Raw genomic sequence first — 67079 nt, forward strand, 5'->3', positions numbered from 1 at the left:
ATCAGCTCCTCCGTCAGTCTGTTCCCATGGCACCCTAGTGATAAGGCAGCTGCTCACGGGTCTGACGTAAAGTCTCCCAGGCTGGTCTAACCAAGCATCGTGGGCGGTTCCCTGTCAGCAGGTTAGTTCTGACAGCACCTGATCTTGTGATCTGTTATGAGCTAGGGCCACTCCTGATGAGCTGCTTATGCCAAGACTATTGAGACGTGTGGCTTGTTTAGCTAAGGCCTTGAAGGCTCGTTACTCGCATGCTTTCCCTAGGACGCACCTCGACCTGTAGGCTACACCCTTATGGCACTTTACAAGCATTCATTCTCCCAAGAGCCCGGGGAGGTAGACGGCTGCCATGGGTATGACATAGATACGCATGGTATTGGTGAAGAAACTCAGGTTAAGGTGGGTTAAAGTGTCATTAGCATGGCTGGGAAAATAGCTCAGGTGTCCTGATGTTCGCTGGCTGACTAACTACTAGACTTCACTTCCTCCTGGTTACAGCCAATGAGGAACACTTTGCTCCCGGCTACAGTCAGTGAGGAACACTCTGCTCCCGGCTACAGCCAGTGAGGAACACTCTGCTCCCGGCTACAGCCAGTGAGAAACACTATGCTCCCAGACAGCCAATGAGGAACACTCTGCTCCCAGACAGCCAGTGAGGAACACTCTGCTCCCGGCTACAGCCAGTGAGGAACACTCTGCTCCCGGCTACAGCCAGTGAGGAACACTCTGCTCCCGGCTACAGCCAGTGAGGAACACTCTGCTCCCAGACAGCCAATGAGGAACACTCTGCTCCCGGCTACAGCCAGTGAGGAACACTCTGCTCCCGGCTACAGCCAGTGAGGAACACTCTGCTCCCGGCTACAGCCAGTGAGGAACACTCTGCTCCCCGACTTCCGGAAGAGCTGGCAGACCGCACTGGGGGTAACTCACCAAATTTCTTTCCAGTCAGGAAGGAAGCCCCCCGGCCGGCGACAATCAGAGTAGCTCCCTCTGGCCCAGTGGGGCGTCTGGGCATCCAAACGAACCAAAGAACGGGCCTTCTGAGCTGATTAGTGGGTTAAATGCAGCCCTGGGCCTGCATCTCGTCTCACCTCCGCGGGGCCAGTCTGGATCACTCCATGGAGGTCAATGACATCCCCTCGGTCCAGGGCAGGAGCAGGTGCAGGGAACTCAATGGCAGGCTCTGCTCTGAATGGTCATTTCCCAGAACACTTGGGAGCTGATTCTTTCTCCCCCTCGCTGAGCCCAGAGCTGTGTGATCAGCACCAGGCTCCGAAAAGGGACACTGAATTGCCGGCACCGTGGTTGGCTGAGAATGGCGGATAAGGCCATAGGGGTGAGGGGTGGGGCCGGCAATGGGGTAGGGGAAGAGGATTTCCCAGCATTCCCTCTTCCTGATCCACATCCCTTGGGGACTCCTCTGCTTCTCCTAGGACCAGATCTCTGCTCTGAATACTCAGGAGGCCACACCGGGTATTTCCCCTCTTCCTCCCCACAATGAACAGCTCAGAAGATTCGGTGGCTTGCCTGCTCATCCTCTTCTAGGAATACATCCCTGCTAGGACTCGTCAGTGGCAGGGCATGGGGAGAAGTTCCAGGGCTTCCCCTTGACAAGCAAACCACTGTTAACCCGTGTGTGTGTGTGTGTGTGTGTGTGTGTGTGTCTGTGTGTCTGTGTGTCTCTGTGTGTGTGTGTCTCTCTGTGTGTGTGTGTGTGTGTCTCTCTCTCTGTGTGTGTGTGTGTGTGTGTGTGTGTCTCTCTCTCTCTGTGTGTGTGTGTGTCTCTGTGTGTGTGTCTCTCTCTCTCTCTGTGTGTCTCTCTGTGTGTGTGTGTCTCTGTGTGTCTCTCTCTCTGTGTGTGTGTGTGTGTGTGTGTGTGTGTGTGTGTTAGCCAAATGCATCTCTTAAGGGGTGCTGGTGAGGAGTGAATCACTTTGCGTTGGGGGGGCTCGCTCTCCTTCCAGGCTCCTGCTGGAGGGGGCAGCTGCACGCCCCCCAACCGGGCTGGGGTGAGACAGGAGCGGAGACTGGAAGATGCGGATGCTGCGCTGGCACCCGTCGGCGGGCAGAGCCCCTGCTCGCCTTAGCCAATCGGCGCGCGACCCCAGGACCAGTCCATGCCCCGCCCCTCTTTCGGGGCTCGGTTAGGAAGGGGTTAAGTAGAAGCCCCGCCCCCTGAGGGGCTGGGGGGCGAATGAGAGCCGGGGAGGGCGGGGCCGGGATGGAATGTTGTGAAAGCGGCTTTAGAACGCCGTGTAACAGCTGCTGCTTGGCAGCCGCGGGGGAGGGAGGGAGGGAGCGGAGCGGACCGAGACGGGCAGCCAGAAATAATCGCAGCGGGGCCGGACCGCAATGGAAATCAAAACGGATCAATAGAGATCGACCCCAAGAGAGAGACAAATAGGCGGAACTAGAGCGAGGCGAAAGGCGACCCCGCCAGGCACCCGGGACAAGGGAGCGCTCTCGGGGTGAGTCGCCAGCCAGAGGGGCTGGGAGAACGAGCTGCACAGGTAGTTTCCTCGAGCGCTAGGAGAGGCGGCGAGTGGGAGCAGACCCCGTGTGCACAGGAACTAGGACATTCTGCCCCGTGCAGGCAGGCAGCCGTAGAAGGGGCTAATGGCATCAGGGGGATGAGCGAGCCTCGTTCTCCATAGCCCCAGGGAAGTGGGAGCTAAAACGTTCAGGAATCACCCTCCCCGCAGAGAGGAAGGGCCTGGCCAAAGGAGCTACCAAGAGAACGGGCGGAAAGAGCGGGGCGCTCCGAACTAAAACACCCGCAAAGGCTCTCGGATGAGCCTGGGGCCGGGCGCGTCACTCGGCTCAGTTGGACCAGGAGCTGGGATCACCTGTGGGACGGGCCTGGGGACCTGCCGCCCCGCAGACCCAGCGAGAGGCCGGAGCGGCGGGGAGAGCCTGGCCGAAGGGGGAAGGAGAGGGTGGCCAAGTGCCCAGGTAGCACCCCCCTCCCCCAAGGGGCGCGCTACCTGGGCACTGAGCCAGCCACGCGGGGGAACCGACACAAGCCCCCGACTCTAACGCGAGGAGCGGGGTCCCCTCCAGGGCTCTGGGGGCCAGGCGAGGCGGCGGCGGAACAGCGGTCGCGGGCATGGACGTGGCATCGCAGACGGCGGAGAGCTTGGAAGTCTAGCGCGGCGCTGTGCGGGCCGAGCTCCGCTAGGGAATCCCCCGGGGAGGCCACGACACCGCCCGCACCGAAAGCCAGAGGAGCCCGACCCCGCGCGGGCGGATCCTGCCCGGGGGAGCGCTGCCCCGACTCCCCGCTGCTCCCGCTCCAGTCGGGACCTGGCACCGGCGGGGCCCCGGTTCGGAGCGCCCCGGATGAGCCCGCTCTCGCAAGGCGCCTGCTGCCCCAGTCACCGCCCCGCGGCTCCAATGCGGAGCCCCGGCTCCGCAGGACCCTATGCAGCCCGGGAAGAAATCCCTGTTCCTCGCTCTCCTGGCCTCGGGGCTTCTGCTGGCCTTCCTGGGGGGCGAGCCGGGGCGGCGCCTGGCCTTCCTCGCCCGGCAGCGCGCCGCGGCGCCGCAGGACTGGCCTCGCTGGGCGGACAGCTCCCTGCTCCGCAGCTTCGCCGAGCCCGCCGAGCTGCGGGGCGAGCCCGGCCGGTCCCCCCGAGCCAGGAGGGAGGCGAGGCTCCGCATCTACCGGCACAGCCGGTGCCGCATGGAAACCTGCTTCGACCTGGCCAGGTGTGAGGCGCGCGGCTTCAAGGTGTTCGTGTACCCCGCGGGGCCGCAGGCGCCGCCGTCGGAGAGTTACCGCAAGGTGCTGGCGGCGCTGCGGGAGTCCCGCTACCTCACCGCGCGGCCGGAGGAAGCCTGCCTCTTCGTCCTGAGCATCGACACGCTGGACCGGGACCGGCTCTCCAGCCGCTACGTGCGCAGCCTCGACGCCCAGATCCGCCGGGTCCCGCTGTGGAACGGGGGCCGCAACCACCTGGTCTTCAGCCTGTTCGCGGGCACCTGGCCGGCCTACGCCGAGGACCTGGGCTTCGACCCGGGCCAGGCCATCCTGGCCAAAGCCAGCTTCGACGCGGAGACCTTCCGGCCCGGCTTTGACGTCTCCATCCCGCTGTTCCCGAGCGAGCACCCGCAGAAGGGCGGGGAGCGGGGCTGGCTGGCCCAGGCCGCCCGGCCGCCCCCGAAGAAGTACCTGCTGGCTTTCAAGGGCAAGCGGTACCTGACCGGCATCGGCTCCGACACGCGCAACGCCTTGCGCCACCTCCACAACGGCCGCGACATCATCGCGCTGACCACCTGCAAGCACGGCCGGGACTGGGAGAAGCACAAGGACCCGCGCTGCGACCGCGACAACTCCGACTACGACAGGTAAGTCGCTCCCGAGCGGGGCCTGGCGGGTGACGGGCCTGGGGCGGCTCCGGGCCCAGGCCCAGAGCTCTGCAGAGCGAGCCAGTGAAAATGCGGAGGCAGAGAGGAGGGAAAACGGATCCTCCCGCCCCTGGGGGGTTGACACCGGCTGAGGGTCTGGTCCCGAACCGGGGAGACGCAGACCAGGCAGGGGAGGAGGGCAGCCTTCCCCGAATCTTTCCCATCCATGTGCGGAATAAATGTGATGTGCACGGAGGCGTGCGGGAATGTGCACCACCACCAGAGACAAACAAGCTAGCTGGGGGCTCTGCTGGTCAGCCAGGGGGCCGCCCAGGCAGGAAACACTGGGGGGGGGGGGAGGGTAATTTCTCTGGTCCTCTCCCCGCTTCCCACCCTGCTGTGGAAATCGCTGCTGAATTTCCGGGGTGGGCCGTGGGCTCCGAAAAGGCAGGGCTGCCCCAGAGTCCACGGGACCAGTGAGAGCTGCGCTCACCTGCCAGCAGCCTGGCCAGGCCATTTGCGTTTTGCCCAGAATGAGCGACCCGTGTTCCCCCCGGCGCCCTACGCATAAATCTGTGTATTGGGGAGGAGCCCAAACGAGCCCCCCCCCCCCCCAAGCTGAGCACCTCCTGGCCCGGGGAGCCTGAGAGCCGCTTCGGGCTTTCGGAGCCTGGCCCAGGTCAGTGCCTGGGGAGGGGCGAGGCCGCTTGATCAGAACGGAGCTTAGTGTGGGCCTGGCCGGGACTGGGCCGAGCTGTTGCAATGCGGGGGGAGGGGCAGGGCCTTTACCCCCCAGGACAAGCTGCCCTGGCAGAGGGGTGTGGCCAGCGCAGGCAGCCCGGGGGCAGGAGCTGTCACTGGCCTAGCTGCTGAAAGCGGGAGTGTGGCCCGGCGGGGCTGGCGGCAGGGCGGCCACTAGCTGCCCCAGGAAGTCTTGCCTGGGATCCTGCCTGCCCTGCCGCCTACACCGCCAAGGCCGCTCTCCTTAGGCCCCTGGCTGGGTCCAAGCTCCTGCCCATCTTTCTACCCCCGCTGGAAAGCCCACCCCCTGCTGGCGCGGAGCTGAACCCACACCTCGCCCCCCAGCTGTGGGGGGTCTCAGCGCCCGGCTCGGTAGACGTGGGCCCATGCGAACCGCAGCGTCGCTGCTCCCCTTCGAGCTGCAGGCCTGGCTGTGAAACCCAGCGTGGGGAGCGGGGCTCCGAGCCGCCTCTGGCCCCAGTGGAAACAGCTGCCCCCTGGATGCTGAAGGGGGGGGGCTTCCCAAGCTTGTTCCCTCACCCCCTTCTGGGCCCCCCCGCCCAACACGCTGCCCAACAAGGCGCTTTCTGTGCATACAGCCAGGGCTGGCACTGGGGGAACTGGGCAGGGAAAGTGCCCGGGCCCCCAGGAGCCGACGTTGCTCGGGGTTCGGCTTCAGTCCCGAGCGGAAGGGCCCAGGGCCTGGACTTCAGCCCCTCCGCCTGGGCCCCAGTGAGTCCAATGCTGGCCCGGCTTGTGGATCTGGGGGCCTTGGCAGAAGGCCACAGCCACAGGGCAAGCCCCAGTTGGCAGCCCAGGGCTCGGACCCGCTGCCACGTGGGGGCGGGGGGGGGTTCTGCTGTGTTGACGTACCACAGAGGCTGATCCTGACAGAGGGCTCAACAGCTCCCCACTGGGGTCCAGGGCCCAGCCACATCCAGGTTGCCAGGGTCTATTCCTGCAAGCTGCGGGGGTGGGTGCTGGACAGCGCCGCGTCCCCTTGACCTTGCTCTGAGCTGAGAGCGCTTAGCCCCTCCGGAGCCGCTCTGCCGCCGGGAGGGCTAGCTGAGGACACGCCGGCTGAAGCAGGATTTTCCAGCAGGGCTGCGTGTGGCGTCGGGCTCGGCTCCGGGGGCGTCCTCGTTCCTGCAGATTATCACGGAGCGAAAGGTTCCAGCAGCCGGAGCGTTCAGGGGAGCAGGACTGGCCCAAGCCAGGATGCTGGGTCCAGACTTTGCCCAAAGCGCGTCTAGGGCCGGACCCCGGTGCCCTGCCGACAGCCCAAGCCCTCTGCCCCAGATCAGGGCTTGTTCCCATGGTGCTTGGGGCTGGACGTTCTGAGCACCCCTTGGGTCCCAGGAGGAGGAGAGATGCTGTTCTGGAGGGATTTGGCTGCTCCGGTTCCAGGGCACAAGCCACCGGCTCAGCGCTGGGCTTAGGCAGACTCCCGCGGCGGGCAGGTTGGGCGATGATTGTTCGCTCCGGAGTCTCTCGGCCCCCTGCAGTGGCAGGTGGTGCTGGCACCGGCTAGAGACAGGACCCCCGGCCTGCTCCCGGCTGCGATTCCTGCGTTTTCCCAGGAGCCATCACTGCAGCCGGTTGTCACCAATGCACCGCTTGCCTGGTGGGCAGTGTCATGGCCCATGTGGGGGCTCCCAGCCCGGTGTCACTTCTCCTTGGCCTCTGATGGCAGGACAAGAAGCAAGGGGCTTAAAGTGCACAGCCAGGCCTCCCGAGTCCCTTAATCACTGCCACGCTCTCCCCAGTGGCCAAGTCCCTCTCCCCAGTGGCCAAGTGCCCCCTTTGCGGGCAGTCTCAGAAGATGCCAGAGCTGGGACACGGAACTTCCCCCAGTCCTGCCCAGATGGAGGGGAAGCCGGCAGGCCCGGCTCGTGCGCTAGCTGTTGGGTGGCTTGGCACAAGGCAGTGCTCCCTGAGCTCACGGGCAGCTCCGCATTCGTAATCTCTCCGCCTCGCAGGGACATCGGCTCAGCAAAGGCCTCTCAGGGCAGCAGCTTGGCAGCCGCCGGCACTAGGCGATAGCAGGAGGGTAATATGCAGGCGGCGTGTATCAGAAGGGGGAGGGGATTATCAGGGGCTGCAAGGAGACTGGGAGGAGCCAGGGAAATGCAGGTGCTCCCGGCTGGCTGCCCGTGGAGGCTGGTGCGTTAACTCTGTGAAAGCGACTCCGTAGCCCTTCCCGGGGCTATGCGGCTCCAGCCATTCCCCGCGTGGCTCGGAGAGCTGAGGCGACCGATCGGGTAACTGGAAAGTGTCTGGGGGTCGTGTGGCCTGGGGACCCAGCACGATGAGATCCTGGGGGGGTCAGACTGGCAGAGACATGTGCCCGCTCAGGGCAGCGTCAGATCCTGCCAGCGGCTAACGCTGCTCCGTCCGGCACCCGGAGTGGGACAGCCCGGTCAGGCTACCAGGCCCTGCTGCTTGGCTGCCCAGGCCTGATGGCCGAGGGAAAGAGAGGACCCAGGAAAGCAGCTGTTGTGGAGGCGCAGGGCCTGGGCGATAGCACAGGGCGGCTCCCGTCGGGGTTCTAGGAGGGGAAGGGTCCCAGAAAAAGCCCCTACAATGGAATAAAACCTGCCCAAGTCCGTGATCATGAGGGGGAGATGGGGAGGCACCGTGAAGGGGTGCCCAGGGGTCGGGGGTGCTGGGACTGAACACATGGCTGGGCTTCCCCATTGCCGCCCCTGCCACAGTCTCACGGCCAGGAGCCCAACGGGGCCAGCATCCATGGGGCCAGCATCTGGCAGCTCTGTTGGGGCTGGAAGCAAAGCTGGGCTGGGGGGCCGGTGGCAGGGGACAGGAACGGACTCCCCTGAACTGGTAAACTCCCTCATTCCCAGGGAAGTCCCGTCTGTACTTCGGTACCTGACTCCCACTGATTTCAATGGGCTTTAGGCACCTACCTACAGCTGAGGACGAGGGCTGGGTGCCTCAGGATTCTCCTAGATAAGGCCTCTTATTCCCCATGCGGGGACCCAGCTGGTTTCAGGGCGCTGGGGGGTGCTCAGCCTTTCCGCCGCGCCACTGCACGTGCATGTAGGGACCTGGCTTTAGGCATCTTCTCTTCAAAATCTTGGCCCCGGCATCCTGGGTTCTGTTCCCGCCAACCGCCCCCTTAGGCAGTTCTCTCAGGCCACGCGCGTCCAATCAGCCCCACTCATCGGCGGCCTGTCTGACGCGCCCCAGCCCAGCTGTGCGGCCCGAGGCAGCGGGCGGGTAATCGCCAGCCACGGGAAGGCAGCGCTGATTAAACCCAAGAGCGGGTGCCGCTTCTGGTCACTGTTCTCCTTGAACCAGCACCAACAGTTCTGCAAACAAATCTTTGCTCACTAAGATGCTGCTGGGTCCTTCCCCTCTTCTGCACGTTGGGCAGTGGCCTCCCCGCAATGTAATAGCCTCCATACCCCCATGCTTGGCAGTGGGTGGCCCACCAGTCTGTGACTTCATGGCCTTCAATGAGAAGGAAACGCAACGTGTGGTCAGAAAACGGGGGGAGATGTGGAAGGAAAAACCCACTTTCCCGTCACTGAGCCTGTCAGACTTTACTGTCCACGGCCTGCCATCGGGGAAGCTTCCTTTGGAATTTGGCACATGACAGTAGAGTTGAGTCGGGTAAGAAGGGCCTCTGGGAATGGCCGGGGGCCCAGCGAGCTCCGTGTCTGCCCTGCAGACGACCAGCCAGGGACGGGCAGCAGCTTTTGCTGCCATGGGGCAGTTTGCCTTGGTGGCGGCTGCAGCTGCGGCGAGAACTTGAGCTGGAGCAGCGAGACCTGCACTGACCTGCAGTGTCACGCCCACCAGCCTGGGCAGCGGGTGGGTCTGTGCCCCCTGGCACTGCCCTGCCATCGGGGACCCTCCGCCCCTCGAACGGGGCATGTCACCAGGTGCTGACCCCGGGGCCTCCTGCAGCCAGTCTGGGAGGCGGCCCCCAGGGAGTGCGAAGAGCTGTCCCTGGCCTCTTCCCCACACTAGCAGCCTCCTTCCCTCTGCTTCGCCTGGGCTGCAGGCCAAGCTCTCGTGGTCCTGATGTGGCCTGTGCAGCTACACCCCACCTAGGGCACTTTCACTGGTGCCCATGTGGCTTAGGAGTCGAAGTCCATTTCCACGAGGGGCCTGGGCCCTCAGGCCTGGGTTTTTATAGCTACAGACTAGCAAGATGGTTTATTAGGTGATGAGCTTTTGTGGGCCAGACCCACTTCCTCAGATCAAATAGTGATATTTGATCTGAGGAAGTGGGTCTGGCCCACGAAAGCTCATCACCTAATAAACCATCTTGTTAGTCTTTAAAGTGCTACATTGTCCTGCATTTGGCTTCAGCTACCCCAGACTAACACGGCTCCATTTCTATCACTATAGCTACAGAGACACTTAAAGGTGGGGTAACCCCCTTTTTCCTCCCGGGTTACTCGGGAGCAGCTCACACTCACAGGTGGGCCTGGGCCCCTGATGGTTTAACATAAAAGGAGATCCTGAGTACCCCAATGGGGATGTTGTCTAGTTGGGGTTTCCCTATCCACCCCCTTGCTGCAGTCCCTAGCTCCTAAAGAACATACCATGGCAGCGTCTCCACCTGGCTGGCCCTGTACACACCTCATGGTTTGCCTTGGCAGCCTCCAGCAATACAATTATTCCAGCAATAGTCTGGCTCTAACCCCAGGGCAACAATTCTACATTATAAATAATCTAAATCTCACTGGTTCCATTAGAACAAACACACCTTTACTGAACAACTTGAAGAAACATGGTTGAGCAGATTAACAGTGAACAACATGAAGAAAGCACACAGACGTAATAGGCACGTATCTATCTTGCATTTGCACTGCCCCCATCTATCCCCCCCAGAGTGTGCCCTCCTCTGGGCTCAGAGTCCCAGACGCTTGCTGGTGTGGGTGCGCTTGAGGGTCTGCAGCTAGAGTGGAGGTTCTCTGTCGGGTGTGTGTGTGCGTGTGTGCATGTGCGTGTGCGTATTAGTCCCAGCTGTGCAGCCAGCTGCAAACTCCCTCTGCCACTGGAACAGGCTCCACCACATGCCAGCAGCTCTGGTTTCCTGGGCTGGACACTGCCTCTCTTTGGACCCAGAGTCAGTCTGTATCTTGGAGGTGTGTCCCAGGCAGCACTTTCCCAAAGAGCCCAGTTACTTACAGCCTCCACCTGTGCGCTGGTGGTTGTGTGTCCTCCTCAGCCACAGGTGCTGCCAGAGTCTCTCCCCTCTAAGGCAATCAGCAGCCTGCTGGATCCAAGCCCCGCACACTTTCAGTCCCAGGCTGTAGCTGCAACACAACAGCTCCTGGAGGGGATAGAAGGCTCTTCCACAGCAGCCTGGCTCCCCTCTCCCAAAAGGGAGAGCCCCAGACTGCTGAGCCACTTTCTCAACATGCCCGGACAAGCCCTACTTCCCCTGCTTTCCTCAAGGGCTCATGGGAGTTGTAGTCCCGAGGGCTAGATTGCAGCACACAGGATCCTCCCAGGAAAAGTCCGAGGCACCTGGAGTAAGGGGCCCACAGTGGGCTTTGCATGGAATTTTCAGATGCCCCTCGTGGAAATCAGGGATTTTCAAAAGCCCCTGGGCACCGGCCATTCAGCACAAGAGCCCGTCTGCCCCGGGGCTCTGCACCAGCTATGGCCTGTGGGTGCAGAATTGTCCCCAGCCACCAGCGCTGTGAGGAGATGGCATCCGAATGGTAGACGAGGCCTTTGGCCTCTCGCCCCTTGTCTGACCCTTCCGGCGGGACGGTAATGTTTGGGCCGGGAGCCAGGGGTGCCTGCCAAGCGGATGGTTCTTAGGTTGCAGGCCGGTGCTTTCCTGAGAACTGGTCCAGGTTTTAAGTCTTAGACCAGGGCTACTCAGCTCTGGGAGCCATGGGGGCCACACTGATACTCACGGCACGTGCCGAGGGCCGCAACTTCAGTGTGGTGGCAAATACACGCAAATACATATGCAAATATATGCAAATAGCATCTTTCAACCTGACGGGCTTGAGGACAAAGATTCAGCCTTAAACTGCAGCGCCGGACCCAAACGTGGCCAGTGGGAGCCAGTTGGCACCTCTCAGGCGCTGCCCACAAGGCTAAGCAGCCAGCACCTCCCACCATGTCCCGGTGCTCCCGGAACCTCCTCCCTGGGGGCTAAAAACGCCGACACCCTGTACCCGTCTGTGCCAGCCAGCCTGTCTGCTTGTGTCCTGGGAGAGGCCTCGCCGTTGTGCAGCGTGTTCCCAGGGGAGGCCACGTCCAAAGGATCCCACCCGCGGGCGGCGTGTTGAGCCCCGTGTAAACCCAAACCGGCCCGCGGGCCTCAAAGCAACGGGCCGGGGCCGTGTGTCGAGTAGCCCTGGCTAGGAATACAGACAGTTACCCAGCCGGGGCTCACCCACCAGCTCCTGGGCACGCCTTTACCCCGTTCTTCCTTCGTCTGCCTGAGCACGTTTCCATCCCGCCGGGCAGCCGGCTCGTGGCTGCAGCAGTCAGCTGGCGAACGTCCTGCAGGCTCGCAGCGAAGGAACCCAGGGGGCGCTGCGATGGGACGTGCTCCAGCAGTTGGGCCTGGTGCCCACAGGCGTGCACCTCGCGTTCCACGTGGAGCGTTTGCCCACGTCCCCCAGTGAGCCGCCCTGCTGCGACTCACCGGCACCGGCCTTTCCGACGGAAACCAAAACCCAGCAGCCTCTTGGCAGTGAGGGGTCGACATGGCCCCCGTGGCTGCTCGCCGCGCCTCGGCCTGGGAGCTGGGCACTCGGGTCTCGACACGGATCCATCGGGGGGAAGCACTCGCGTCTCTGGTGGATTCAGCAGGTCATTGGGCCTCTGCAGGCATGCGGCTGAGAAACTGAGTCGTGGGGCAGCTCTTCTGCTCTGGAGGTGGACGTGCTGTAGGGCCGGGAGCCAGTCAGCTGGCATCGATCGGAGCCTCCTGTCACTGCGCACAGCACGACTGAGCCGAGTGTCAGGGGTTTAGAGTGACAGCCACCCTGGCGCACAACAGTCAGCCGCAGAACACACCCGGGCGACTGTAGCGCTCCGTGGGCCCTGGTTCCAGGGTGTTCCGGCCAACTTTCTGACAAGCGCGACGTGAGATGCGACCTGATCGGGGCGTTCGAGGTGTTGTCGAAAAGTCAAACTCCAGTCCAGTGTAATGCGGGACACTTTGGGTTGGCCTGGTGGCTGATGCTCTCCCCACAAAACCGTACGAGCCGTTTTAGTGCTCCGATGGGAAGCAGGGACCGTGTTTGTTTGGTGACAGGCCCGAGTTCCCAGCCCTGGAAAGAATCAGCCGTTGCTCTAAGGTCCCAGGCTAGGGTGCAGCAGCTGGCGGGAGGCATCCGGTCAGGGCATCCCCTTGACTCAGCAAAATGCAGCGTGGACATTCGTGTCCATGACACAACGGTAACCCACTCCAGTTCCCCCCGTCAATTTTCCATCCCCATCCCACATGTTAAGTTTCAGGAGCCTGTTTCTGGGACCGTCCACTTGCTGAGAAAGGGGCCAGACTCGTGGCCTGAGGGACACGCGAAAGCTTATGCCTGGGGCCTTATTGTCACTGGCACGTTTTGTCGCCTTTTGTTGACAAACAGTGGGAGCGTTTCCACTGCAACGCAACTTTTATCAGGAAAACACCCAGTTTGGCCACAAAACACTCCAGTCTTACAGAGACGTCTGTCTTTTCCCCTCCCTTTACTGTCAGCAAAGAGCCAGTGTGGACTTTGCTGTTTGTTTCCTTGAGAGAGCTGGCGTCCGCCCGTATCCCGCAATGCCCGCCCTGCTGGCTCTGCTCAGCGTCGTGTGACTTCTCGTGTCTTGCTCACCACACTCCTGTTCGTGCAGCCCAGAATCACGTTGGCTTGTCTTGCAAGTGTCGCACTGTTGACTCATATTTAGCTTGTCGTCCACTCTGACCCCTAGAGCCCTTCCTGCACGACTCCTTCCTAGACAGTCACTTCCCTTGTGTATGTGTGGAACTGATTGTACCTTTCTCCAGGTGGAGCACTTTGCATTTGTCCTTGTTGAACTTCCTCCCGCTTCCCTCAGACATTTCTCCAGTTTGTCCAGATCAGTTTGGATTTTGACCCGATCCCCCAAGGCAATTACAACCCCTCCGGCTTGGGATCATCTGCAAACTGAATAAGTGTCCTCTGTCTGCCAATACCTAAATCAACGATGAAGATACTGAACAGAGCCGGTCCCAGAACAGACCCCTGTGGAACCCTGCTTGTTCTGCCTTCCAGCACGACTGAACCGTCAATAACGACTCTCTGAGCACGGTTCTCCAGCCAGCGATGCACCCACCGTACAGCAGCCCCGTCTAGCTTGGATTTGCCTAGTTTATTGATAAGAAGGTTTGCCAGACCCTGTCAAATGCCGTACTGAAGTTAGGAAGGCGGCTGTCTGGACCCCTGGCCAGCAGGCAAGTGGGGGCACTTTTAGGCTGCATCTATCCACCCCCCTGGCACTCCTCCTGCCTCCCCTGCCGCCTGCTGGCTCTGGCAGCTGCGCCTCTTGCTGCCTGTTAAGGCCCCTTAACGCAGGCCGGGCAGCCGAGAGGCAGCACCAGGCACCGCATGGGGTGGGAGCAAGGAGCCAGATTTGACCGGTGCTGGGCCCGCCTGTACCGGGGAGATGGGGCCGCAGGCAGGGGGCAGGGGTGAGTCAGTGTAGCAGGGCTGCCTGGAGGGGCAGCATGGCATTGCAGGCTCGCTCCCCAGGCCACAGCTCCGTGGCAGCTCTCCTGTGGTGCCACGCAGCCACTGCCCGGCCGGATGGGGGGGCGGGGGAGGGGGTTGCCGGGGGTTCACCCTCCTGCCCGAGCAGCAGGGATTTCAGCTGCGGAGGAGTCTGTCAACACAGACACGCCTGCTCTGGAACGGCCACGCTCGGAGGGGAGGGAGTCTCATAGCCCTGAGCCACAGCTCGGGCGATGGAAACGGCCGTGTGCCCCAGGCCTGAGACCAGGGCTCCCTGTAGGCTGAGCACTGAGAGAGCCCGGGGCCACCTGGCGGAGCAGCACGGTTCTGTTTCTGCTGGTGGTGCACATTCCCACAGGCCTCGGCGCACAGACATTTATTCCGCACATGGCTGGGAACGATTGCCTGAGACCCAGGATGCCAGCGGGGAGGTCGGCAGCCTAGACTCTCCAGGATCGTCTCTTTCCCGGCATCTTGCTCCAAGGTGCTTGTTAAGCCCATTGGCTGCCCAAGTGGCTCGTGGGCAGCTGATTGCTGCGAGGCGGCTCGCTGGCTTTGAAGAGGCTGGTGACGGGCAGACTGGGCCCTGACTCCCCTTAGAAGGGGCCCAGCCCCCCAGACATGCCCCGAGAAGAGCAGGATTCCGTCATGCCGTTTGCTCCGGGCCCCAGACTGCCTGGCTCCGGGACTGTCTGCCGCTCATGCATGTTGCTGCACGTGTCCTGGAAGCTACGCGCCAAGCAGAGGACGGGCGGCCGGCAGCGCAGGGACTCGCCTGCACAAACAGGTTCTGCGCCCGGCTCACGAGCGTCTCGTCGCATCTGTGCTCGGCCGCGGGAGAAACGCTGGGGAAAATCCACACTGCTTGGAAAAGCTCTTCTCGGGCCATTAGTGAAACCCGCCGTCGCCCCCGCCCCCGCCCCACCCCTCCTCCCAGAGCTGCTGTTTTGCGTCGGGGTGCCGGGAGCGGCTGGCCAGGCCCGGGGGTTGTGCGAGAACAGGGAAGCCCTGATCCGTTGTTGCTCGGAAACCACAGGACGTCAGGAGCAAAGTCTTGAATCTTTGGCCTTCGCAGCCCTGCCAGCGTCGGCTGCCCCTTCCTCATTTCCCTGGGGGCGAGGCCGATCTCTGCCAGCCCTGGAGAGTCCTCGCCTGCCTGCTCTCCCCGGGCCAGCAGCCCCTCTTCTCTGGCCCTGGCAGCGGATCTCCCCTCCTCCTCCCATGGGAGCAGGGCACTTTCCGTCCAAGTGACACTTCCAGCCGTTGTCCCGGCTGCGCTGTGGAGCTGGGCCCTGCAGCCAGGCGCTGGCATCGGGGAGGGAAACGTTTGCACTTCGTCAGCTGGCGACGCCCCCGGCCGCGTCTCCTGGGTCCCTGCAAGCGCAGAGAAAGAATCCAGCCTCCTTCCAGGCCGTGTTCCGTTACAATTCAGCAAGCCCCAGGATCGCCAGCGAGGCCCCAGGCGGCGGCAGGGCAGAGGCAGAATGTCCCGAGAGAAGCAAGGAGGCCTGGCATGTTTACAGCCCGGCTACCTCGTGCCCAGGCCCCTTCCCTTGGAGCTGGAAATCTCCTTTGCTGGAGGCATCTCTCCGCCGCAGACCCCTTCGAGCACGTCGCTGGGTGCGCCTCCTTGGGGGGGTTCACTAGCGCCAGGGAAGGGCAGGCAGCGTGCTCCAAGGCAGCCGCTTTCCACTGGGCACCACCCACCCCAGAGATCCACAGACTGAGACTCAAAATCAACATCCAGTCAACAGTTGTGAGGGGTCTGCAAATGGGAGAGGGCGTAACCCGCCGGCCGGAGGGTAGCCAGTGGCCTGGGGGACAGGACAGCCGTTCTCTGCCCTGCGTGCCGGTGTCCATTGGACTCATCGGGGGGACTGTCTCTCCCGGGGTCTGCGCAGCGCCTGCCCTGAGGAGGCCCCGGCGCGACTGCGGCGCTGCTGTCAGGCGGAGAACAGGGCTGGGCGTTATGCCCTAGGAAATACGGCGCCCGACACACACATTTTCACTTCATTCCAACTGCTCCTTCCACAGAGTTTTTCGGCCGGGCGAGGCAGGAACGGAGCCAGCATGCCGGGGGAGCCGAGAGACGGGCAGGATGCCGGGGCAGGTTCTGTTTGCCAGCTCATGAGGGTTTCTCCCGGAGGCGCCGGCAGCGCGCTGAGGGCGGGAAGCAGCCATTTTCGCGATCGGGGCTTTTTTGCAGAAAACACTACTGTGCTGTTTACACTGGCCCTTTGGGGCAAAAGTCTTTCGGAAAAAGACTTTTGCCCAAACAGGAACAGCAAAGTATTTCCGGAAAAGCACTGACGATCTCCTGTAAAATCATCGGTGCTTTTCCGGAAATACTATGCTGCTCCCATTCGGGCAAAAGTCTTTTTCCAAAAGACTTGCACAAAAGGGCCAGTGTAGACAGCATAGTTCTGTTTTCCGAAAAAAAGCGAAAATGGCGATCGGGGCTTTTTTGCAGAAAACCGCGTCTAGATTGGCCATGGACACTTTTCCACAAAAAGTGCTTTTGCGGAAAAGCATCCTGCCAATCTAGACGCGCTTTTCCGAAAATGCTTTTAACGGAAAACTTTTCCGTTAAAAGCATTTTCGGAAATTCATGCCAGTGTAGACGTAGCGCTGGTGTTTCCAGGGACATTTCTGCCCTGTTCCCTGGAAACGGCCACATTTACCCTGGCGCTGCCTTGTCTGGCTTGTTCCCCTGCCAGCCCCGTGAGGAACATGTCGCCCGCGCCGGGGCCTGGGCTGGTGGAATTTTGTGGGAATGGGGGTTTTGTCGAGAGCCACTTCTCAGTGAGCCCCACCTCCGCAGGCAGCTGGGCGGGAGCAGGGATGTTAGGGAGAGGAAATGAGCGAATGGGGCGTCCAGCAGCCAGCACTGTTACCCGCACAAATGTCTCTAGCCCTCCCACACCGTAGGGACACAGCCACCCTCGCCCAGTTCCTAGGGCTCAGGGCACATCTTCCTGCGGGTTGGCAGGATCTTTAGCCACTGAAGGAGCCTCCCACAGTAATGTCCTTATCCTCTGTTGATTGACAATTCCCGAACAAGCAGAATGCACGTGCTAAGCACACGGTGTCATGCTCACCATCCCTGATACAGGCAGACTTCCCCTGTCGGCCAGGCTAGGTCAGTCTCTCAGTCGTCACTGCTGCACGTCAGGGTTGTGCGGGAGAGCCTTAGGCTGGGGCTTGGAGGTGAGTTCTTCTTCTTGGGTTCCTTGTCTCCCTTCGGTTTCTTCCAGCCTTTTGCTTCCTTCCTTCTGCTTCTGTTACTTCCCATCTTCTTCCACCTGGTCTCCTTCTTGGACCCCAGTTTATATAATGAAACCCGAGTCTTGCTTAGCTTGACCTTCACCAATTAGTTTAGTATAATTTTACTAACCAATCATAACAAAATTACCTGACCAATCATTCCCCACCTCCTTAATTGATTTACACCCAGCAACGTTAATTATCCAGCAGACGGGAACAGTCACAAACCAGACAGAGTGAAACGAAAACCAGGACTATGCAGCACTTTAAAGACTAACAAGATGGTTTATTAGGTGACGAGCTTTCGTGGGCCAGACCCACTTCCTCAGATCAAACAATAGGAAAGTGGTGACAATGGTCCTAGGCTGAGGATGCCACAACACCCTCTCTGGAGAAGCAGTTCCTTGCCAGACAGAACGGTGGGACTTGAGTTTTCTCTACCCATCCTGAGAGCTGTTTCTTTACCTGGTGACGGGTGGGGGGCTGTCAGGGCAAAGTCCCCTCCTTACGGCCGGGTGTGACACTTTAATACAATGCAGATGGCCTGTGAGGCTGTGACTCCAGGCCGTACAGGACTGGCTGCTGCCGTCAGTCTGGCTGCAGAAGGCGGCTTTGGTTCAGCCTAGCCCAGGCCTTCCCGCAGGGCTACAGAAAAGCCGTATAGTTACAGCGCGGGCGAGCGCCCGAACCCCTCCAGGGGGCTTTGGTTCAAACGTCGTGCGGCAACGCGTCGGCTTCCCACTGGGGCTCGTCTCCTGCACCCGCCCGCTGCCTGCAGAACGCGCTTGGGTCCCGCCAGGAGCTGTCGGTTAGGCCAATGCAGCCCCTCCGCTGTGACCAGACGGGGCGTGTGCGTGTGCGTGTGCGTGTGCGTGGGGAGGGGGGGGGGGCGGTTCTGGGCCTGGGAAAGCCGCCCTGGCTCTCCGGTTCCAAACTGAATGGGGGGTGCAAAGAATGCCCCCAGTCCAATGGGACCCCCAACTGCCAGGCCTCCACATTCCCCTGGGGCTTGGAGCCCCGAGTTGTGGGGTGCGGGGAGGGGAGCTCCGGCCTGTCCTATGGGGGGAGGAGTCAGCTGCCCCATTGTGAGCAGGTTCGGGGCACATGTGCAGTGACTCCCGGCGCAGTAGCAGCCCTGCCAGCACCCCCTGCCTCTCCGTCCTTCCCCACGGTGGGTTCTCTTGGCTCCCCGCACCCTGCTTGGAGCCGGAGCCGCGACCGAGCCTTCCAGCTGGGTCCCAAACTTTCCCAACCGGCTCCGGGGAGCAAAGAGCCCACACAAACCCGCCCCAGTGAACACAAGGTCCTTCTGGGTCGCCCGCCCCCCGGGGCCAGCTCTGAGCCTTGCCCTGTGCCGACAGAGAGCCCTCCGCCCCCACGGGTGCCCTGGTGTTCTCAGCCCACGGCCGGCTCGTCTGCTGGGGCTCGGCTCTGCCCCACGAGCATCCAGCTGCCGTCGGCTCTTCCCCTTAACTCCCAGGCCTTGCCCTTCGGTCACTCGATAAGGCCCTTACACTAACAGCTGCGAAGCCCCCAAAGAATTAGGGCACAGGTGTGGCTGGCCCCATCTCCCGCCCGGGGCCAGTCTCCGTGACCCCACCCAGAGGGCGAGCCGCACAGGGCCCGTGTAATGACGCTCCAGCCGACAGCCCCGAGCTCGCGCTACGGAGCCGCTTGGAATCTCAGCATGGTGCGGCCGCGGCAGATTGCGCCGCAATGCGGGGGCACAACCCCGCCCCAGCACCCTGGGCACTGCCCAGCCCTGCAGAGGCTCGCTCGATCGCAGCCAGCTCCACTACGTCGGCCCCGCCGCAGCTGCGCCCAGCGACCACACCACACACGGACCCACGCTCGGGAGGCAGCTCTACATTCCTACGGAGACCGGGGGGTTTGGCGCCAGGGCGAGCCGGGAGCCGTGACCCGCCTGGTCAATTTCCCTTTGCTGTGAGCCAAGCTGCAGCCCAGGCCATGTGGCTTTAAATAAAGCAAACCGTTTATCAGGGCTGGAAAAGCTCCAGGAGCCAGGCTCCAGCCAGACCCGCAAGCTAGGCCAAGAGGCAGACTGCTGGGTCTGCCAGCCTGGGGTGTGCCCCGTGTGAGCAGCAGGGGAGCCCGGGGGTGGGGCAAAGTGCTGGCGGCCGAGGAAGGAGCCGGAGGCCCTCCAGCCCTTTGCCATGCATTCAGCTGGGGCAAAGGCAGCGGGCCCCGCACCGGGAGTCCTCCGCGGCTGCAAAGGCTGGGCAGCGTCTTCGTGCCCAGAGCGCCAGGAGGTGCAGGGGTCTCAGCACTGCTGGTGTGAGTGGGAAACGGGTTTCTGGGCAGCGTGGCTGAACGGGGCTGCCCTGGCAGACAGCTGGGCATTTGCTGGGGGGTGGAGCCTCGACCCCTTCTGACCCACTGCTTGGGGGGCGCCGAAGGCTCAGCCCCACCCATACTGGAACCTGACAGCCACCTCCGGCCTCCCTGGGAAGATGGGTCCCAGGAGGGGGAGGACTGAGGGGACGTGGGAGACGGAAGGCGATGGGGGTCGCTGGTGCCAGGGTAACAGGCGGTGTGCGACGTGCGACGTGCGACGACCCTGCTGCGGGACCGGGGGCAACACAGCGGCATAACAGGAAACGAGGGGGTGTCTGTGTGTGAGCGTGTGTGTGCGTGAACACGCACGAGTGCATTGACTTGCAAATCCTTGCTCGGGTGCAAGAGCAAGACGTGATTTGGAGGGCAGCGTGATGTCATCACCCCTGCACAGGCCACTGACATCACCCCTAGCATTCGGGCAGGTGTGATGTCACCATGAAACGCATCAGTTAGTAGCGTGACATCGCCCTCCATTCGCAGGGGGAGCGATATCAGCACATGGTGCTCGAGTGGAGGCAACCTCCTTGCTGGGGTGCTAGGGTGGGCATGATGTCACTGTAGAATTCTTGATGGGTGTGACATCACAGCTGTTCCATGCCAGGGTTGGTGTGATCTCATCCCAATGGAATCCCCAGATAGGTGTGACGTCATTTCTGCGTGTGATGTCATCACCATGGAATGCCCAGATAGGTGTGATGTCGTTGCTGTGTGTGATGTCACCCCTATGGGATGCTCAGAGGGGTATGACATCATTCTGAACAGTGCTGGCGTAGATGTGATGTCATCACCGTGGGACGCTCAGCCGGGGTGGTGTCTTTGCTGAGTCCCTAAGCAGAGCCCGGTGGTTTGCTGGCCAGGCGAGAGCAGATCCCGGAGTCGTCCCTTTCAGCCCAACGCCCCCCGGTGTTACACGCAAGAGGGGAGTTCCCTCTTTCCAAGAGCTGAGCTTGGCGCAGCCTGGAAAACAGCAGCTCCTTCTTTCGCCCCTTCTCTCCTTGCTGGCGGCGCGCAGGGGAGAAACAGCAGGCGGCCTGTCCAGAAGGAACGTAAATATTGGATTTTCCTGTGTGGTTGCAGGGACCCAGCCATGAATGTGCCTCTCACAGGCCCCGGCACAGAAACCTCTTTCATAGCGCGGGGCCGGGCTCTGGAGAGCGAGACGCCAAAGGGGGAAGAGCCACTCCCCACCCGGGCACCCAGAGAAGGGGGAGTCGTGGGGAGGCACCCAAGGAATTAGCCGGGGCACAGATAGAGCTGGGGAAGCGCTTTACCTGTGCCCAGGCCGGCAGAGAGGGGGCATGAGGCCGGCTGGCGTCTGTCTGGGACTCACAGGCAGAGCCAAGAGAAACAGCAGCCGGGGAGGACGGCTTGGGAGGTGGAAGCAGCCGAGTGGAAATACCCAGGTGCCCTGGAACACCCACGGGTCAGCTCCCCAAAGGGCTTGGCCCTCCACCTTCAGGGGCGCATGGAAACGCCTTGCTGGGGGGGGGGGGTCTTACCCGAGGCCAGCGCGGTCCAAGGGGAGGCCAGTGTTCGGCAAGAGCCTCAAGGGCTTTGCCTTAGGCTTGGGGGGAGCAGGAATCCCCCAACCTGCCCCCACCCACGCGTGGCCTGGGACACGGCTGGGAAGGGATTTTTGCCCCCAGGGGCCTCAGCCAGAATCGCTCGTCCCCACCCAGGCAGCTCTCACAAGGGGCCGTGCCCGCCGGGGACACGTGACCCAGAAGGTAGCTCGGCTGGAGCCAGGGCCCCCGATTCACCCCGGCTAAGCAGGCACAATCTGGCTGGTCTGATCGATGGGGCCGGGGTGGCTGTAAGGAAGGGGGCAGGGGAGAGACATTCGGGGGCGGCGGAGGGAGCCCTCGGGGCATGTTGGTTCCAGGCGGGTCGTGCCGTGAAAGCAAATGTCCGGCTCGGCGGAGCCCGGACCAGCTGGAATTCTGCCTCCTGAGCTCTCCCGCCACGCTGCCCCGCCCAGCACCCGTTCTGCACCCGGGGCCCCGCTGCGGCGCCGCCTGCTGGACGCTCCCGGGAATTGGCCCGTTAGTCCACAGGGCACCTCCTGGTGGCAGGTGTCTCCCCCGCCCACGCTCCAGTTCCGGGCCCGCCTGGCTCCCCCAACCACGGCACCCTCTTCGGGACACTTCCCTCCAGCAGGGCCCACCCCAAACGTCCCTCGGCCCCTGCCGGGGGCAGCCCTGAGACTCTGCTGCCCCTGTGGGCTCCCAGCCCAGCCCCTCTGTCTCAGGGGCCACGCCTTGGTAGCAAGACACGGTGCAAGAGGGGCACCAGGCCCACCCCTTGCTCTGGGTCCCAACCCAGCAACTCTCCCGCTGCAGCCTTGTCCTGTCCCCCTCTACCGCCCTTCGCTGCCTCTTGCTCCCAGGGCCACTTCCTGTGGCCCTGTGTACCCGCCAGGCTCTTGTGGCAGGGCCACGGCCACGCCTTGCCTTGCCTTGCCTTGCCTTGCCTTGCCTTGCCTTGCCTTGCCTTGCCTTGCCTTGCCTTGCCTTGCCTTGCCTTGCCTTGCCTTGCCTTGCCACCCCTCCATCCTGCTGGTCTGGGACTGACTGAGCTGCTCCGCTGGCAGCTCCTTATATACAGGGCTGCCCCAGCAAGCCACACCCTGATTGGCTACTCAAAAGCCTCTCCCTCATTGGCTGGGGCTGTGCACCAGCTCCCTCCTGCTGCTCTGACTGGGCATAGGAGCTGAGCTCCCCTCTGGCCTGGGGGGTGTCAATCATAAGGTCAAAAATCAGAACAATGTGGGGGGCGAGTGCCCCCCGGCAGGAAAGGCCCAAAGCCCAGGGCTCCCAGGGTCGAGTCGGGAGGGGTTAGGAGATTCCGACGGGGGCGCGTGTGCTCCCAGGGACACCAGCGGTGATGGAAATGGACCCAATTTGTGCTAATTGGATTTGCTGGGCCCAGGCCAGTCCCCCAGCGTTTCCCTCAGCCCCCGCTGGGAGCAGCCGGTCGGTCCCGCTCCTTCGCCGCCCGTCGCGCTCTCCGCGGGCCGTTGCCGGCAGCGCAGGGAAGGTCAGCGCCGACCAAACGCTGTTTTCATTGGCATCGAAACATCAGCCGGCCCGGAGCCCTTTGCTTGAGCCCGGGCGTCACAGACGCCAGCGCTGGGCTCCGAAAGGCCCGGCCCCGTCTGCGTAATGGGGACAACGGGACAACCAAGGCCAGGCTGGTTTCAATCAGCGGCATCTAAGTGATGGATAAACGGGCGCGGGCTGCGGGCTCGGCGAGTGCTGGAGATGGTCGGAGCTGAGTCAAATGCTCCGGTGTAAAGACTCGCCGCCGCCCCCCCCCCTCCCCCGAAACCACCCTGGCATTGGGCATGCACGGCCCACGGGTGGGCAGGTCGCCGGGAGGCTGCAGGCTGCTCTGACCAGGCAAAGGAACTGAGCTCCCCTTTTCGGCCTGTTTCCCCTCTGGGCGGAGGCAGGTCGGTACGAGTGGGGGAGCAAGGGGGGAAACTCGCCGGATGCGCCTCAGCGCGGGCTTGTCCTGTGGAAACCTAAGATCCGTCTCTGACCTTCGGCTGGCGCCCAGCTCCCCGAACAACGTCAGAGAAACGGCGACGGGTTCTTCAGCCGCGGCCGGGCGGAGCCGAGTCCGAGGGGAGTCCTGGCCTGGACGGGCCGGTATTTGACCCTCTCTCTGCTCCTCGGCCGTTCCCTAGCGGGCGTGTAGCCAGCCTGGGTGGCCCCAGAGCCGAGCTTTCTGCGGGTCCTTTGCACGCGGGTGCCAAGTGGGGCACATTAGATGTCAGGGTTGGGGCCAGGCTGTGACCCCGTCTCAGGACCCCCCCCCTTACATCGAGCGGAAGGGGGCTGGGAACAGCCCCGGGTGGAGAAGCCAGCCTCTGGGCTGCAGGGCTGGGGGGGAACCACTTTTTGGCTGGGCCACAGCTGAGTGGCCCTGAACCCGGTGCCCCCGGCGGCAATGCCACTCACTCAGATGTGGGGGGTTTAGCGCAGTGGTCACCGACCTTTTCCGCCCGAGATCACGTTCTGAATTTACGTGCACCCCAAGCTCTCCCGCAAGCAGCGCTGCAGATAAAGTCTCTTTCATTCATGCTTTGCACAGCTAAAGCCGGGTGTCCACTACCCATTGCACAGCTTCACAAAGGGCTCACCGCCGCCAGCCCTGAGCAGCTAACAGTTTGCATTCACTTCACCGTTTGCCCTCCTCCCCTCCCCTCCTTTCTTATCCAGACCCTGAATTGGCCCCTGTCTCTTCTTGCAGAAAATGCAAATTCCTGGTCTGATTGCTGGGAGGCAAATGTTGCAAGGGGCCGTTACCCAAACACGCTGGGGATTTGGGGCCGCACACGGGATTTGTGCCGTATGATGGTTGGTATTGCACAAGCAGATGGCGACACATAAGCCAGTGCAGCTGTAACATGGGTTCACTAGTGTGCACAAATCAGTCGTGACCACAAGGGGTCAAAACCAGGCAAATGTTCCCTTCTCCCTGCCAGTCAGTGTATTGTCTGCCAGAGCGGGAACCAGCGGGACAGCCTCACCGCGCCCGCCCTGGCTCCAGCTGGAGCGGGGGGGGGGCAGCGCCCACCGCCACGCAGCCCGGCCAGAACCCACCAGGCCGCCAGCACCGCTCGTCTTCCGTCCCAGCAGGAAAGGGAGTGCTGGTGAGTGCTGCCGGCGCTCCGAATGAGGAGGGCGGAACCCGGAGATCGACCGTGGGAGCCACCACGACTGACTGGTTGATCACGATCGATGGCTTGGAGACCAGAGGCTCACAGGCCAGGGGCACGTAGTCAGGCCAAATCTGCTCCCCAGTCCCTATCTAAAGCAACTTCCTGCAGAAGAGCCAGGATTGGCACGACGGAGCACGTCTGTGCACCACTGTCGTGTCCAAGCCCTTCGCATGCACTGACACGTGTAACCTCATGCCCCCGGGTGGCCAGGAAGTCTCATTTGCCCCCTTTCACAAACGGGAACCAGCAGCACAGCCCTGCTTGCAGTAACCCAGCGACGCGGCAGCACAGCCAACATCCCCCTCCTGCGAGCTTCGCTCCAGTGCTTTGGCCCATCTCCTCGCCAACGTGCGGGGTCCCCGGGCTGGACAATCCTGGGCAGCCTGCCTGGAGCATGTGAACACACCGAGACCACCTGGGTTCTAATCCCAGCTCAGACACTGACTCCTCTCTTTAGCCTTGGGCCAGTCACTTAGTCCTACCCTTGTGTCAGCTTCCCCCCTTGTCAGCTGGGGAGGATGACAGTGGCTGTGTGGGGGTGTCCAGAGTGGGGGAGTCGGAGGTTAGCCCCTCCCCGGATGCCCAGGAGCCCTGGTACTGGGCGGAGCCTTCCCTGGCCTTGGCTTCTGAGCCTTTGGCAGCAGCGGCGCCGGCTAGTGACCCAGCTGCAGGGGAGGCTGGCGAATGCGCCTCTAGAAAAGGGCTTTGGGCCCCCCCAGGGGTCTCTGGTACGTGAGGAGGAGCAGACGGGGCCCTTGGGCGGCTGCTCCCTGTTCAGAGGGGCCAAAGGGCCAGCCCGGTGCCCCACGTGCGCATCCCAAGTGCCTGTAGCCACGTTAGCACCCTCCATTGCTAGGGCAGGGCAGCGCCCGGTGCTGCTCGGGGCCGGCTTGCACCTTTCTCGGGGGGGGGGGGGGGGATGCCACGTTGTGAGTTTTGGGAGGATATTTGTTTGCGGGGGGGCGGGAGCAAGCAGCGGGGGGGGCCACCTTGGCCTCTCCGACTGGAGCCACTTGTGGGGGCTGACCCCTGGCAACAGGCCTTTGGGATGGGCTCAGATCCCTGCCCGAGAGGCTGCCTGCGAGCTGTTTGTGACCCCTGCTGTTCTAGGACTGGCGCCTGAGACTCCTCTGGCAGCAGGACTGGGGGGGGGGGGCTTTGCGCCCGCCAGCGGGGAGAGGGAGCTCTAACCAGAGCTGCGGTCTCTTCCCAGGTTTGACTACCAGGAGCTGCTGCACAACTCCACCTTCTGCATCATCCCCCGGGGCAGGCGGCTGGGCTCCTTCCGCTTCCTGGAAGCACTGCAGGTACCACTGGGAGAGAAACAGCAACGTCTGTAGCCAGCCAGGGGCCTTCCCTCCTCTCTGTCCCTGTCCCTGTCCCGGGCGCAGGAGCCTCTGAGACCAGAGAGTGGCAGGGCAAGAGCACATGGACCAACGTGGTCAGACCAAAGGTCCCTCTAGCCCGTCTCCGGACAATGCCATGTGCCCAGAGGGAATGAACAGAATGGGCAAACGCCACGCAATCCATCCCCTGCCCAGCCTGGCTAATAGCCATTGATCGCTCCAACCCCCATACTGTATCTGGCTGGTTTTTGAACCCTGTTATGCTCTTGACCTTCACCACATCCTCTGGCAAGGAGTTCCACAGGTTGTCTGTGCACTGTATGAAGAAATACAGCCTTGTGTTTGTTGTAAATCTGCTGCCTCTTAGTTCCATTTGGTGCACCTACCCCTCCGCACACCGTACCCGCTTATCTCCACTGCTCCGATCCTGCTCCTCAGAGCTCTGCCCCCCTGACCCATCTTTCCTCCTCTTCGCACCTTCTGCCCATCTCCTCCTCTCCCACTCCCATCCTCCCTCCTGCCACTAGCACCGTTCCTCTCCCTTCCCTTTGTAGATGGGGCAGCCCTCGGGCGGGCCCCGGCGGGAGTCCCGTGGGTCTCTGGCTGGTGTGAGAAGGGTTCGTGCTCCTAAGGCTCGGACAAAGCAGCCTTCAGAACGTTATTCAGGCTGCGGTGCTGCCTCGGGGCTGCTGCGCCCCGGATGTGGCTGGTCCCCGCGTCGGCGGGTCCGTGGCTCCGTGGCCAGGGGCTCACACTGTCTCCTCTTTCCCCAGGCTGCCTGCGTCCCGGTGCTGCTCAGCAACGGCTGGGAGCTGCCCTTCTCGGAGGTGATCGACTGGCGCAAGTCGGCCATCGTGGGCGACGAGCGACTGCTCCTGCAGGTAACGCGGCCTCCCGAGCGTGCGGCACGACCCCGGCAGAGCCGGCGTGGGCCGGGCCCTCCGCTGCCAGCACCAGTCCCTGTGGCCGCTCGCTCGGCCGGGGGCAGCCTGGCGCTGGCCCGTTCCTCAGCCGGCTGCCGCCACCGAGTCACCAACTGGCTGGCCCGGCGGCCCCTTCCCAACCCAGGAGTCCTGCCCCCCACGGCAGAGCTGACGGGCTGCCCCTCCCACGCCGCGCTCGGGCCTTTGCTACTGGCCAGCAGGAGCGGAGACGCCCCCAGGGCAGCTTTGCAAGGAGCAGGAGAGAGGCCTTTGGGAAGGGCTGAGTGGGATGGCAGACACACTCGCTCAGCGCCGCCCAGTGCTTGGCCTGCGGGCAGCTGAAACCGCTGCCCTGGTCAGCACGAACCAGGCCCTGTGCCAACCCGCCGGCTGCGCACCTGCCCTGCGGCTTGTCTGGCCCATGGAAGGCCGGACTGCCCTGCCAGCGCGGCCCTGGCCTCTAAGCTGCACCACCAGAGCAGGCCTGCCCGGGACAAACCCTTCCCGCTCCCTGCTATGGGCCAGGGAGCCCAGGCCGGCTGAGCTGGAGGAGGAGGCAAAAGTCCCCACACGCTCCCCGGCCCTGCTCCTGCGCCCAGACCAGAGGGAGCCATCCCAGGGCCGGGGATGAAGGGGGCGACACCCCTTTGTGCCTGTTGAAAAGGGCGACAAAACGTCACGTGCTGCTTGTTCCAGGCCCGTCGGTCTGGGGCCAGTGGGACGAGCCCTCCCCATTACCCAGGCTGGTGGGGTCGGCGTGTTGCAGGCAGCGCCCGGGCCGGGCTGCCCGATACACAGGGAGAGGCAAGTTGCTGCCTGCAGCCGACCCAGGCGTTGGGATGGTGGGGTAAGAGGTAGGCAGACAGTCACCACCTAGCCCAGGGTACCTGTCCCAAGTTAGGCAGGATGGCCCAGTGGTTACGGAACTAGCCTGCAACTGAGGCCAATTCCCTGCACTGCCACAGTTGTCTTGGGTGGCCTTGAAAAAGTCTCTTTGTCTCTCTCACTGCAGTTCCCCATCTGGGGACACAAGCACTGCCCTGCCTCCTAGGGGAGGATGAATAAAGATTGTGGGATATTCCGGTGCCCGAGGCGTGGGGGGTCTGACACATAACACAGACAGGCAGACAACCCCCTGCAAGGTAGGGAAAAACAGCACCCATCTTAGAGATGGGGAAACCGAGGCCTGGGATAGTTATGTGACATCCCCAAGGCCACTGAAAAAGTCAGTGGCAGAGCTGGAAATAGACCCAGAGACTCCCACAGCACGCCCAAAAGCACCCTTGCAGGGGACTGTTTGATACAGGATGAAGGTCCCTTTACGGGTTTGCACATGGTGCTTAGAAAAATGGCTGGCTCCAACCCTACGATGGTCCGCCCACGGTTAGAGCCCGGCTCCCCAGCCCCACACCACGAGGGAGCCACGTTGCCGGGCTGCTAACGCCGCTCCCTCCTCTCTGCCCCCCCTTTCCGTGGCTTTTGTCCTGCTCAGATCCCTTCCACTGTCCGCTGTGTCCACAGTGACAGGATCCTGGCGTTCCAGCAGCAAACCCAGTTCCTGTGGGAAGCCTATTTCTCCTCCGTGGAGAAGATAGTGCAGACCACCCTGGAGGTGAGCCCACGCGTCCGGCACCGCGGGGTTGGGGCTCCAAAACGGGCGCCTCCTAGCCGCGGCGACAGCCGGGACCAATAAATCCCACCCTGGCCCCATCCCCTAGGGGCTGGGAGATGATCAAGGGAGAGGAGCCAGCACCAGCTCTGTGCAGGTGGATGACTGGGCAATTGTCAGTGCCAGCCTCTAGGGGGCACTGTAGGGAACGGGGCAGGAGCGTTGGCTGGGGGGGGCGCCTTGTTACTCAACAGCCAGCCTCTAGGGGGCACTGTAGGGAACGGGGCAGGAGCGCTGGCTGGGGGGGGGGCACCTTGTTATTCAACAGCCAGCCTCTAGGGGGCACTGTAGGGAACGGGGCGGGAGCGCTGGCTGGGGGGGGGGGCACCTTGTTATTCAACAGCCAGCCTCTAGGGGGCACTGTAGGGAACGGGGCAGGAGCGCTGGCTGGGGGGGGCGCCTTGTTACTCAACAGCCAGCCTCTAGGGGGCACTGTAGGGAACGAGGCAGGAGTGCTGATGGGGGGGGGCACCTTGTTATTCAACAGCCAGCCTCTAGGGGGCACTGTAGGGAACGAGGCAGGAGTGCTGAGGGGGGGGGGCGCCTTGTTATTCAACAGCCAGCCTCTAGGGGGCACTGTAGGGAACGGGGCGGGAGCACTGGCTGGGGGGGGCACCTTGTTATTCAACAGCCAGCCTCTAGGGGGCACTGTAGGGAACGGGGCAGGAGCACTGGCTGGGGGGGGGGGCGCCTTGTTACTCAACAGCCAGCCTCTAGGGGGCAGTGCAGGGAATGGGGCGGGAGCGCTGGCTGGGGGGGGGGGCGCCTTGTTATTCAACAGCCAGCCTCTAGGGGGCAGTGCAGGGAACGGGGCAGGAGCGCTGGCTGGGGGGGGGCACCTTGTTACTCAACAGCCAGCCTCTAGGGGTCACTGTAGGGAACGGGGCAGGAGCGCTGGCTGGGGGGGGGGGCACCTTGTTACTCAACAGCCAGCCTCTAGGGGGCAGTGCAGGGAATAGGGCGGGAGCGCTGGCTGGGGGGGGGGGCACCTTGTTACTCAACAGCCAGCCTCTAGGGGGCAGTGCAGGGAATGGGGCGGGAGCGCAGGGCAGAGCCCTGAGTGGATACAAACTTTTTAGGGCTGCGATTAAAGCGATTAAAAAATGTGATTGGGATTAATTGCATGTGCCCCCCCCTTTGGAACGCCGTGGAGCCCCCAGCGGACCCCGGGCTCCATGCACCGTGAACGCGCTGCGGCGGCGTTCCCAAAGGGCAGGGCATTAGGAGCCGGTTTCTCCCTGGCGTGGACCACGGGCCATTAGCCCTTTGCCTGCAGCGTGTTGTGCTGCACACGCCACCCTCTGCCCCAGGCAGCCCTGGGTGCACCTGCTTGCGGCAGGGGGATGCAAGCAGCCTCTCTCCCCCAGATAATAAAGGATCGGATATTTCGCCGGGAATCCCGCCCCAAGGTCATGTGGAACACGCTGCCGGGGGGGCTGCTGGTGCTGCCGGAGTTTTCCACTCACCTCCGCGACTTCCCTTTCTACCACCTGCAGCACGGTAGGAACGGCTCCCGCCCGCCCCGCTCCTGCCCCCCTCCTGCCCGGATCCCATCCTGCCTCTGCCCCGCGGGGATCCCGTATTGACCTGCTCCCGCCTGGATCCCGTCCTGCCCCGTGGGGCTCCCACCTGCCCCGCTCCCGCCCGCCCCGCTCCCGCCTGGATCCCGTCCTGCCCCTGCCCCCCGGGGATCCCGTATTGACCTGCTCCCGCCCCACAGGGATCCTGCACTGACTTGCGCTCTCCTGTTGCAGGCTCCAGCCCCTCCAGCAAGTTCACGGCCCTCATCCGGGCCGTCTCCCCCGTGGTCTCCCTCTCCCAGCCCATCCTCAAGCTCATCCAGGCTGTCTCCAGATCCCAGCACTGCGCCCAGGTGAGGGGCAAAGGTCAAACCCCCCCCCCGCCCGTAAGAGGAGGCGAGGGCCCCGCCCAGGCGCCTGCTAGGGGGAGGGACGGGTCTGACCCCCGACGCTCCTGGGCTTTGGGGGAGTTTGGCTGGGACCCGAGCCCTCCTCCCGCCGCAGGGACTGACTCCAGCAGGCGGTGGGTCTGGCCCAGCTCTGACAGTGGCCGACAGAGACCCAGGGAGCCACGGAAACAGCCTCGCTCGGGGCAGGGCGCACACGGCCCCTCGCACGCTGGCCAGGACCTCGCGGGCCCCCTGCAGCTCCGTGCTCCTGGCAGCTCGGCCACCGGGCCCTTCCCGCCCATCTCTCAAGGCTGAGGGGCAGCGATCCCCTCGTTTGTCCACCCATGCGTGGAATGACTGTTGTTCTGTGCACTGAAGCGTGGCGGGTGTGCACCACCGGCTGTGGGCGCTCCGCTCCTCAGCTGGGCGGCGCCTGAACCGCTCCTGGGGGGGCCGCCCAAGCCGCAGCCTGCAGGGAACCCGGCTGAGGGGTGGCAGTCGGGTCTCCCCGCGCCTGGCGGGCTCCCGGCAAGACCGGACTCCACGTCAGCCAGAGCTTGGCCCCAGGCCCGGCGGGACCCCAGACGCCACGTTCCAGCCAGGCGCTGCCCCACGAGCAGAGGTGCCGAGTCTCTGGCCCGCCAGCCCCGTGTGCCCCGACGCCCCCCCAGGGCCTGGCCCCACCGGCTTCTCTGGAGCGCGGCCGAATCACCACGTCCGGGGTCTGGCCCGTTGGCCCCAGAGCGGGACCCTGATTGCCACTGGCTGGAGATTCGGGCCCATGGACGCCAGGTGGCCCCTGCAGCCCAGAGGGGTTCGTGGCACGGGGAGGGGAGGGCCATGGATGCTAATTACACCCCCGGGCTGCACCCTTGGCGCTGGGACTCGGCCCTGCGAGCCGGGAATGCGCTGCCAGGCCCCAAGCGGGAGCTACTTAGGGGGAAGCCGAAGTTAAAGCAGCCGCAAGCGAGCGGCCGGGCGCCTCTGCTTTGGGCGCTCCCAGCCACGGCCGCGCTGTAACTTTCCAGCCCGGGCGTGGGAGGGTGGGAAGGCTGGGGGGGGGGGGGATGGACCTCCCTCCCCCACCTGCGCCGACCCCCCCCCTGCTTCGGTTGTAGATTCTAGTCCTGTGGAGCTGCGAGAAGCCGCCCCCGCCGCACGGGAAGTGGCCCCAGACGGCCGTGCCCCTGACGGTCATTCACGGCCGGAGGAAGGTAAGAGGAGGCCGGGCTGGTTGGCGGAGGGTGGGGGAGGAGGGGTGGCCGTTGCTGGGGGGCCGGGAGGGCCGTGAACAGGCTGCGAAGGGACGGGGGGGGGGGAGGGAGCAGCTCTGGCCCTTCCCTGACTCTGCTGTGCTCTCTTGCTCAAGGTGAGCGACCGCTTCTTCCCGCACTCGGCCATCGGGACCGATTCGGTGCTGAGCCTGGACGAACACGCCGGCCTGTCGACCAGTGAGGTGAGGCAGGCGCAGGGCGGCCGGCGGGAGGCTGCGGCCTAGATACGAACACAGGGTTCGTATCACATGCCGTCCACACACAGCGCTGCGGAATGCAGCCACCTCTGGGGTGGAGCAGGGTGACTGTTGAGTAGGACGCAGCAGCTCCACCCTCCCAGATCCTGTCATGCGCTGACACTCCTAGGACCCCCCATGAATGCACGTCTCGGCGGGGGCAGGGTGGGGGGAAGGATACAAAGTACGGGGGGGAGGGATTTAGATAGACCCTGTAATAACAATCAAGCGAGAATTCGGCCGGGATGCCACCTCTAGCGCCACGGGCCCTCCCCGCACTAGGGTACATGGACTGTGGGTGACGGTAGAGCCGGGAGAGGCAACCCCTCAGCCTCACTCCAGCCCCGCCCCTTCTGGCCAGGCCCCGCCCCCACAGGCTGACACACCTGGCTGTGCCCAGCAGGCGCCCAGCGGCGCTCAGCGACTGGCATGGGGCAGGGCGTGGGGCAGGGCATGGGGCAGGGCGCGGGGCAGGGCGCGGGGCAGTGGGGCAGGGCGCGGGGCAGGGCGCGGGGCAGTGGGGCAGGGCGCGGGGCGGGGCAGTGGGGCAGGGCGCGGTGCAGGGCGTGGGGCAGGGCGCGGGGCGCGGTGCAGGGCACGGGGCAGGGCGTGGGGCAGTGGGGCAGGGCGCGGGGCAGGGCCATGTTCCCGACGGGGTGGGGGAGGTGCACTCACTTGTCCGGGGCGTCCAGGCTCGCCGGGGCGGGGAGCACGTTGCTGACGCGGCAGGTCCCCGCGAGACGGGCTCCGTCCCGGCCACAGCAGCTCGGCCCCTTCTCCCGCTGCAGCTTCAAAGGCTCCAGCCATGGAGGGTCTGACCCTGGCCCTGCCCTGCCCCGGGGCTGACGTCTCCCCCCGGCTCCCAGGTGGACTTTGCCTTCGTGGTGTGGAGGAGTTTCCCCGACCGCATTGTCGGCTTCCCCGTGCGGAGCCACTTCTGGGACGCCGGCCTGGGCCGCTGGGGCTACACCTCCAGGCGGACCAACGAGTTCTCCATGGTTCTCACCGCGGCTGCCTTCTATCACAGGTGCGGCCCCCTCCCCACCCCGGGCCCCGGGCCCCGGCCGTGGGAACGCAGCGGGTCCGCCCTCCGCCAGAACGCACCAGGGCAGAAGCCAGCCGGGGGGAGGAGCAGCCCAGACACGGAGGCGTCCGCTGCCCCAGCCGCCCCCACGATCGGTCGCCCCGGTAGGCACCCGTCCCGCAGCACGGCCGCTGGCGCCCGTAGGAGAGGAGGCGCTGAAAGTCCTCCCGGCCCCCGCTCTTACGTTGCGCAACAAAACCCAATTTGCACAAATGGAAGTCAGCGGCGGGAACCCCCCCTCCCCATTACGGGTTTGGCTGCAAGTCCAGGTCGTTTGGAACGTCTCTTGGATTTACAGCGAGGGCGGCCTGGGCCATCTGGACCGGCTGTACCGTCTGGACCAGCCTGGGCCGTCTGGACCGGCGGTACCGTCTGGACCAGCCTGGGCCGTCTGGACCGGCGGTACCGTCTGGACCAGCCTGGGCCGTCTGCACCGGCGGTACCGTCTGGACCAGCCTGGGCCGTCTGCACCGGCGGTACCGTCTGGACCAGCCTGGGCCGTCTGGACCGGCGGTACCGTCTGGACCAGCCTGGGCCGTCTGGACCGGCGGTACCGTCTGGACCAGCCTGGGCCGTCTGCACCGGCGGTACCGTCTGGACCAGCCTGGGCCGTCTGCACCGGCGGTACCGTCTGGACCAGCCTGGGCCGTCTGGACCGGCGGTACCGTCTGGCCCAGCCTGGGCCGTCTGGACCGGCGGTACCGTCTGGCCCAGCCTGGGCCGTCTGGACCGGCGGTACCGTCTGGCCCAGCCTGGGCCGTCTGGACCGGCGGTACCGTCTGGACCAGCCTGGGCCGTCTGGACCGGCGGTACCGTCTGGACCAGCCTGGGCCGTCTGGACCGGCGGTACCGTCTGGACCAGCCTGGGCCAGTGGCTGCCGTCTGCGGGTGTCTGCGCAGCCTCGGGACAGCGGGGCCCAGGGAGACCTCCACCAAACTTTGGAAAAAGAGGAGCTAACGGCAGTTCCCTAAAACCACAGGCGGGTGCCCAGAGAGGTGGCCAGGGGAGGGAAGAGCCTGAGCTCTGGGTGCTACGGCTCTGAGACCCCTCTGCTTTCTCTCCCCCCCCGGGTATTATCCCAGTCTCTGCCCCCCCAGCTATTATCCCAGTCTCTGCCTCCCCCCCGGTATTACCACAGTCTCTGCCTCCCCCCCAGGTATTATCCCAGTCTCTTCCTCCCCCCAGCTATTATCCCAGTCTCTGCCTCCCCCCCCCAGGTCTCTGCCCCCCCCCGGGTATTATCCCAGTCTCTTCCTCCCCCCAGCTATTATCCCAGTCTCTGCCTCCCCCCCCCAGGTATTACCACAGTCTCTGCCTCCCCCCCAGGTATTATCCCAGTCTCTTCCTCCCCCCCCCCAGGTATTATCAGTGTCTCTGCCCCCCCAGGTATTATCACAGTCTCCTCCCCCCCAGGTATTACTATAGTCTCTGCCTCCCCCCCAGGTATTATCCCAGTCTCTGCCCCCCCCAGGTATTATCAGTGTCTCTGCCCCCCCAGGTATTACCACAGTCTCCTCCCCCCCCCCCCAGGTATTACCACAGTCTCTTTACCACTCACCTGCCCGCCAGCCTGCGGGGCTGGATCGACCAGCTCTCCACCTGTGACGACATCCTGATGAATTTCCTCGTCTCGGCGGTCACCAGGCTGCCGCCCATCGAAGTGAGCCAGAGGAAGCAGCACCCGGAGGCCCCCCAGCAGGTGGGGCTGAGAGTGGCACCGCGGAGCGTTACCGGAGCCAGGAGCGAACCAGGCGCCGGGGGGGGGGCCTTAGAGTCACGGCCCTCTTGGGCTCCTCTGCCCTGTGTTCTAGGCGCCTCCCTCCATCTGTGCTTTTGACGCCATGGGGCGGGCTTCCCCCTTCCAAATGAGCTTCGGGGCCGATGCCGCTGGCTCCGGGCCTGCTCCTGCTGCCGTCCCTGGCCAAAGCCCTCTGGTCTTCTAGGGGGCAGAGAGGCCCCGGAGCCCCTTCCAGGCCCCTGACCGCTCTCTCCATCCTGCCCCATAGGTGTCCAAGGGCGCGGCTGCCTCCGGCGGGCCCCTGCACTTCGCCCAGCGGCAGGACTGCATCAACCGCTTCGCAGCCTGGTTCGGCTACATGCCGCTGGTGCACTCGCAGCTCCGCCTGGACCCGGTGCTCTTCAAGGACCAGGTGTCCGTGCTGCGTAAGAAGTACCGGCACCTGGAGAAGTCCTAGCGCAGAGGGCGGAGCCGGCTGGCACTGCAGCCCCGGGCCGTGTCGGTACCGGCTGAGTCACGCTCCCGGGACGCTGGGCTGAACGCCAGTGCTGCTGGTCTGGCTGCGTGACAGCCGGGGGGAGGGGGGCGTCCCAGTGGGGCCTGGTGCCACGAGCAGCCGTCCCCGAGGGCAGCCACCCTGCGCCCCCGCGCTGGGCTCTGTGTGCGACGGACTCACGCAAACAGGAGCCGGCGGGGGCCCGGGAGGCAGCGTGGCCGTTATTGGGTTTTACCAGTACAAATAAAGGTCTGCAGGGATGCCGGGCTCATCTGCTCCTTGGGCGCCTCAGCCGCTCTGCCTAGAAGAGGAGGCCGGTTTCTCATCCCCCTTCCACTGATTGTCCTGGGCACGGCTCAAGCTCCCAGCCAGGCAGGAGCAGACCAGCGAGAATACAATCCAGGGCCTGTCCCTCCCTCTGCTGCCACGAGGGGGCAGCCCCTGCCCGAGAGACACGCTGGGAGCCACTGTAGCCTCAGCCACGCCCGGTGGGAGTTGGATCTTCCCCGATTCCCAAAGGCCTCAAGGGTCCGTTTTCTATCCATGCACCGAACACTTCGGAAGGAGCAGGGGGTGGGAACGAGACAGTCACCCCCAGCAGGCCACGCGGATACTGGCCTCCGATAAAAAACCGACAGGTCACGGTCAATGTTCCCGTCAGTCCTTTCCATCCACGTGTGGAATAATGTTCGGTGCGCGGAGGCACGTGCGAACGTGCACCCCCAGCAGAAACACAAAGCTAGCGGCGGGCGCTCAGCTCATCAGCCGGGCGGCATTGGAATCTCTCCTGAGCGGCTGCACGAGCGCCCAGCTTACAGGGAACACCGCTCAACTCTGCGATGCCTGAGAGCGGGACGGCCCCGGCCCAGCTGTCTGGGGAGCGAGCGCTCTGATTGCCAGCTGCTCCGGCCGGCCGGGAAGGGCAGGGCCGTGCCACCCGCTGGGGCAGTGACACTAAGGGGACTGGGGCAGTAACTTGGGAGAGGGAGGCTATGGAAGGTGCAGGGCCTTGTGCCGGGGGAGCCAGGCTTGCCTTCCCTAGTGGGGAGCCCCCCTTGCTTAAGGGCTAGCGAATGACCCCACCAGTGCGCAGCACAAACAGCAATTAACCCCTCCCCCCCACAGCGCCGCAGACGGGGCGGAGGTTTGCAATCCCTGGCTGAGAGCCAACGCCCCCAGCCCCGGCCACGCACGCAGCCCCCGGCGCCCCCCGAGCCCACCCCGCCTGACGCTGCTGCAGGCGCTTGCTGGCTTTGTGACCTCACTAGGGCTGCCAGCGGCGCCACCCCCCGACCCAGGAAGCGCCTGGAATTCAGAAGCCTCTGCGCCCTGCCCCGGGGTTTGCACTCAGCCATGTGCACGCTGCCGGCGAGTGGCTAGTGCAGCCTCGGGTGGAGCCGGCCTCAGTCCCTGCCCCCATCAGCAATCGCCCGCAGAGCAGAATGCCAAGGCCTGACTCCGGTGGGCAGCCGGGAAGTGACTGTCCGGCACATGCTGGACCCCCCACCCAGACTGGAAAACCCCCCTTCCTAACCCCCCAGGAGAAACCTGGGAGCACAAGCCCATGTTAAAATGAAGTAACAGGAACTTTTAGTGGTGTGAAGAACCAACTCATTAAATAGGCAGGAAAGGGCCAGGATCGGGCTGCTGGAGCAAGGAAGCAAATCTACTTCTCTCTGCTAAAGCCAGTGCAGCGTCTCAAGTGTGTGTGGTGGGCAGCTGTGTTAAGGCTCAAAAACGGATCCACCCCGGCTTGGGAACACCTTGGTGCATTCTCTCCTAAACTTACATAAGCGGCGAGGAGTCCCGTGGCACCTTATAGACGAACTGAAGTGTAGGAGCATAATCTTTCCTGGGCAAAGACCCACTTCATCAGATGCATCTGATGAAGTGGGTCTTTGCCCAGGAAAGCTTATGCTCCTACACTTCAGTTAGTCTATAAGGTGCCACAGGACTCCTCGCCGCTTTTGCAGATTCAGACTAACCCGGCTACCCCTCTGATACTAAACTTACATAGAAACTTAACATCTGACTCAAACTGGTGTGTTATGTAGATTTTCATAACATAGGGATTAGATACAGTGCTCCTGCAGCCAATGTCTTCTAAGTGGTGATCTGCAAAAAACCTAGAGTTTCCAAGTGTCTAAGGAGCCCCGGAACCAGGGTTTAAGTTGTTCCTACCCCCAGTCGCAACCTGAAATCACGCCTGGAAGTCAGACCAGACATTCCCAGTGCCCCTACGGCAAACCAAGCTGTCAAGAGTCCCGCTGACGAGGGACGTGCCTCTCCCGTGGAGCCAGAGGGACAGAGTTCTTTGATTTGCTTTATTTTCAGAATATTAAAAGTGACACTTCCTCTTCAGCATGGGCTGAAAGTGAAATAAAAGGCAAAGAAAACGTTTCTCTCTGACACAGCGCAGAAGAGGACACAGTCATGTCACCTCATCCCAACGCCCCAGGAGTGGCGCCCTGCTGCCTCCAAACCGACACAGACCAGGGCGTGTCCTTGCTCTGGACGGCAGCCAAGAGCTCTGAGGTAGCGGCATTCCCAGGACGTCCCTCGCCCTGTTCAGTCTGAGGGGCTCTGGCATTCCCGGCAGTCTCTCATGTCCTCGGAGTAGTTCTCAATCTGGATGGTGGTGGTGTGGAAGTTGAACGCCCCTTGCAGCTGGCAGCTGGCCTCCTTCAAGACCGTCTGCGCGTCGGCGTTTTCGTCTGCAAGCCACAAGCAGGGAAGCTGGAGCGAGGTCCCGGACCGAGCCTCCGAACACGCCAGGCTGCGCCGCACACACGGACCCGCACAGACACGGCGTCTGTGGGCTCGCCCGCTGACACGGCCACGTCAGGGCTCGGGGCAGAAGTCACCAGAGGAGGTTCTCTGGGCTGCATCATGCAGGGCTTGGAGGGGCGGCCACAACGGGCCCCTCTGGCATTAAATTAAAAACCCCAAAACCCTAAAGTGGTGATTCTTCTCAGCGCAGTCACCAACCTGGCCCAGGTGGGTCTGCCCAGACCAGACCCTTCGCAGGATCAAGGTCTCGAACTGTGCAGGGCAGGGGGGGGGCTTTTTGGGTCAGGGGCTGCTGACTCACAGAAAAAAAATCAGTTGGGGGCATCCCACAAGTGAGAAACAAAACGAGCAAGGCCCCCCGGACGTGGCCCCCGACTGAGGAGGAGAAAGCCCTGCCCCACCTCCCCCTCACACACCAGAGCTGGGGGGGGGCAGGCTAGTGGCCCCTGCCAAAGGTCTCCTGGGATGGAAACGTGCACAAAGCCGTCCCAGAAACGACTCCCTTCTGTCCTCGAGCTCCTGGGGCGTCTGAGCAGAGCTCGGAGCTGGCCACAAAACCCAGCGAAACCGGGACCCTCCCATGAGCTCTCGCTCCCGGCAGCTTTTCCCTCCAGAGCGCGAGATGCCGCCGCGGCACGGCCGCTTGGCGCCTGCAGCGAGGGACCGATCCGATGCCACCGGAGCAACCGGGGGTCCCCTCTCCAGCCCTCGCTGCAGGCGGCGCCACGGTGGCCCCAGGGCACGAGACACGCGGGTGAGGAACCAGCTTTTATTGGACTCGCTGCTGAGCTGACACGGACCGGACGAGCTCCCTGGCCCAGCCCGCTCGGGGCCGGTACTTACTGATGGCGATGTGGACCGACAGCACCGGGTGAGACACGGTCAGGGCCCAGATGTGCAGGCTGTGAAGGGCTTTCACCCCCTCCACGGAGAGCAGGGTCTCCTTCACGCTGGTGAAGTCCACCCCCTTGGGGGTGCCTGCAGGCGAGAGGCGCGTCGGGTCAGAACCGAGCCGCGGGCCGGGGGGGACGTGTCCCAGGTGTCCCGGCCGAGCGCCTTACCCTCCATCAGCACGAGGACGACGTCCCGCAGGATGGTCAGCGTGGTTCCCAGGACCAGGACGGAGAACAGGAAGGTGCAGACGGGGTCTATGTATTTGTACTCTGGCTGGGGGGCAGCTGTTACTCGTATGTTTCATTCAGCTCTCACAAAGGCCTCACGCCCAGGCGCCCCGCGATCGCCTGGCCCCCTCCCAAGCCGAGCCGCCGTGTTCCCTCTCGCGGTGGCACAGACCACAAGCTAAGCAGACGTTCCGCTCAGCCACCGCTTGGAGGGGAGACCTCCCGGGAGCATCCGGGTGCCGAATTCACCAGGTCGCTCTCTTGCCCCGCAGAAAGGGCCAGCCTGCCCCAGCTGGGCTGGCCAGGGTAGCTATGCCAGTGAATCTGCCTAGGGAGGACTCATTCCCTGAGTGAGGGGAGCTGACAGCATCTGTGGGCCCCTGGGCAAGGGGCGAAGGGGGGAGGGGCTCAACCCGCTGCACTACCTAGAGGGCCCCCAGCCCCCAGAGCCACATGGAGCGTGCAGGGCTCCAGCTGCTGCAATTGCTGCATCAGCGGCCGGGAGCTCTGGGCCCCAGGGAACTGCCCCCTTTGTCCCCCTCCCCGGTGGGCAGGCCTGCCCCGAGTGCAGCACGCGCTTGTGGACACTACCGATGGAGCCGCAGAACTGCTGGGCCGGCCAGTGGGGCCCACGCAGGCCTGGCCAGAGCGCGGCGCCGATGCCCCAGCCCCGCATCACTGGGCCTTGCGCTTCCGCTCGGAGGGGGAGCAGAGCCCGGGACGGCTCGTACCGCGCTGAGGCACCAGTGTCAGCGTCTCAGCTGAGCTCGCGCTGGGAGAGCTGGGCCCCGCCCATCACGATCGCACAGAATCCCTCTCCCTACGCGCCGCGCTCTGCCACGCCGCCGGGCAGCTGCTGCCTTCCGCTCTGCTCCGCTCCAGCGTGGCCGTGTGGCCAGCACGCGAAACACAATTTTCTTTTTCAAAAAATCCAAATATCAGCTGAGTTCCACCGCTCACGCCCCCGGCCAGCTGGGCGAGGCCCCCGGAAAGCGCGGCAGGGAGATGAAGTGACTCTCTCAAGGACAGGGGAGGAATCAGCAGCAGAGCAGAGGAGCCTGCTCTCCTGGCGGCGTTCCCAGCCAGTTCCCTGCGCCCGAGCCCGTACCTTGAAGTAGATGATGTACGCGGCGAGCAGGACGCCGAGGCTCTGCAGCAGGTCCCCGAGCACGTGGATGAAGGCGGCCCGGACGCTGGGGTTCTGCTGCTTGCTGTGCCCGTGGTGGCTGTGGCCGTGGCCCGCCTGGTGGAGGGCGACTCCCATTCTGCAGGGCGAGGAGCAGCGAGGACGTGGAGACCGGCCCCGCCCACAGCGGGACAAAGCCACCCACCCCCCTTCTCTCCGGGCAGGGCCCGCTCACAGCACGACCCACCAATGCCCTGGCCAGAGGGCCTGGAACTCCGCAACCCAAGGAGGCTCAGCTCCTCCCTCCGCTTGTTTCACTGCACCAGCCGGTCCCTCCTGGAGAGGCAGGGGAGACCCTGGAGAACCCAGGACTGGTGCGAGCCGTGCACGGAAGACACTAGTGCCGGGGGGAGAGGAGCCCCACGGCCTGGCCAGCCCCTTCCAGCTGGCTTGCACAACCCCTTCAGGCATTCTGCCTTGCTGCACCCAGGAGCGCTACGGCCAGGCTCCGGGCACAGCAGGATCGGGCCCCGGGAGCCTCTAATCCCGGGATTAACCAGCTGTTTGGCCTGGCGGGCCTTTCGGATTGGCCAGGGGCAACATTCCAGCACCAGGGATTAACCTTTGCAACCTGACCAGCAATTGCTAAGCCCTCCCGCCCGGGGACTTCTGGGAGGGGCCCGGCACCAGCCCCCCGTCTCTCCGGGCAGGGCCCGCCCCACCCCGCCCGCCGGACGCACACGAGGTTCACAGCCACGGCGCAGGCGGAGGTGATGAGCATGACGTCCCCCTCGATCTCGTAGTTGTTGGAGAGCAGACGCTCCACAGCCAGGTACACCAAGACGCCGGTCACCACCCAGATGGACAGCACGGAGAGCAGGGCCCCCAGGATCTCTGCAGGGACAGCCCAGCCCCGGCAGGGTTAGAGAGTGAGACACCCCGCAAGTCCCCCTCCCGACACCGGGGACAGCAGCCCCCCGCCCCCCGCGAGGGCTTCTTGGGTTTACGGCCGCCTGCCCCGAGTCCCCCAGTGCCGAGGCCTCAGAGCGGGGTCTGTGCAAGCTGCTTCCCTTGGCCTTGCGCTGCTCCCATCCGGGGAAACGGCAGCTGTTAGGGTCCGGATATCCCACCGGAGCAGCAGATCGGGGCTGGAGCCGAGGGGGACTGTGCAGAGGGGATGTGCCGTAAGGGGGTACTGGGCGGCTTTCTATGCTGGCTCTGTGGTAACCCCACTGGCTGCTGCCGGTACCACGGCCCAGAAGGACAGGCCATGAGTCACTATGCAAAGAGGGTCTCAACCTGTCTGACCAGCTACCCCCCATGGAGAGGAACAAAGGAAGGGGGATGCTGCCCTGGCTGGGGGGCAGGGCTGGAGGAGAGTTTGTTAGTTGCTGTCTGGGAGCATGGAGGAAGCAGCCTCAGCAACAGGCTGGGGGGGTTAGAAGCCGAGACCCCCCCCCATATCAAGGGGGGCTGAGGCATCCTAGGCCTGTCCTGTAACCTGGTGACATCTGTGCTGAGCTGTATCCTGGGGAAGCAATAAACCCCCTCTGTTCTACTGGCTGGGGGAGTCTGTTCGTGCCCTTTCGGGGGTGCAGGAGACGGGAAAACCCCAACGCGCCGTCACAGGGGACCCCTCAGGGTCTGTCTACATGGCAAAAATATCTGGCATAGCTCTAGCAGAACAACATCCCCCCTCCGGCTCCCTTGGTCCATTTCCTGGGGCGGACTAGTCCCAGTCGGGAGTGGGGAGCAATTCTACATCACACCCGCCCGTTCATTGTGCCTGGTCCTGCCCCTCGTCCCCGTAGCCCCCGACGGGAACGCTGCCGAAACGCAGCCGCTCCGGATTCAGCTCCCTGGCCCAGCTCGGATCCCGCTCCTCCCCCAGCAGCGTTCAAGCCACACGCCAGCTCGCATGGACGCAGCGACACTGGCGCGAAGAGCCCGCCCCGCCCCCGTGGCCGCTCGACCCACCAGGGAAGGGGCACACGCCAGGCCCCAACAAGACCCGTCCCGCAGACTTTGCGCTGGTTCACCGCGTGCAGACGGGTCGTTTTTAACCTACAGGTCAAACCCCTCCAGCCGGCCCAGCAGGGCTGCAGCGAGCGGGATGCCCTCTTAGTGGGGGGGTGGCCAAGTTTCCCCTGGGGCCATAAAGTTGGTTTACAGCCCCCGGTCCAGGCTCCCAGCGTTCTGCGCGGTTAGTTAGCCCTGATCTACCCAGCCGTCTCCTCAGAGCCCTGGGAGCAGGGGCCGTGCTGCAGGACATCGGCCTCTCTGGTCCGGCAAATTCTCTGGCTCGGCCCCGGTCAGGCCCTGAGAGTGCTGGACTAGAGAGGTTCCAGCTGCGGTGAGGCTGGCGCAGCCACGGCCGTGAGTGCAATTAACCCCCCCCCCGACATGAGCAGTTTATTAACTAGAAGCCCCTTTTCTTGGGAAAGCTGCCCCTGCACTGAGCGGGGGCTACTCCAACGATCCCGGGAGAGGTACGGCAGCCAAACCCGACCGGACCTTTATGCCAAGGGGGCTGCAGACGTGCGAGGAGCGGTGCAGACGTGCGAGGAGCGGTGCAGACGTGCGAGGAGCGGTGCACATCCAGTTAGTCCCTCCCTCCCCCCAGCTGGGATACTGGCAGCAGGGCAGCACCTGTGTGCAGAGCAGGTGCGGGGGGCCAGCGCCCTTCCCAGGCACTCGCACGCACCGAACGGGGAGAGGGGAGGGACGCGAGGAGGAGGGCACTGAGCAAGGCCTTGGCGGGGGCAGGGGGACCGGGTGCCTCCCAGATGCCAGGCGGACAAAGGAGACTGAGGGTGGGAACACAAAAGGGCTTTTCCCAGGTTTTAGAGAACAAAGGCACCTGGAGGTCCCCGCCCTCGGGCCGACAGTGGGGCCGAAAGTCCCTGGGGGCTGGGTGGGGGCCTTTCAGCTGCTGCAGGGGCAGGCCCGGCCCGGGAGATGAGGGGGGGCCAAGGCGGGGCGCTGCCAGCAGACCCAGCTGAGAGGTCAGCGAGCCCAGCCTAGGCAGCCCAGGCGCTCGCCGGCTTTCCCCCCAGCTCTGCTGCCCCGTGGGACGCCCCCACCGCACCCATCTGCGGCCGCCCAGGAGCTCGGGGCTGCACCCTGGCTCCCTAGGGCCAAAGGCAGCCTAGAGCCCCAACACACGCGGCCTGGCCAGTGCAGCCAGGCTGGACCCCAGAGGACCTGGCAGGGGCAGCTGCGGGGCCGGCCGGGCGGGTGCCTGGGGCGCTCTGCTGCGCGAAGGCCAGGGACGTGACCAGCAGCCCCAGGGCGACGCAGGCGACTGGCTTGCCCAGTGCCAGCCGCAGCCCCTGTACTTGGGCTGGGCACAGCGCAGGGCCCTAGGAAGTGCCGCACCCGGAGGCCGGGCCTGGGTCCAGAGCTGAGAGCCGCTCCCCAGGCTAGAACTGCGGCCACCTGCCAGGCTCCAGCCGTCTTGTCCTCGGCCGGACGGGAGCAAAGTGGCCTGCAGGAGAGGGGGGATTCCTCCGTCCCCCGCCCCGGCAGGACAAGGAGGGAAAACGGCCCCAGGGCCCCTGCATTGGCTGGGTGGATTTGTGGGCTCCCAACAGCCCCTCCTCCCCACGGCTCTGCCAGCATCGCGCCTCCCAGCTCCACCCAGAGCCTTTGCAAACCGCACTCCCAGGGAGCTGCCAGGCCCAGGAGCCCTGTGGGATGGGCCCCAGCCCCCACCCGGCACTGCTCTTCCCGAGTGTCGCGCCCTGCCCTGCCGGCGGATGGTACCTGCTCGGTGCCAGCCGAAGTTCATGGTCTTGGTGGCCGGGCGCGAGGCCATCCACAGGGAGAACAGGCTGATCATCATGCTGGCGAAGTCGGTCAGCAGGTGGGCCGCGTCCGTCATGATGGCCAGGCTGCGGGCCAGGTAGCCCCCTGGCAGGGGGAGGGGGGAGAATGGGCCAGCGAAAGGCTGGAGAAACCCCCAACAGCCCCAGCGCTGCCCTCGTGCCCTTCGCCGACGGGACACGGGACGGGTGCAGAGCAGCCTCTGACGGCCGGGCCCCCGGGAGCCCAGCGGCCAGGCAGAGCCAGGCTCCTGCGGCCACATGTAGCCCCAGCCGGCTACAAAAACACTCCCCTGGGCGTCGATTGTGGCTGTGCCCGCGGCCCCCAGCCCGGTGCCTGCAGGGAGCCATCCCCTGGGCTCGCGCGGGTCTGACTGTCCCCCCCGGCCCACGCGAAGGGCAGCGCGCCAGCCACAGTCCCAGGTAACGAGCCAGCCCCCCCCCCCTTCCACCCAGGGCCCGACCCTGCCTCACGGCAGCTTTGCTGCGGATTTCAACGAGGACCTTAAGGTCCCACCCTACCAAGTGCCCCTCTGGCAGGAGCCAGCCCCTGCCGGTCCATCTGTAGGGCCAAACCCAAGGAGGGGTCCTGGGGCACATTCAAGGCCAACAGATGTATTGGGGCAGATGTGCCCGTGGGGTGGGACCCAAGCGGATTCCAGCCCACAAAAGCTGATGCCCAAATAAATCTGTGGGTCTGAAAGCCCCAGGACTCCTCATTGGTTTTGCTGAAACAGACTAACACGGCTCCCCACTCCTGCTGGGAAGTCTCCCTCCCCCGGCTCTCTCTCCCTGGAGGGGAGGCGGGCAGGCAAAGGGTCCCACAGCACAAGGGGGAGATGGGCTGGGCTCTCTCCCGCCCGGGAAGGGGAGGGTCCCACAACTCAAGGGGGAGACTAACCCAGCTACCCACCCCCTCTGAAAGTTCTAGGACCAGCTCTCTGAACAATGAAATGCAGCCACTTCCAGGGCAGAACATGGCAGCTGGAACAGCCACACAGAACAGGTTAGGGAGGTGGCGGGGAAGTGTCTGGGCTGTTCCAGCGCCTTGTTTCCCGCGCGGGGCCTTACAACGCAGGGGAGCCAGGACGCTCCCCGAGCCTCTTACCAACGACTTCTCCGCTCATGAAGAGGAGGCAGATGACGGAGGCGACGTAGAGCTTCCTTCGAGCCCAGTGGTTTTCGGCGTGGTAGGGGCTGCCAGCCCGGTTGGAATGGCAGTGCTGGCTCCCCTGGGTGCCCAGCTCGATGGAGGCCGTGGCCGGGACATACGTGAGCCCGGGGCCGTGGAAGTTCTCGGAGACGCTCAGGTAGGGCCTGAACGACAGAGTGTCCCCTTCGCCGGCCGCTGGCTGAGAGGGGCCCCGGGGGGACGGACACCACCCCCCCCGGTTGTGCCCAGGGCCCTGCCTCTGCTGCCCGCTGAGGGAACAGGAGGCGCGAGGGGTGCGGGGTGCCCGCCCCCCAAAGGGAGCTGGAGATGCGCCGGCTGGCGGTCAGGCTGCCCCCCAAGCACCCGGCCCTCCCCAAGCCCCAGCCAGAGCCGTGCGCCCCTCCCCCGCGGGAAAACGCCCCTCGCCCCGGGCAGGGGGACGCGCAGCAGCAGGGAGCCCACCCACCACGCACCGGAACCCCCTTGCCAAGCTGCCCCCAGGGAGTGGCGGGGCCTGGAGCGCTCCTGTGCCAGGCCCCCCGAAGGGCAGAGGGCCCAGAGCAGGGGGGCAGCAGGGCCAGGTGCCTGGGAGCGGCGCCTCGGGGCTCTGGAGGCGCCTAACGCCCATTGGCACGAATGGGAGCGGAGCGCCTCGCCTCGCTACCGGCGGGTCTGGGCACGGCTGCCTGGAGCGGGGCAGACCCGCCGCACAGAGCAAGGGGGCCGGGCCGGGGGCTGCCCAGCTGGGCTAAGCACCGGGGTCACTTGGGCGTGTTTGGGGCGGGGGGGGGGGCAGATCCCGGGACTGGGGGCGTTAAGGGGGGGGGAGCTCGCGGCTCACCTGGCTCCCGGCTCCTCCAGCAGGTGCCGCTTCTCCCCGTCCCCGTCCCTCGGCTCCATCCCCACCCGCGGGCGCCCGGCTCCGCTCCCAGGGTCCGGCCCCCGCCCGCCCCCGCCTCTTTATCCGGCCCCGGCCGCGGCCCGTGCGAAGCGCCGGGGGCTCGTGTGCAAAAAGCGGCGGGGCCCGGGCTTGGGCCAGGCCGGCTGCAAACTCCCCCCCCCCCCGGCCGGGCCCCCTCCCGCGCCCCTGGAGATGCTGCGCTGTGCGCCTGTCCCGGGCCAGCGCGGGGTCACCCCACGGGGGGGGGGGGGCTGTCTGGCCATGCACCAGCCTGGTGGGGGGAGGGGTCTGGCCATGCACTAGCCCTGGGGGGGGGGAGGTCTGGCCATGCACCAGCCTGGTGGGGGGAGGGGTCTGGCCATGCACCAGCCTGGTGGGGGGCGGGTGTCTGGCCATGCACTAGCCCTGGGGGGGGGGAGGTCTGGCCATGCACCAGCCTGGTGGGGGGAGGGGTCTGGCCATGCACCAGCCTGGTGGGGGGCGGGGTCTGGTCATGCACTAGCCCTGGGGGGGGGGGGTGTCTGGTCATGCACTAGCCCTGGGGGGGGGGGGGGGTCTGGTCATGCACCAGCCTGGGGGGGGGGGTCTGGTCATGCACCAGCCTGGTGGGGGGAGGGTGTCTGGCCATGCACTAGCCCTGGGGGGGGGGGGGGGTCTGGTCATGCACTAGCCCTGGGGGGGAGGGTCTGGCCATGTCCCAGCTCTGCGGAAGGGAGGGGTCTGGCCATGCACCTTCATGCCCAGCCTTGTCCACTCCTACAGAGCTGGGGAGGTGCAGCCCCCCCACCCCCGGTCCCCAGCAGCCCCTGGCCCAGTGTGCTGGATCCAGGCAGGAACAAGAAGCCAGCCGGTCCTGGCTCTGTCTGGCCCTGATCCAACCCCTGGCGCCTCGCACTGCACAGAACCCAGGGGCTTGGCTGCCCCGGGCCCCCCAGAGATCTGGCTGCCGGGAGGGAAGCCTGGCAGGGGCGGGGCAGGGAGCCGTGTAAGGCCTGGCTGCTTTTACACTGATTTAGTTGAACCAGGGCAAAGCCCCGTGTGGACCCTTTTAAAGGGGGTTTCAGCCTGGTTACTTGGTGTGCCCGTACAGATCAAGGGGGCTTGCTTGTAATGTACAGGCCTTTCACATTAGGGGGGTTGGAGCTGAAACTGTCTTAAATGACGGTGGCTCGAGCTGTGGCCCTTGGGAGAGGGACAGGCCTCTCAGGAGCAGTGGTGGGGCCGAGGCCGCCCATAGGCACCCAAGGCAGCGGGTTTGGACGTACAGGGGGGTTCTGCTCCCGCCAGACTGAGGCAGGTGAGTAACCTCTGTTGAGTTCAATGGGACCAGCTGCCCTGCACAAACTGACTTGTGTCTACAAGCTTTGCAGGATTGGGCCCTGGAGCCCAGATCATCTCTCCACGCTGGTCTGTTCAGCTGCCGTTCAACAAATAAGCGATCTCCTCTCCTGTAACCTGAGGAGCCACCAGGAACCAAAGAGACTTTTGTAACCTCCCTCTATGTCAGTCTCTTCAACTCAGTGTACAGTAGGAACGTGGTGTAAGGATTTCTCACACAACGCAGTTCACCTGTGGAACTCCCTGCCAGAGGACGTTGTGAAGACCAAGACTATAACAGGGTTCAAAAAAGCGCCGGATTTGTCCGTGGAGGAGAGATCCATCAATGGCTATTAGCCGGGATGGGCAGGGATGCAAAAGCAACACCACGCACTAGTGGTAGCAAGATTGGGAGCTCATGCATAAAAGGGCCTGGTCGTTTTAAAATCACGTCATTTAGACCAGCAGTTCTCAACCAGGGGGCTGGCACTCTCTGCGGGCTGGGAGTAGTTTTCAAGGGGTCCACCAGAACAAACTGGCACACAGGGCCAGCCAGCATTAGAGTCATTGGGGCCCAGGACAGAAAGCTGAATTCTGAGCAGTGTTCCATTTAATTGTTTTCCATTTGTGTGCAGAATAAATGTTATGTGCACTGGTGTATGTGCAGATGTGCACCACCCCTACAAACACTCACCGCCAGCCGTGGGTGCTCTGCTGATCAGCTGGGCGGCATGTGACTTGCTCCTGGGCGTTCCAGAGAACGCTGATCCTGTGTCTTGAGTCAATCGGCCATTTTCCTTCTGCAAATGGTGGCCGATTGACTCAGCTTGCATTAAAGAGCAAAATTCATTCGGGGGGAGTCAACGCATGCTGTGCCTCACAGTCACTCTGCCACGGCACAAGAACTTCCCACAACAAGCCACGGATAGGACCAAATCTACTTTATTGTGACAACGTGCAACATCAACTCAATACACTTCTTGGACGCTAGGACTGGGCAGAACGTACTCTTCAGCTGCCTCTTTCCCGTCCCCCAAACCCTGTCTTGCTACTAAAGTTACGCATGTCTGTCAAGGTCAGGCCCTGCCCTCCGCGTAATCCCTACAGGTCGCAAAGGAACTTTCATTCCCAGAGTCAACATCTTCCGTGCACGGCGAGCTGGGAAGCAAAAGAGGCGTCTTTACAAAATACACAAAAGTCAAAGACCCGTTCCGATTATATACAAAATAAGAGAGCGATATAAAACGTAGGAAATAGTCTAGGCGGCACCCGTGTATAAAAGTGAGCGTGTGTGCGCTTCGGTCAAGTTTTCATCCTGAGTTAGCAATGCCGTCGGCCGGCCTGGCGGGCCTGAGCGTCTTCAGCTGGGACCCCAGCCCGCTTCTCCCGCAGCTCCCGCGAAGTCAGTGCGTTTCCCCCCCTTCCCCCAGTCACTCATCCCTGCCGAACGTGGGGACTTTGCTCCAGCTCGGGGATCGCTTCTGCTCTGCTACTGAGGTGCTGCAAGAGGGGGGAGAGGAAAGTCTGTGATGCGGAGGGAGAAGGAGATTGGGGGATTTGGACCAAGGGGAAATTCCTCCCTGGGCATGGAGGCCTGGGCCCCCTTAAACACTTTGCGGCTTCCTCCCTCTCCCCCGCCCTGGGGGAGTGAAATAGAATCGCGCTGCCTTTGTTTGAACCCTTGTTCCTGGAGATCGCCCCTAACCACGTGCTCCTGGATGCCTGCCCAATATTGCTGGCAGAGCCACATGCAGCCGGAGGGTGAGCCACGGTGGCCAGGCAGCCTGGCTCCGAAATACCAGCCCAGCCAGGCTGTCAGAGAGAGAACAGGCAGGGAGGTTACAGTTGTGCTCAAACCTGCAGCCCCAGGCTTTGGAGGCTGGTGCCTTATCCCTTAGGCAGCCGAAGAGCCCAGCCCACCCCACCCCTTGTGGCTGCCTTAGCCTCCCTTCCCTCCGCTGGTGCCTGGTTTTATGGGATCACAAAAATTCTCTGATTTTAAACACCTCCCCCCAGTAAAAATCGGTGGCTTTCCGTGACTAGGATGAAACGCTGAACTTCGGTTCCCCAGCTGCAGTCCAGTGGCACATGGATTTCCAGGGCCCCTGCCCATCACAAATCTGCTGCGTTTCCCCCTTACCATCCCCTCTCCTTTCTTGAGACTCCTCCTCTTCTGTTTCTTCTTCCTCCTCATTTAGCTCCTCCTCTTCCTCACCTGCCGGCCAAAGTAACTGACTGAACAAGGCAAAGCCCCAACCTCAGACCTGGCTTTTCAACCCAGCGCCACTTAGGAAAGGCATCCTCCCCTCTCTGCAAAATAGTGTCTGGGCACTGAAGGGCCAGGAGAGAAAGGTCGATCCAGGGCTGGGTACACACGCGAGGGAGCCAGCACTCTGGGGGGGATGCCCCGTTTTACTAATAGCTTATGATCTAGCCTAGGGGGCATCACTTTGCCTCTCTGAGCCTCAGTTTTCCTGACTGTAAAATGGGCATGGCGCTAAGACTGGCCATTCCCAGTTGCTATAAACCATGGGCCCAGCGCGGTGTCCATTGATGCTAGGAATATACTGACTTGAGTGGGTCTTGTTGGATCAAGTCCCAAATGAACAACGGTCCTCAAATCTCCCCAGCTAACTAACTGGAACGAGCTGAAAGCCTTAGTGCTGTAGCGTGACAGCAGTCCCCTCTGTCAGAGAGAGGCAGTGATGTCTAGTGGTAAAGCACAGCGCTGGAAAATGAGAAATCTGGTTTCTTATCCCTGGCTCTGACTTGCTGTGTGGTCTGAGGCAAGCCACGCCCACTCGCGGCGCCTCAGTTTCCCTGGGGGTTGTGAGGCTTCACTCCCTAGCGCTTGGAAAGTGTTTCCGGGTGCTGGAGGGGAAGGGGCCGGGGAAGGGCATGGCGTTATTCTACCTGTTCCAAAGTCGATGGCTCTCAGGGCTTCTGCTATGTGCTCCAGGTCGAGGGAGAAGCAATCCATGTTCTCAAAGCCCGGCTCGATCTTCCCCAAATGGCTGCCCTTCGACGCTTCCACTATTCTGGGGGAGAAAGGCAAAGGGTCCGTTTCCTACCCCCGGGCGTCCCGAGGGGACCTCCGGCTTGACTGGTCACTGGCTGAGCAGCACCAAGCCCTGGCCCGTCGCGGTTCCTGCGGTTCCCTGCAGCCCCTCCCCATCCAGACTCCACCGGCCCCAGGACTCGGCTCCAGGAGACCGGTCGCCTGTTTCCCGACACTGACGGTGTGAACCCGCCTCAGTGGCACCGTGCGGACGCCCTGACAACGCGGCGTCTTTGGGTTCAGCGGCTCCAGTTGGGAAGCGGATCAAGCTGCAGTGAAGTGAGTGTCCAGGTGGCCTTTCGCGCCCGGTCAGCGAGCTCAGCTTAAACGAAGCCCGGTTCCCAGAGCCTCCCTAGAGCCCGTCTACGTCCCGGGGAATGCGCACGAGCCACCCCGGTGGTGACTCCAGAGTCACTGCCGGTCCTCACGTGGGGTCTGAGTGCCCGAGTCAGGCCGGCCCAGCAGGCGCTCAGTAGTCCAAGGATCTGCCAGGCTCCTGGATTCTTTTTAAAGGATCCTCGTATTTAAGCATGAAAGTGGAACTGGGCTCCTACTGCCCACTCCCCCCAGCATTTCTGGGGCCATTCCCTACGTGGGGTTCAGCATCGCGGCAGAGTCTGAGACCGCGGCCCCAACGCCCCGATTCAAACTGCAACCCCGGGGACTTACGTGGTCAGGAGCTGCTTGGAGTTCTGTGGAGAGAGCAGAGAGGGGAGACCCCGGTGAGCCGGCCTGGGAGCAAAGCAGCCGTCCCGGGATGGGGGGGGCTGTGTGTGGGGGTGAATAGCAAGCTGCCGCCCCCCCCAAGTTATTCCCTCTCGCTGTTGACAAGCCCAGGTCTGCCTGGCCCGCCCCACGACACACAGAGGCAGGGTCCTTGGTGAGGCCAACGGGGGGCCAAGGTGGGGGGAGGGATGTGGGGGGATGGGAGGCTGAAGCTGACTCGTGGGGCCCCACACTGCTAGATCCAGGCTCCCTCCCTCCACTGGCCGCTCACCATGAGAAAAGCGGCCCCTCCGGTCTCCTCCAGGGACTGGAAGGCCGTCTGCACCAGCCGGGTGGACTCGTCCAGCTGCTCTCGGTACTGCTGGATCAGGGCCTGCACAAAGCTGCTCTTGTCTTCCTGCTCCTTGGTGACCTTCTGCAGCAACTCGCTCTTCTTCTCCTCCAGGGTGGCCACCAGGGCGTTAATCTTCTCGCACAACTCCTGCTTCACCCGCCGGCTGTTGTCCTGCCGGCCGGCCAAGGGCGTGAGCATCTCCCAGCGCAGGGGGCAGCTCCCTCCCCGTCCCCCCCAGAGGCACCGCAGCCGCCCAGCGATGCAAAACCCAGAGCCCCGATCCTGGAGAGCTCCGATCGCACCCTCCCTCGGGGCACAGCCCGGGCTGGAGGTGCCCAACACTTGGCCAGTCCCTTCGATGCTGCTGGCCCTGTGCAGATCTACTGGCACTAGCGAGAGGGGGAATGGAAACCCGGTTCCCAGAGCAGGGCACTGGAGGCCAGGACGTGGGGTTTCTCCCCCCAGCGCTGGGGCTGCCCCACACCTGTGAGGGGGAGAGATGATCTGTGTGTCCTGTGGCAGCACAGCCCTCCGTGGGGCTGCCGTTACGCAAGGACTAGCCAGTCGGGGCGGGGCGGTGACGCTGCTTCCCTGCCGGGACGGGCAATGGGGGCAGAATTCCAAGTGTTACCGTGACCGTCAGGAGCCCCCTCTCCCCGGGGCCGGGTGGTGCTACTCCAGCCAGCCCCAAACCCCAGGCAATGACCCGCGCGAGGCCGGCTCCCTGCTCCGTGCGCTGAGAGCCGAGACCCGTTACGCTGATCAGCGGCTTTGTTAGCTCAAAGGTTGCAAAAGCCTCCCACTGAATTCAGCAGGGTTCTCAGTCCCGTGGACTAAGCGGGAAGCTGCTCCCGCCCCTGCGTTGGCCATGCCAGGACTTGGCGGGGGGTCAGATTTCATCTCTGCCACTCCGATTTCAAAGGGCTCGGTCATGTTCCCCGTTCCTCACCTCAGTGGTTTTGCAAGTCTCCTCCAGCTGGCTGATGATCGTCTGGATTCTGTCGTTCCCAGCCACCAGCATGGAGACGCAGTTGCTCAGCTCCATCTGCGGGAGAGAGGGACAGAAATAGATTTAACCCTTGCACTGCCAGGAGGGGTGACGGCTAGCCGTGCTGTCTCAGGGGGCGAGGGGAGCTGGTGGGCAGATGGGAGAGAGGGCCAGAGTAGGTTCAGATTTCTGGTTTAACCCGCTCCAGGGAAGGCTGATCCTCCTTCAGACAGAGGAGAGGAAAGGCCTTGGCCCTGTCTGCAGGCTGGGACGAGAGAGGAGGAACACAGCCTCGGTGCTGAGGGGTCCGTGCAAAGCAAGACCCTCAAAACTGTCCCCAAGAGGTGGGGACAGAGCCAGACGGCAGCCTGGGCTGTTCTGGGCACCAATGTTCCCTCTACTCTGTGCCATCCCTGTGCCGATTTTTTTCCATTCAGATGTGGAATAAATGTTATGTGCACCGAGGCACGTGGGAATGTGCACCACCAGGAGGAACACAAAGCCAGCTGGGGGGGCGCTGCTAATCAGCTGGGCAGCCTTGGAAACTCTCCTGGATGGCCGCCCAAGTGCCCAGCTCCGGGGAGCACTGCCGGGCACCCCCAGGACAGGTGGGTGGGCGGTGGGCAGGTAACGGCGCTGGATGCCTGGCGGTGGTGCTGGGAGGGAATCCTGAGCGGCAGGGAAGGGTGGGCCATGGAAGGGCACCGGGTGAGGGAGGAGGTTTGGCTGTGGGACTTTGGGACCCACAGGGGTGGATGCTGGTGAGAAATGGACACCTGTCTGCTTAGGGCTCCCAGATTCGGGGAGGGTGCCCTGGGGCCTGCCGTCCGTGGATCCCCCCAAGAGAGCCAGGGAAAGAGCTCAGCTCTCACGGGTCTGCGCCCAGCCGTAGGCCCTGCTCCCCGGCAGCCCTAGCTACAGAGGCTGACTGTTCCGGCTGCCGCCCCTGCCTATTAATAGCCCGGTGCTCTGCCTCGGAAGCTATTCCTGAAACGGCCGGCTCAGCACGTCCTGGCTGCCACGCCGGAGCACCCACCCCTGGAGAGGTCAGCGCCACGCCGGGGGATCGCAGGGGCCAGCGGGGCGTCCAGGCCGAGGGTTAGCCCTGGGCGGGGCGGGGTGGTGACCCTGCCGCTACCTTTTGCCCCTGGAAGATGCTCTGGAGGGGGGCGACTTCGCAGTCCTTGTGCGTGCCGAAGACCTTGCACATGGAGCAGGTGGGGACCTCGCACGTCAGGCAGTAGATGTTGATCTTTTCGTCCTCGTGCTCCTTGCACATGGGGTGGTTTCCCTTCTTCAGGGGCCTGCTGGAGACAGTGAGACGCCGGAGAGGGTCAGACGGCCCAGAGCGACGCCGGCGCCAGCGCGGCCCGTGGTGGATACGGGCTGAAACACCCCCGGGCCATGACCCGAGGCAGAGCCCAGGCGGGGGCCAGACGTCTGCAGACAGACCAGCGCCGGCCTTCGGGGCAGTCCTGATTTCAAAGCCAGACCCACTTCCGGGCACCACGGGGCTCGGGGAGTGAATCTGGATTAACGGGGTAATTGAGACCGGCCTGGCCTTGGCTTTGGACCGTGGAGTCTGGATCAACTCCAGCCGGGCCAGGTGTTACCTTCCCAGGGAGGGCACGTTTAGAGCCAGTGCTTGTATGTGCCGGGGGCTCCGATCTGCCCGTCGCGCGCAAACCCGCCAGGCCTGCCCCAACGGCCCCAGTCCCGGGGGGGAGGTTACTGCTCCCAGGGACTATCCCCGGCGCCTGTTTCTATGGCGATCGGATACGTTTCTGCTCACACCCCTCTCTTCCGCCTCGCGCCAGGAGGGACCCCGGACGCACCCGCTAGGAGGAAATTGGAGGCCCAGGGCAGCATATTTGCTGGGCCCCGACCCCTCCTCTGTCACCTTCTCCCTACAGACACAGCAGCAAACGTGACTTAAAACTTCTTACCAGTACCCGGGTCCCTGCCAGCCCTTCCCCTAGCTCCCTGCTGGCGTTTGCTGCAGCTCAGCCAGCTCCTGCCGGAGCCGCGCGCCAGGGCGCCCCCGCTGACTGTCCCTCTGCCCAGACACCACACCGCTTTGCCCCTTCCAGCTTGGGGACCCGGCTTCATTTTCCCTCCCCCCATCAGCTGTGAGCACTGACGCCAGGAGGCCGCCGGGTTACGGAGCCACCGATGGCGAGAGCCACGGTCCAGGGACGAGGCGGGATGCTCTGATTGCAGACACACGATGCCAGGAGCCACACCGCTCCCTTTAGGGCACAGCCTCTGGTGCCGCAGGCTCCTTGTTGCCTTCTGCAGAAAGCTACCGGGCATTTAAACACCGGTGGCTGGCCAGGAACCACCGACAGGAGCCTGCTCCGCCAGGGGGCTGCCGCTGAGAGATCTTTACAAGAGAAGTTCAGCAAAGTGGCTCAGGCCAGCTCCAGGGAGGAGAGCCCAGAGCAGCCCCACATCACCCATCAGGCAGGTGCCAAAGGTCCTGGCTTCCAATCCCTCGCCTACAGCGCAGGCTGCCTCCCTGGCCTGTCTGGGTTTTGAGCACTGGGGGGGGGGGGGGGCTCTCATGTTTAAACTTGTCTCCAAAACCAGGAAGGTGAAAAACTTGCTTTAAAGACAAAGGAAGCGGCAAGTCTCCGCTCCTCCCCTTGCCCCAGGGCTGGGGTTCGCAGAGAAACCCGGAATGATGTGAGACTTGGGATAAAACCAGGGTGGGGAACATACGGCCTGGGGGCTGGATCCGGCCCCCAAAGCGCCTGCACCCTCCCTCCCGCCCAGACCTGCACCCCAATCCCTTTTCCTAGCAGCCCCCTCCCGCACACTGGACGCCTCCTTTCTTAGCCCACCCCAGAGCCCAGGGGAACCACAAAATCTCCTCGCCTGGGCCCCCCAGGCTCTGGGGGGGAGGGGCACGTGGGGAGGGTCTTTCTGCTTCTCTGTCAGGGGCCACGTCAGTGACTTTTGATTTTGCTTCTCACTTGAGTGTGGCCCCCGACTGATTGTTCTGTGGGTCAGCGGCCCCCAGCCCAACAGGGTCCCCCCCCGGGATAAACCACGAGCTCTGCAGCTGGACAAGTCCCTTTCCTTCTCTGGGTCTATTCCCGTTCCCTCCATTTGCCGCTCCCAGCCCAATGGGAACTCAGCCGCAAGTGGGGGGCTGAGGACGTTGCACGGCCCATCAGTCCCTGGCCTGAGCCGGGGAAGCTACCGATCCAACCAACAGACCTGAGCCAGCCACGTGCCACCCGAGGCTGCTGCGACTACGTACGAAGTGCTACAGCGATCGGGGTGGGTACGGGAGAGGCCTATACAATCACAAATGTGGACAACTGGAGGAGAGACGTGTTATTTACCCCTTTCCACAATATGGAAACCAGGGGCCACCTGATGAAATGAACAGGCTGCAGGTTTCATACAACCAAGGAGTACTTTTCCTGTGCTATACACAGTTAACCCGTGGAACTCCTTGACCAGGGATGTTGGGCTGGCCGAGAGTACAGCTGGGTTTCAAAAAGGGACAAGATCAGTTCATGGAGGTTCATGCCATCAGTGGCGAGTAGCCAAAAGGATCAGGGGTGTGACTCCCTACTTGAATGACCCTAAATTTCTGGCTGCCAGAAGGCAGGGGGGACAGATGGGTGGATCGTTTCACAATTACCCTGTTCTCCCTGAAGCTGTGAAACTGGCCACAAGAGACCAGGCTGGCTGGTCTGACCCACTATCGCAGGCTTATGTTCTTAAGTATCAACAACCCACAGTCTGTGGCTGTGGGCGTGGGCCTGATGCTGCTACGAGGGGCTGCATGTATGCTCCTTTGGCCGGTTCGTATCCGTGTCAGAGCAGACAGCCATGCCGCTGGTGGTGCACAAATGCACATGCCTTGGTGCACATCAACAGATTTATTCCACACGTGGATAGAAAAAATCCGCACTTGGATGGAAAAGATTAGAGGGAACCTTGGGAACAGCTACTGTGTTCGCTCCCTCCTCCCTGCAACGTGACTCTCAAAGCCGCGGCCGTGCTGCTCTGGGCACAGTTTGTTTTTATCAGTCGGGAAGTTAAAATGTGTGGAACGAAGGAACCGTGCAACCAATAAAATATGTCAGTGGTCACATGGTTACAGGTGGGGCAAAAGTGGACTCCCTGGGAGCCGGTGCACCCCGGAGCTGGCTTTTAACCCAGCTCTCCATGCACCGGGAGACTGCAGGTAACTGTGACCATTAACCCATGAGCCCAGGGTCAGTTCCCCGTTTGCAACAGGCTGGGGAGGGGGATGGGACATGTTACTGATTCTAGGCACGTGAGAGCGGAACCGTGTAGACCAGCTGCTGCTCAGCAGAGCCAACGCTCTTATCGCGCCTTCGGAACTCCACTTGGGAGATGGTATTTGCTGATTCTGCAGACCTCTCCTGCCCCCCCCTTTTCAAAGCCTGGTACCATATTTGCCCCATAGAGCACCTGTCTCTGCCTCCATGCCAGCGATTCAGGAAATTCATCGGTTAACTCCTTTCAGACCTCGGAATCCAGATCTGCACCTGCTGCTGTGTGAACACTCCCTGTCTCCTATTCCCCTGCCTGCCTGTTGTCCGCACCCGGGAACTGGCTGCTGGCGCGGGCGGGCGCGGGGCTCACCTGGAGCACTCCTGCTTGTAGATGTCGATGATGTTCTCCACCAGCAGGTTCCGCTGCAGCCCGTAGACGCCGTGCCGGTCCAGGATCACCTCGTGGCGGCAGGAGGGGCAGCGGAAGCGCCCCCCAGAGAGGGTGGTTCCCCGGCTCTGCCAGTACGGATTCGCCGCCTGTGAGTGCCAGCAGCACAAGGGCAAAGGTCACCCCAGTCACCTGCCACAGGCCCAAAACTATGGACGGGTGGAGGCCCAGCTGGGGAAGGCAAGTCCCAGCCCCGCCCCTTCCCCACACCCCTGTGGAGCCGAGCCCCGCCCACCCCCAGCTCCATCCTTCCTGCCCACCTGGAGGGCTGGGGCTGCTGCGCCGTGGCCCCACCTTTCCCCGGCAGCTGTGGGGTGGCGGCAGACGGCGACGCCTTCCCTTGCCTACAGTACCCGCCACCCACGCCTAACGCTCACCACTGCGCAGTCGAGACAGTCACGTGGACTCGTGTGAACCCCGCCCCTCGGCATCCCCCAGGGACAGAGCCTGCATCCCAGCCCCGCCCATCGCCCGCGGGGCGCAGATCCCATAATGCTTTGCACCCGGTGAGCAAGGAATTATGGCTCACAAAACCCCGGGAAGGAGGCAAATGTCTCCCGGACACAGCTGGGCGCCCGAGGCAAAGCAAAACCCCTGAGGCAATGTGGCCAAGGGGCAGATCTGGGAATGGAGCCAGGAGTCCTGAGTCGCAGCCCCCTGCCGCAGCCACCCCCTCCTGCTCCTGAGCTGGGCACAGGGCATGGGGGTGCTGAGAGGCGTCCGTCGTTCACGGGTTAGAAACGCCTCCGAGCGCGCGGGCTCCGGGAGTGTACAACGGGCTCGGAAGGGACCAGACCTCCAGGGCCTGGCCCAGGGCCCACGGCCCCACCGCTCCGCCACTTCTGGGGCAGCCAAGAAACGTCGCCCAGTTAGAATTTCCCTCTTGCCCAGCGGGCGCCTGCAGCATTGACCCTGCACTGTCGGGGGGGGTCTAGGGGGGAGATTAGGAAAAGCGACTTCCCCAGGCGGGTGGGGGACGCTGGGCTGGGTTCCCTAGGGAGGGGCTGGCGTCTCCATTCTTGGCGATGGGGAGATTTCATTGGGATGGGTCCTGCTTTGGGCAGGGGGCTGGACTCGGTGCCTCCTGAGGGCTCCGCCCGCCCCAGGGCTCCGTGATCCTATGAGAAGTGGCCAAGCACATGGGACGGGGGGATGGAGAAGCCGACTTTTTGGCAAAATTCCCAGGGAGGAATCTGAGCTGCAGGGACCTCGACATTCTGCCCATTGCCAGGAGTCAAGGGGGTCTGCACATGGGGGAAGTGCCAGGAACCCACGGTCAATTACACCCCCGCCGGCACAGCCTGCAGCCGGCCCTGCAGCGGGTCCCATCGCTCCCTTCCTGCCTGGTCTTCTCCTCCTTCCTCTATTGCTGGGAACGCTGGACGTGAGCAGCACAGCTCAGCGAGAGGGGGCCCAGCCATTGGGTTTATCAGCTGGCTCCTAGCCCGGCTCAGCCAAGAGAGGAGACCAGGGGGATGGGTCCTTTCTAGAACCAGGTGCCAAGCCGGCTCATTCCCAGGCCGTTGAAGTCACGGGGATTTTTTCACCAGCGTCCTAGATAAACGCAGAGCGAGACGCTGCCCCCTCCGCTCTGACAGACAAGCACAGCCTGGAAGGGCACAAGCTAGAGCACTTGGAGCCAGAATCTTGGAAAGCCGACAGGCGGGATTGAACCTGCGACCTTCGGGGCTAAAGCCACGAGACTCTATGGCATGATCTGAAAACCCACCAGCTCCCAGCTGCGGCCTGGAGCGAACTTTCCTTGTCAGTGGCCTCTGGGTTACACAAGCCCGGAGTCTACCCCGCCCTGCCCGGCTCCTGACAGGGGAGCGCCCAGGGAAGCTTGGCCCTTCCAGCCCTCAGCCACCCCGCGAGCAGCCTCCGGTTCGGTCCCCGGGAGCTCACGGCAGCCTCCCCCCCGCCTGCGGCCAGGCACAGGAAGTGGCCCAGCCACGGGCCAGGCACTCACCTGGAAGACGTCGCTGGCGCACTTCCGACACAGGTTGTGCTGGCAGGGCAGGATCACCACGGGCTTGTTGAACATCTCCAGGCAGATGGGGCAGATCAGCTGCTTCTCCAGGTTCTCCATGGGGCTGGGGTCTCGGATGATGCTGGGCTGGTAATCCATGGCGCTGGGCGGCCTCTCCAGGTATATCCCAACGCCGGTGTCGGCAGCTCCTCAGGGAACTCTCCCGGCTCCGCCTGCCTTCTTCAGCTGCACCAAGTTCTGAGCTCAAGCTTCTGGCTCCTTCCCTGCGGCTCAGCCTGGGCTCCTGCCTTTGCCCCTCTCCCTGCCTATTTATAATTTAGGGCAGAGTCACATGTGCTGGAGAGGGGCTCGAGTTTCCAGCGGCCTGCCTGTCACATGGGAGAATGAGCAATCGGTGCCCCTGGGGGGAGCGGGCTGTAAACAGGGCAGGGGACGGCCTGTCCGGGGCTGGCCCAGCCACAGTTCCTGGGATTTTGCAGTGTCTTTCCAAACAAAGACACTGGAGACGCAGCTGTAAACAGAGTCATCCCCCTTGTGACCCCCACCCGGCCTCCGCGTCCCTATCGCAAAGGGTTAAGTGACCCCCTTAAGAACATCAGAGCGGCCAGGCTGGGTCAGAGCAAAGGCCCATCCAGCCCAGTGTCCTGTCTGCCCACAGCGGCCAGTGCCAGATCCCCCAGAGGGAGGGAACACAACAGGGAATCCTCATGTGATCCCTCCCGTCACCCATGTCCAGACAAACAGAGGCTAGGGACACCATCCCTGCCCAGCCTGGCGAACAGCCATTGATGGACCTAACTTCCAGGAATCTAGCTAGCTCTTTTCTGAACCCTGTTAAAGTCCTGGTCTTCATCACATCCTCTGGCGAGGAGTTCCACGGGTTGACTGTGCACTGAGTGACGAAAACCTTCCTTTTGTTTGTTTTAAACCTGCTGCCTGCTAATTTCATGTGGTGACCCCTAGTTCTTATATTGTGGGAAAAAGTCAATAACTTTTCCTTATTCACTTTTTCCACACCCGTCATGATTTTATAGATCTCTATCCTATCCCCCCTTAGTCTCCTCTTTTGTAAGCAGAAAAGTCCCCGACTTTTTAATCTCTTTTCAGATGGGACCCGTTCCAAACCCCTGATCACTTTTGCTGCCCTTTCCTGACTCCTTTCCAATGCCAAGAGATCTTTTTTGAGATGAGGTGACCACGTCTGTACACGGTATTCAAGCTGTGGGTGCACCATGGTTTTATAGAGGCAACGAGATATTCTCTGTCTTACGCTCTGTCCCTTTGCTAATGACTCCTAACGTCCCGTTTGCCTTTGTGACGGCTGCTGCACTGCGGGGATGTTTTCAGAGAACGACCCACTGGGACTCCAAGATCTCTCGAGTGGTTGGAGCTAAATTAGCCCCCACCGTATTGTCCATGCAGCTGGGATTGGTTGCTCCAGCACCCGCCCTGTTCAGCCTCGGCCCGAGGTCCCTGCTGGGCATCACAGATTTCCACCCAAGCCCCACAACTCCCCCAGACTCTGCTGGCTGCTCCTCAGACCGTCACAGCCCCCAGCCCGGCCATGGGCCCCGCAGGTAGCACCAGACACCCCCAGTGCCAGGGGTGGGGAGCCGCCCGAGGGCACCTCCCAGGCCTGGGACTCGGGGATCCTCCATTGTGTTAAAATCATCGAACCCCAGAGTCGTAGGACGGGAAGGGACCTCGAGCCTCTCGGCAGGGCCAGGCACCGTCTGAGCATCCCGGGCAGGCGCGTGTCCAGTGAGGGACCCTCCACTCCCCCCCCAGGGTTTAACCCTCCTCGTGCCCGTGAACCTGGCCGGCCCTTCCCCCTGCGGTCAATGCGACACGTCCCCGCCCAGGGCTCATCCCCGTTGTGCAGCACAGGAGCTGCCGGGCCAGGCGCGTGCTCAGGGAGGGCCTCTCCCCCACGCCCAGGGGCTGCTGCAGGGAAAGAGGCCTGGGGGAGTCCACTCTCTCCCTGCAGCTGCTGCCCTAGGGCAGCCTGACCCCCACACCCTTCACCCCGGCCCCAGCCAGAGCCCTGCCGCCCTCCAAACCACTCGGCCCCACCCCCGACACATGGATTTTGTTAAGTGCCCCTCTATGGCGGTGACCCCGTCCCAGGCCCAGCCAAGCAGCCAGGCCATCGGGGGCTCAGCCGCCTGCACAGCCACGAGCAGGCCGTCCGCCCCGCGGGCCAGCAATGCCCCTCGGCATGGGCAGTGGGTGAGGGTAGGGCGGGCCGAGGAAAGTCCCCAGCCTGCCCCTAGCCCCGCCCCTTCTGCCCAGGCCCCGCCCCCACGGGAGCCAAATTGCCTCCCCCCTCAGGCGCCATGTGGCCCCCGCAGCAGGTAGGCTGCGGAGTGTGGGCGGGGCCAGGCTGCCTTCCCCACCTGGCATGCCGGCCACACCCGCCATTCTCCACGCAGCAGCCGGAACGGGCACAAGCCAGGCACCAGGCTGGGTCACATGCAAACTGCAGGAGGCTTCGGGCTCCCTGGATGCTCAGTAAGAGCCTTGGAAGAAGCCAGACATCAGCAAAACGACCCCCCAGCCAGACCCCAGCGTGAAAGCGCCGCGTGGGAGTCGCTCGCGAACTCTCCCTGTCGGACCGGGAGGGGCTGCATCGGCGTCCCCGCCTTCTCATCAGCTGTGGGACCGGGCCTCGTTAGCACGGGCCCTCCGCAAAGTAACGGATCGCTCCCCTCCGGGCAGGCGCAGGTAGCCCTGCCAGACCGACGGGTCCATCCCACGCTTGGGGCCCAGAGCCTTTCCGGTGCCCCGGGACTCCTCGGAGCAGGAGACGCTCACACATCACCTCCACATTGACACACCTAACAGAATCCATCCCGCACGCGCATGGGAACCATTCGAAGGAACCTGATGGGAACCCCTATTAACGGCAGCCGTACAGCTCCTCCGAGCTCTCCCGGCTCCCCGGTGCGGTACCCCCGGATCAACGGCCACCCCTACGAGCATGCTCACGCAGTCCTCAGTCAGGTTCTCTCGGTGTACAGAACAGACGCAACCTTGTGACGTAGTGGGGGGGTGTCTGCTCTGCAACCCGGGGTCCCCTTGCGCTGTGCGATTCCCACGGACTCACCCACACGTGGATTGGCCCAGACACCTAGTCCCAGCCTGGGCAGGTAACAGGGCTCTTCCCAGGGGGAGAGACAACGGGAGGGAGGCGGAGACAGTCACCGGGCTGGGGGGCAGGGCTGGGAGGGAGGCAGTTCCTGGGAAGGGAACAGACTAAGCTGGGTGCAGAGGGTTGGGGGGTGATGGACCCCCTACCCCGAGGGGGCTGAGGCATCCTGGCCCTGACTCCTGTAGCCACATCCCGTCTGTGCTGGGCTGTACCCCGGAGAAGCAAGAAACCCCCCTGTTCTACTGGCTGCAGAGTCTGTTCTTGCTGCTGCGGGGGTGCAGGCTCAGGGGGGACCCTGACGCGCCGTCACCCCCCTCCGCAGGCCTAGGGTCCTATTTTCGACACCCGGGGGTGTGCGTACAGGGTGTCAGCCGCTCTCTCGTCCCGGCATCCGCAAGGTGCCTGGGTAGCGCCGCCGTCCGCGCCCTCTGGGTAAATAGCGGCAGCTCTGCCCGTGCCGCTCAGGGACTCCCAGGAACCTCTGACAAGGGCAGGCGGGCGGCTGGGCCTGTCCCCAGCTCCTTAGCAGAAGGGCTCGTGCGTGGCAGGTGATTCACTCCCGCTCGGGAGTGAAAACCATCCGGTCTGCTCCCCCCGCCGGGAGAACAAGCCAGGCCAGCTGCCGGGGGCCCCCAGCCCCAGGAATCCAAACGTCCCCGGGGCAGGGGCCCCACGGTCAAAACAGACCAGCTGGAATTGGGACTGGCGGCTCGTGGGCCAGGAATAGCCACGGGCAGGTAGAAAACCGCCTGCTCCTGCTGGCTCACTGCCCAGGTACCTGCCTCCTCGCGCACTCCCCACGTGTCCCAGCGCCGCTGGAATGGGACCCGACGCGCGTGTCTGCTCCGCGGGACGGTGGCCAGCTGTGGAAGCCCCCCTGGAACCTGCTCACGGCCCCCCAGGGAGCCTGCTGGAGAAACACTGGCCTGGAGCCGCAGGGCTAGCAGCCCAGCCACCCCAGGGCACAGTCAGCACCGGGGCGCCTCTCGCTGGTGCAGTGGCCCTGCTGGCTGTCATGGCAAGCCGTGTGCTGGCCGGCACTGCCGGGAACCCAGCCAGTCGTTAGCTCCTGCTGCAGGGCCCTGCACGGAGCTGCAAGAATAAATCCCTGTGGCTGCGGGCCACGGCTTCAGCATGCAGGGCCACGGCTTTGGAATACAGGGCCACGGCTTCAGCACGCAGGGCCACGGCTTTGGAATACAGGGTCACAGCTTTGGAATACAGGGTCACGGCTTTGGAATACAGGGCCACGGCTTTGGAATACAGGGCCACAGCTTTGGAATACAGGGCCACGGCTTTGGAATACAGGGCCACAGCTTCAGCACTCAGGGCCACAGCTTTGGAATACAGGGCCACGGCTTTGGAATACAGGGCCACAGCTTCAGCACTCAGGGCCACGGCTTTGGAATACAGGGTCACAGCTTCAGCACGCAGAGCCACAGCTTTGGAATACAGGGCCATGGCTTTGGAATACAGGGCCACGGCTTCAGCACTCAGGGCCACGGCTTTGGAATACAGGGTCACGGCTTCAGCACTCAGGGCCACGGCTTTGGAATACAGGGCCACGGCTTTGGCACTCAGGGCCATGGCTTTGGAATACAGGGCCACGGCTTTGGCACTCAGGGCCACGGCTTTGGAATACAGGGCCACAGCTTTGGAATACAGGGCCACGGCTTTGGAATACAGGGCCACGGCTTTGGAATACAGGGCCACAGCTTCAGCACTCAGGGCCACAGCTTTGGAATACAGGGCCACGGCTTTGGAATACAGGGCCACAGCTTCAGCACTCAGGGCCACGGCTTTGGAATACAGGGTCACGGCTTCAGCACGCAGAGCCACAGCTTTGGAATACAGGGCCATGGCTTTGGAATACAGGGCCACGGCTTCAGCACTCAGGGCCACGGCTTTGGAATACAGGGTCACGGCTTCAGCACTCAGGGCCACGGCTTTGGAATACAGGGCCACGGCTTTGGCACTCAGGGCCATGGCTTTGGAATACAGGGCCACGGCTTTGGCACTCAGGGCCATGGCTTTGGAATACAGGGCCACGGCTTCAGCACGCAGGGCCACAGCTTTGGAATACAGGGCCACGGCTTCAGCACGCAGGGCCACGGCTTCAGGGGGAAGAGTCCGCCAGGAGGGAAGCCCGTGGAGCCAAAGGAGCAGGCGTAGGAGGAGATCTGCAAAGCGCTGAGTCCGGGGAGCGCGGTGCAGCGGGGCCGAGACGGGACGAGCCGGCAGCCGGCTGGAGCTGCAGGAGGCTCCCTCGGAGGACCAAGGGGGTTGCTGGGTGTGGTGCAGGGATCGGGCCCGGGGCCTGCAGTCACCCAGGGCAACGTTCCAGGAATTTCAGGAACCACGTCCTGCCCGGGGGCCGGGCTGGTGGCAGCAGAGTCTCCCCGAATAGGGAGGTGGGGGTGCCCTGGCTTAGAACTAGCTTGGCCAAAGCTGGGGATGCCCGGCGGGGAGCAGCCTGGGGCCGGGGGCGTGGGGCTGGGCTCTGCGGGCACAGAACACCCTCCGCCGGAAGGCCGGGCTGGCCCGTGCAGGGGAGCAACCGCGGGCTCCTGTGTCCAGCGGGCAGTGCGACCCGCGACCCCCAGCCCGCACCGTGCACCACCCTTCACGCCAGTGCAAACGGTGAGTCGGACACCCCCTCAGCGGGGCGGTGGGGCTCGGGCCTGCCCTGAGGAGAGGTACAAGGGGCGGCCCAGGGTGCGGGCAACAGAGGATCAGGGCCAGCGTGTCCAGCGGTCACAGCCAGGCAGGTGGGAGCCAGGACACCTGAGGTCTGTTCCCCGCCCTGCCACTCACTCTGCACGCGACCTCTGGCGAGTTCCTGGGCCTCGGTTTACCTCTCTTGGCTAGCTACAGGGCGCTGGGGGGAGGGGGGGTTACAAGGTGCTCTCAGGTCCTCTAAGAAAACCCAGGGGGAGCCTAACACATTGCTCCTTATCAGTGCCCCACCAGACATGCCCCTCCCGCGCCCGCCTGGCTCCCCAGCCGCATGCCCAGTGGGCGCTGCTCCGATACCAGCATGAGGAGCCGGGGAAAGCACCTGGCAGCATGGCGCCAGGACAAGCCAAAAGGCTGCGCTCTATTCTTGGCTTCTCTCCTGGCCAGCGTCCCTGCCCACCCGTGGCCTTTGCGCCAAGCTCTGCCGCTGTGACCAGCAGACGCTGCCCACGGATCGCCCTGAGCACCTGCTGCCAGGTGGGCCGTGGGACCCAGCCAGCAGCTGACCCGATGGGCTGGTGCCCCCGCACCCCACATCCTCCAGGCACTGGGCATCAGGCTGAACTCGGGGACTGGCTTGTTCCAGCCTCGCCAGGCACCCTAGAGCCAGTCGGCTGCTTCCCCTGACTCAGGGACAAACCATCCGCCGCCTGGGACTTGTCCAGCGCTGAGCAAAGCTGCTGACAGCGGCCGAGAGGTGCTGGGAGCGCGGCAGGAGACAGGGCGGGGGAAGATTAGCACGTAAGCCCTGTGCTTCTGGACAAGACTTAGGGAGGCTTCCTGCCTGGTTCCTTACAGGCTACCGTACCGACATGGGCACCTGAGGCACCCGGCGGGGCTCAGCCATCCAGGACCCGGAGCAAGTTCCTCCCAAGGTCCAGACCGTTTGTGCTGTGAGCTACAGGAGATGCTCCCGGAGCCATTAGCGGATCTGATGACACTTAGTGATGTATGGATGAGCCCTATTTAACACACAGGGAAACTGAGGCACCATGACTTGCCCTCGGTCACAGAGGAACAAAGTCCAACGCCCAGTGCTGTGCTTTCACTGGCCTGGGAGAGGGGCTGAAACTCGAGAGATGTTGCCACCCCCCCCCCCCCCCCCCCGGTTCTTTGTGATGGATAACTCAGGGCTGAAAGGTTCTCACTGTTAGCCCTATAAATGCCAGGTCCTTTCTTGGTTTTGTGGGAGGAGCAGCGCGTAGAAGTCTGACTGTGCTCCTGTTTTAATTGCAGGGCTGTTGAATCTTTACCACAGACTGCCTTTCTCCAAAGTGTTCTTTGGGCCTTGAAATGACATTGGTGTAAATAAACTGTACAGCCTCCAAAGCTAAAAAACTCATTTCCCCACCGCCATTCAGCTTCCCCTCCTGACTGTCTGGTGTTATTTCACAAGTTCTCTGGTCTCCGTCATGTCTTCTGAGGCAGCCAAGCCCCGAACTGCTCTTCAATCCACACGCCAACAAGAGAGGCCTTTCAGCATATGAATTATTCTCTTTTTGCAGGTATCAGGGGGTAGCCGTGTTAGTCTGGATCTGCAAAAGTGACAAGGAATCCTGTGGCACCTTATAGTTTAACAGATGTATTGGAGCATAAGCTTTCATGGGCAAAGACCCACTTCGTCAGATGCATGTAGTGGAAATATCCAGAGGCAGGTATAAATATGCAGGCCAGAATCAGGCTAGAGATAAGGAGGTTCATTCAATCAGGGAGGATGAGGCCCACTTCTAGCAGCTGATCTGGAGGTGTGAACACCAAGAGAGGAGAAAGTGCTTTTGTAACTGGCTAGCCATTCACAGTCTTTGTTTAATCCTGAGCTGATGGTGTCAAATTTGCAGATGAACTGCAGATCAGCAGTTTCTCTTTGGAGTCTGGTCTTGACTTTTTTGCTGCAGGATGGCTACCTTTAAATTTGCTATTGTGTGTCCAGGGAGACTGAAGTGTTCTCCTACAGGTTTTTGTATATTGCCATTCCTAATATCTGATAGGACTGTCCAGTTAGGCCGATGTATATAGCAGAGGGGCATTGCCGGCACACGATGGCGTGTTCCATTGCTAGATGTGCAGGTGACTGAGCCAGGGACGGTGTGGCTGATTGGTTAGGTCCTGTGCTGGTGTAGAGATGTGGGCAGAGCTGGCACCGAGGTGTGTTGCAGGGATTGGTTCCTGAGTTAGCGTTCCTATGGTTACTCTTTTTGCAGCTCACCCTTAGTGTCCACTGAGGCCGGCTAGCGGCCAGTGTTGAGTGGGCACGAGGGACGTCCTGAGTCACGTGATTTCTTACCCCGCCCAGCTAGAGAGGAGGCCGCAGGGGCTGCCCGGGCAGAGGACTGAGGGGGTGGGCTGAGC

General features: G+C 63.3%; 3 protein-coding genes across 5 annotated transcripts; 1 reads left to right on the forward strand and 2 right to left on the reverse strand.

Moving 5' to 3' along the window:
* The first annotated feature begins 2250 nt into the window (after positions 1 to 2250).
* EXTL1 (exostosin like glycosyltransferase 1) lies at positions 2251 to 35068 on the forward strand. 2 transcript variants are annotated; one of them, XM_075909058.2, is made up of 11 exons: positions 2251 to 4344; positions 25346 to 25439; positions 26252 to 26359; positions 27894 to 28013; positions 29438 to 29570; positions 29825 to 29943; positions 31098 to 31193; positions 31349 to 31435; positions 32517 to 32677; positions 34105 to 34273; positions 34581 to 35068. In XM_075909058.2, exons 1-11 carry the CDS (start codon positions 3419 to 3421, stop codon positions 34767 to 34769), a joined length of 2202 nt encoding a protein of 733 aa, XP_075765173.2. In that variant the 5' UTR covers positions 2251 to 3418; the 3' UTR covers positions 34770 to 35068. The 2 variants fall into 2 exon arrangements, with proteins under 2 accessions (XP_075765173.2, XP_075765172.2); XM_075909057.2 differs by lacking the exon at positions 32517 to 32677 and adding an exon at positions 32356 to 32516 and having other exon boundaries at positions 2257 to 4344.
* Positions 35069 to 36852: 1784 nt separating this feature from the next.
* SLC30A2 (solute carrier family 30 member 2) lies at positions 36853 to 45737 on the reverse strand. The gene is made up of 8 exons (XM_075908587.2): positions 45664 to 45737; positions 44778 to 44986; positions 43611 to 43757; positions 40586 to 40739; positions 39828 to 39984; positions 38660 to 38765; positions 38442 to 38576; positions 36853 to 37522 (listed from the first exon to the last, which is right to left on the reverse strand). The coding sequence occupies exons 1-8, from the start codon at positions 45720 to 45722 to the stop codon at positions 37377 to 37379; spliced, it is 1113 nt and encodes a 370-aa protein (XP_075764702.2). The 5' UTR covers positions 45723 to 45737; the 3' UTR covers positions 36853 to 37376.
* A 2229-nt stretch (positions 45738 to 47966) lies between these two features.
* TRIM63 (tripartite motif containing 63) lies at positions 47967 to 59141 on the reverse strand. 2 transcript variants are annotated; one of them, XM_025183240.3, is made up of 9 exons: positions 58823 to 59141; positions 56776 to 56942; positions 53285 to 53450; positions 52108 to 52203; positions 51096 to 51329; positions 50768 to 50790; positions 49954 to 50078; positions 49181 to 49255; positions 47967 to 48540 (listed from the first exon to the last, which is right to left on the reverse strand). In XM_025183240.3, the coding sequence occupies exons 1-9, from the start codon at positions 58979 to 58981 to the stop codon at positions 48530 to 48532; spliced, it is 1056 nt and encodes a 351-aa protein (XP_025039025.1). In that variant the 5' UTR covers positions 58982 to 59141; the 3' UTR covers positions 47967 to 48529. The 2 variants fall into 2 exon arrangements, with proteins under 2 accessions (XP_025039025.1, XP_006120443.1); XM_006120381.5 differs by having other exon boundaries at positions 53285 to 53453.
* Between the last annotated feature and the right edge of the window lie 7938 nt (positions 59142 to 67079).

This window comes from Pelodiscus sinensis, chromosome 26, assembly GCF_052426305.1.
Source record: "Pelodiscus sinensis isolate ZL-2025 chromosome 26, ASM5242630v1, whole genome shotgun sequence".
Classification (NCBI taxonomy): Eukaryota; Metazoa; Chordata; order Testudines; family Trionychidae; genus Pelodiscus; species Pelodiscus sinensis.

Coding starts and splice junctions, on each gene's coding strand:
- SLC30A2 (XM_075908587.2), bottom strand. CDS start 45,722: ATGGAGCCGAGGGACGGGGACGGGGAGAAGCGGCACCTGCTGGAGGAG. Junction 43,758..44,777: donor CATGAGCGGAGAAGTCGTTG/GTAAGAGGCTCG, acceptor TCCCCCTGCCAG/GGGGCTACCTGGCCCGCAGC. Junction 37,523..38,441: donor GTCGGTCCACATCGCCATCA/GTAAGTACCGGC, acceptor TGTGGCTTGCAG/ACGAAAACGCCGACGCGCAG.
- TRIM63 (XM_006120381.5), bottom strand. CDS start 58,981: ATGGATTACCAGCCCAGCATCATCCGAGACCCCAGCCCCATGGAGAAC. Junction 52,204..53,284: donor GCATCTTCCAGGGGCAAAAG/GTAGCGGCAGGG, acceptor TCTCTCCCGCAG/ATGGAGCTGAGCAACTGCGT. Junction 50,079..50,767: donor TCCAAGCAGCTCCTGACCAC/GTAAGTCCCCGG, acceptor TTTCTCCCCCAG/AATAGTGGAAGCGTCGAAGG.
- EXTL1 (XM_075909058.2), top strand. CDS start 3,419: ATGCAGCCCGGGAAGAAATCCCTGTTCCTCGCTCTCCTGGCCTCGGGG. Junction 31,436..32,516: donor CCGGCCTGTCGACCAGTGAG/GTGAGGCAGGCG, acceptor CTTCTATCACAG/GTGCGGCCCCCTCCCCACCC. Junction 34,274..34,580: donor ACCCGGAGGCCCCCCAGCAG/GTGGGGCTGAGA, acceptor CCTGCCCCATAG/GTGTCCAAGGGCGCGGCTGC.